The following is a 72,089-nucleotide window of genomic DNA, read 5'->3' on the forward strand; positions in this document are numbered from 1 at the left end:
ATGTTGTCCATGTTGTTGTCACTGGTGTGCGCATTTGTTTATCTTGATTTATTATTTCATTATTCAATTTTGATTGCATCCTAAGCATGGTTTAATTTCGTTTGGACACCTTATGTCCTCTCTTACATTTCAATGTATCAGGCCCGTATCCTAGTGGCCATTCCATTCCATAGGATCCTGTGGTTCGCCTTGTCGAATTTCAACGACTCGCGACGTGTAGATAGCATTTGCACACACTCTTGAGTCACATCCTGTAAACCTGAGCTGACTCAACTTGAGACCTATGTCATTTCGACCATGTCGTCACCGCGGTTCCGATGCCACGTCTCGTGCGTCAATGCGATGCTCAGATTATGAGATCCAGCCCGTGCATCATCCCAGCCATTGATTGTTTGATCGCGGGACCCACCTATCCCTGTTGTTGTATTTTCCAAGAAAACTATAATTACTATGATGTCACCCTACCCTAGCCCTAGCCATAACTCCTTACAAGCAACTACCCCTTCCCTTTTCCCCATAAGTCAAACTCATTAATTGCCTAGAAACCATCACCTCTTCTCTCTCCTATCTCTCTCTTACTCCCTCTTCCTCTTCACTTTTCCTCCATTGTTACAAGCTTGGGACGTCCAAGCCACCCAAAATCCAACCGTCTCTCACCCATTCTTCCTACTAATCCAGCCCACCAAACCCCATCTCGACCGTTAAATCAACCTCCTTGGAGCTCTAAGACTCATTGGAGGAAGGAGTTCAAGATCTTAAGGTGGGTGCATCTATAGGGTAGATCTCTCCATTCTTTTGTTGTTATGATGGGTGGCCCATCTTGATTGTTGATTTGTAGGATCGCACATGATGGGATCCACCTTGATGTATGATACATCCAAACTGTCTATCCAATGGGACGTTTCCCCCTATCCAACTAGGGCCCACACTGCTGGCCATTTTGGACAAGCCCGTACGTAAGGGACAACACAAAAATTGGCTTGATTCCTAGCTGGGTGGACCACCTGTGTGGGCCCCACTATGATATATGTATTTTGTCCAAGTCGTTCATCAAGCAAGGCTCACACTGCTGACCATCCAGCAGCTCATTGCTACTGGTTTTGAGCAAGCCCTGTTAGAAAGGAACCCACAAATATCGTCTTGATGTTAGCTGGTGGGTCTCACATGAGTGGACCCATCTGATGTATGTTTTTCATCTCAGTCGTCCATCCCTGGACGTGGCACACGTTGATGCATGTGTTCTGCATCTACACCGTCCATCAACACCCAGCTGCTGTTCTGACGTAGCAAGTTCGGTGGCCCCATCCTGAGGTATGTTCTATATTCAAACTGTCCTTTCATTTGGCACGTGTGGGGCTCACCCCACATGTGCTACACATGTGGGATGGGACCCACCTTGAGGTATGTATTTTACATCTCAGCTGTTCGTCCGTTTTATTAGACGGTAAAACGAACGGTGGTACGTAAGCAAGTTCTGTGGGATGGGTCCCACCTTGATGTATGTCTCATCCACACCATCCAACCATTTGGTGGCCCACTTGAGCAGGGCCCACCTTAAATACATGCGCGCCCAAACTGTCCAGCGTCTATGAACTGAAAACAAAAATATTAGCTTGATTCAACAAGCTTTGGAGAGGGTCGCTCATGCAGGCCCCACCTTGATGAATGGATCTAATCCGCGCTGTCCATCCCATTCCCCAGCTCATTTTAGGCGTTGAGCCAAAAAATGAAGCTAATCCGAATCCCAGGTGGGCCATACCACAAATGCTAAGGGGTTGGGTTACCACGTCATTTCTTACTTTTTATATGGGAGGTTTGGAGTGAGTTTTCACTCATGGGACCCATATTGATGTATTTCTTAGATCCACACTATACGTCCATTTTCTGGCACATTTTAGCCATGGGGTCCGAAAATCTACTCGATCCAACCATCAGGTGGACCACACCACAACCGATGGTAGTAGTGGAAGCACCCCTCACATCAACCATGGGGACGTGGAGAGGGGCGTCCCAACCATGGACCCACCTTGATGTATTTGTTTAATCCATGCTGTCCACCACCTTCCCCAGGCAATTTTGGGCTATAAGTCAAAAAATGAGACAAATCTTAGTTCTTAGTGGACCGCACCAAGGGAAACAAAGTCCCACTGTTGGAACTTTCTAATACCTACTGTTGTGTGTATAAGTGGTGGACCTATCCATCATTCGACTCATTTGGTCCATAGAGAGCTAGTTGATATAATTAGATGGAATAGATTATCCACTAGTGGGCCCCACATAGTAGAATAAAATAAAAATAAAGGAAGAAAGAGAAGAAGAAGAAGAAGAAGAAAAGTAAGTCCTGGACATTACTGTCTAGTGATGGCGAGGGTGGGAGCCTTACTGGACTGCCACCACACGTGGACTCCACCATGATGAATTTGTTTAATCCACACTGTCCACCATCTCCTCCTTATAATTTTAGGCCATGTGCCAAATTTTGAGGCAAATATGAGTCTCAAGTGGGCCGTACTAAGGGTATTAATGCCCATCTGTTGAAACACTCTAGGGCCCCCTTTGGAGTCCCTTGTTATTCAAACCAGTCCTAGTCAGAGTCTATTTGACCTCATTCGAGGTGGCCAAGGTGGTGAACAGATTAGATTATTCACTTGGGGTGTCCCACCATGGACTGTATTGTGAGGCCCAAGATGGTGTATGTGTTGTATATTCACACTGCCCAGCCATCCATTTCTAGTTAATGTAGGGTCATGGGCCCCATCGAGAGGCAAGCCCAAATCCTAAGTGGACCATACTACATATAGTGGTGATTGAGCGTCTACCATAGGGCCGACTTGAGAGGCCCACCATAATGTGTTATATACCTGCTGTTCATCCATTCTTAGGGACATGGGCTACCTTATGCAGGCCCACCATGATGCATGTGTTGCATCCAAACCATCTAACTATTTTGAAAGCTCATTTTTGAGACTAAAAATAAGATAGATCTAGGATCAGGTGGACCCACCATCAATGTGGACAGCGGCATCCACCGTTCAAAATTTCTAAGGGCCACATTAGTTTCCTATTAAGTTGATACTTGTTTCCACTTCATCTATCACTATATTAACTTATGCATTGGTTGGATCTTAAATACATTACGACAGCCCACACCGTGATGTGATCATCCATTGATCAGGTGGACCACACCACAGAAATAGTGGAGGATTGAACGTCTATCATTGAAATCCATTTGGGTCATGGAAGTTCTGGATCAATGGGGAATTGTCCTCCCTCTTAATCCAAGTCTTTATGACCTCATGATTAGATTGGTTGGAATATAAGCTTTATAGTGGGCCATGTGAATTGTTTAAACAGTGAAAATTATTATCTTAACTATCACTTGGGGTATGGTCCAAATGATCCTTCCATATGATTCTTTTGGGGATGTACGAGGCCCACCTTGATATATACATGAGGCCCATGTGATTAGGCCCATCTTGATGTATTTGTGGCCATCTGTTGAGGCCCATTGATATATATTTGAGGCCCACGTGATAGGGCCCACCTATTGAGTATTTACAGCCCATGGGTTGTGGTCCATGTAATGTATTTGAGGCCCATGTGCAGGGACCACCTATTGTGTATTTACGGCCCATTTGGCAAGGCCTATTGATATGTATTTGTGGCCCATTTGGTAAGGCCCGTGGATGCGGCCCACTTGATGTAATGCGGCTTATTGTGATATATTCCCGGTCCATATGATGAGGCCAATGAGATGCATTTATGGCCCATGTGCCGAGGCCCATTGTGATGCACTTGAGGGCCAGGCAATGGAGCTCGTTGTGATGAATATTAGGCCCATGAAAGAGGCCCATCATGATGTGTATTAAGCTCTTCAGTGTGGCCCATGGTGTTATATATTAGGTCCTTGTATGAGGCCATGGGTCCACCGTATGTTAGGCTCTATGTGGGTCATTTCTTAGGGACAATGTTGGTTAAATGTCCACATCGTTAAGGCCGATCGTCGATGTTAGTTATTGATACTGATTATGAGTATGTGATAGTATAACATCATGATACATGCCCATATGCATCATCTGCATGTTTAGTATGAGATTTGGTTGATCATTACATATGTAATTGGGCAGGTTGTTATGAGACTCCTTGATAGGCAGAGGATATTTCACATGAGTGCACGATATGCGCAGGATTGATGCATGACTGGATTGTATGACTCATCCATCTTACATTATGATTACTGTACACGCTAGCGACATCAGGGTCGTAGCCTCCACAGGCATATCGTGGATGGCCAGACGGGACACCAAAAATTTATTCTAGCATCGGGTTTCCATAGATGGCCTTGGGTGAATATCCTTAAACCCTCTTGGTACCAGATGATGCCCCAACATCAAGACCGAGTGGATACATGAGCGCCCGAGTGTCGAATGCCAGGAGGCCTCGTCTCCCACTGTGTCGTGGTCAGTTGGGAGGGGGTGTGGCCTTATCCGCCCTAGGGTAGGGGGCATAGCTAGGCTGAGTTTGACTAGCTTATAAATGGGTCCGCTATCAACGTGATGGATAGATATTGACAGACTATTGTCCAGGCAGATAGTGAAGTTTCTTACGCTCACTTGGACTGTGCTGCTAGGAGAGGGGCAGTGCCATTTGGAGTGTACTAAATCCCGATGATGATCCTAGAGATGAACAGTACTGATATGTGGACTCATTGAGCAGGAGTTACATACTCATTCATTCATTCATTCACTATCCACTCGGGCTGGTGGTGCGCAACTATTTGTTACATGTACTTCGCAATGGCTAGGATTTCGATTGGGGCGTGCGACTAACTTGAGATCAGGAGTTTACCACATCGAGTTTGACTATCCAAATTTAGGTATGAGACTGGTTTGGATAGAAGTCTCTTGTGATGGACCCCATAGCCTGCAATACTACGTACTATCATCCCAACTTCACACTCCAGCATGGTCATTCTATTCGCACCGTATATTGCATCGCATCCTCGCATCTGATATCTGGCTCGTTATGACTCCTCATTTGCATAGTTGTTCTATATTACGTATTCTAATATTGATTGACTCATGGAATTGTCCGTATTTTCGCTTACTTTGTTATCGTATGATTTATGATCTTGTTAGCATTTCTGTTTACTTTAATAATTTATGATCTTGTCGGTATTTTTATTTATTCCGATATTGTACAATTTATGGATTACCAGTATTTCCGGTATTGTATGATAACGGCATTGTATTGAATACTTGACACTTACCTTGTGCATACACTTACACCACCCTTTAAGCTTTTTATAAGCTTATGCACGATAGATGCTTGCAGGTGATGTTAGGTTGCAGCAGTGTTGAGTTTAGAGCGTGCAGAAGTCTTTTAGAGCTTGATTTTTGTTTTATGTATTTCCCTTTCAGCATTGTACTCAAATGATTATATTAGTGGGTAGATGATGATGATGTTGCCTTTGTGAATTGGGTAATCTTGTAGTTATGCTTATTACGAGTTAAATGTACATTAAAAAAACTCCTTATAGGATCCCAGGATCGGAATTTGGCGTATGGACGCTAGGAGCCGAGAATGGGGTACTACGAAGGCTATTGGCATCGGATTCGGTGATCGGGATTCCTATGAATCCGATTTTCGAGTTTGGGGCGTGACAAAACGTTTTGTCCAATTCCTTCGTTTAAAGCACTAGAATCTGAACTCCCCTTTAACAATTCAAATTTGAATATGATGAACCTTACCCCCTACTGGAACAAAGAGCAGATTAAGAGGCTGATATTAACATGGATGACATCTTCAATGAATTGGAAGGATCAGAAGACCCTACCGACTCTGACTATCATCCTTCTTGATTTCATGAGAGGCTATCTGCTTTAGAAGAGAAAGTTGATGCTCTGCAAATGTCTTAAGCATCATTAGCCCAAACTAAAAATCAACTATGAATTACATGAAAAAGTACTTTCATCAATTCGATCGAAGTTTGAGGATTAAGGATCCTTTGATGCCTACACCATCTTCTTTAGAGTTGGAGTGAGATAGGTTTATTTTTCTTATTTGCATGGATCTATATTAAACTATATTATGATGGTTTTCTTGGATATTTTTATGGTTTGTATAGATATTTTAGACACTGTCTTATACAGTGTTCTGTATTTATCTTGATGTTATATTTTACCCTAATGTGTGATATTCCTGATTTGTGATTTTACCCTGCTTTGATAAATATGCTCGTTATTCCTTTGTCAACTTGTTACAAAAAGGAGGAGAAATCTCTATAGTGTGGGTGGAATTATTATGGAATTTTATGCTAATGGAATTTTTTGCTATGGAATTTTATGTGTAAAGCATAGTATATATTTTATTTCTCAGGGAGAGCTACATACTTCTGATTGTTGTAGCATCAGATGAACACAGTTGGTTACAAGGATGATTGTTACATCTATAAGGCAACTTCAATCTTATTAAATCTTGTGGATGATTACAATCATGAGTACATGTATGAATGTTAGTGGATGTGTTGTGTATGTTATGTATTTTGTCATGAAATTGACAAAGGTGGAGATTATAAGTGTTTATATGTTTAGCACATATAAGGTTGTCAAATTTTGTGAGACAAAAGTGATACTAGACAGATTGTAAGAACTGCTAGATCACAACTACTCTACATGTTTAAAGATCAACTCAAGATTGTCTTATCATCTCAAGAAGACGTTGCTCGGTTTCAAGATTAGTTGAACTCTGTATTTGCTAAACAAAATATGATATAACCTTAGAAAGACCTTAGGTCAGTCTCTTTCAAAAATTCATTCATTTTGGGTTATCTATATTTTATTTGCTCTATAGTTTGGCTAGCCTAACTTCTGGTTCATCCTGCCTAACTACCTCAGATAACAAACTTCAAGTTCGGGCTAAAAATTAAAATTTGTTGAAAATTTGGCTAGCTTAAGTTTTGGTTCGGCCAGCTAAAAACTTGAAATTCGGCCAGCTTGAGTGAAGTTCGGGTCAAATTTTGACAATGCAATCCTTTGTAATTCATGGGAATTCATTTAACCGAATTGTGATATTTGGCTAGCCGAATTTCACCTCGAGCTAGCCGAATTTTGGATAAATCTTATTCTGCGTAATCCGAAATCCGTTACAACGAATCCAGTGGAATTTGGCTAGCTGAACCTATACTTAGGCTAGCTGAATTTACAAACCCTTTGGCTATAAATAGAGGGCTTCACTCATTTTACACAACAATGAAAAATCACTATAAACCTTCTGTAAGTGAGAGAGAAGCTTAGGTTCTCGGCAAGCTAATTGTGTGGTATTTATAAATTCTTTTAAGCTTATTTAATTTCCTTTCTCAAGATCATTTCAATCTTATTTTAAAGATTAGTCTCTACTCCTCTTGAGATCTAAGAGAATTGAATCAGTAGCATTTGGGGTTTTTCATTTCTAAAATATTTTAAAACCATATAGTTTTTCTGTTGAGCGAATACTGCCTCCTCTATATTCAAGAAAGAAGATCTCTGCTACAATCTTCTACTACATCTTCGAATCTACGTTTAAAGATAAGTACACCATTTATTTTATTTCATTTTAGGTTTTTTCTGAGATAACCTATGAAAATCTCAGTGGGTTCATTTGTGATAGCCTGTGAAATCACAAAGTGAGTTTTTGTTTGTGATAACCCATGAAAATTAGAAAAAGGGTTTTATTATGGTCAACCTATGAAAATCATAAGGAACTGTATAAGGTTGTTAAGGTGAACCTGTGAAAACTTGTTACAGTGAAAGGTAAAATTATGAGGGTAGTAATTTTGGGAGTGGAGTAGGTGTGGTTTTTTACAGCACCGAACCACTATAACCCCTTGTGCCTTGTGGTGAATGCTTTGTTCTTTTTTGTGGAGAATGTTATTTATTTAATTCTTGTGGTGAATGCTGTAATTATTTTATCTTCTCTTACTAGTTTGAAAGATTGATTTTAAAGACATTCATGAAATAAAGTTGTCCTGCATAATATTTTAGGTGAAGGGTGTCCTACGAATTATTTAAAATCAATGTTTCAATATTCGGGTGATTGAGATTTTGTATTCTTTGTATATTCTGCTTTTATTTCGTTTATTTGGCAGTGTCCTATTCACACCCCCTCTAGGACATTAATAGCTCAATTTTTCATAAGCCTAATGTCGCTTCCATCCAGAGTTGGTTCTAAGAATCGATGACAAAATAAGTAAGTTGATCAAAGTAGGCTTCATCAGAGAAGTTAAAATATCCCAAATAGATCTCTAATATAATCCTAGTTAAAAAGAAGAACGGGCAAATGAAAGTATACGTCAACTTTAGAAATCTCAATGAGGCATGTCCAAAAAATGATTTATTGTTTCCCATCACATAATTATTAATTGACAGTAAGACGAAGTATGCAATTATGTCTTTTATGGACAGGTATTCTGGATATAATTAGATACACATGACACTAGAAGATGAAGAGGCTATAACATTTTGAACAATATATTGTTATAAAGTCATGTCATTCGGATTGAAGAATGCTGGGGCAACTTACCAGAGATCAATGCAAATTATCTTTCACGACATCATGAATAAACATGTTGAATGCTATGTCGATGATTTAGTAGTGCGATCCCATGATCATGCAGAACATTGAGAACACTTGTTGGTTTTTCGTAGACTTAAAAAGAGGCACTTAAAAATGAATCCATTGAAATGTACATTTGGAGTTTTGTCAAGGAAGTTTCTCGAATTCGTTATCATACATTGAGAAATAGAAGTTGACCCAGAAAAGATGAAGGCAATCTAGGACATGCTATCACTGAAAACATTATGGGAACTAAAAAACTTGTAAGGAAAATTAGCTTACATACGATGCTTCGTATAAAACTTAGCAGGGAGATGTGAGCCGTTCACCTGCCTCATGAAAAATGGAGTGAATTTTGAATGGGATGAAGTGTATTAAAATCCAATCAATTCTATTAAAAGCTTATTAAGACAACCTCTGGTACTGACAACGCTAGTGAAGGGCATACCCTTAATTTTATATATTGCAACTTATAAAAGTTCATTGGGAGCTCTCTTGGTCCAGTGAAATGAAAAAGGAAGTGAAACTTCTCTCTATTACTGAAGTCAGACATTGGTGAGGGAAAAATATAATTATTCACTCCTTGAGAAAATATGTCTGGCCTTAGCCTTTGCAGTACAAAAGTTACAACAATATTGCTTATCTCATGATATAACCCTGATTTCGCGAGTCAACCTAATAAAATATTTGATGACACGGCCAATGTTATAAAGAAGATTGGCTAAGTAGATGTTACTCCTTTCAGAGTTTATGATAACGTATGTGTCTTCAAAGACTGTAAAAGGACAAGCTATCACAAATTTCTTAGCCGTACACCCAACCCTAGTTATGAAGAAATATCAAATGAGTTGCCTAATGAAAAGTATTAATGGTCAAATTAACCAAGCCGTGGCAAATGTATTTTGATGGCACCTCTTGAATGACAGGTGTAGGTGCTGGCATAATTTTTATTACTTCTCATGGTGACTTGTTGCCCTATTTTTTTTACATTGGGTACCACATGTACAAATAGTGAGGCTGAATATAATGCCCATATCATTGAACTAGAAATCAGCCAAGAAATGAAAATATAGGTTATACGCGTCTTCGAATATTCGAAATAGGTAATAAACCAACTGACTACTAAATTCAAGATACAAAAGCTAGAGTTGTTACCTTATTACCAGCGTGCCAGAAAGTTATTGGAAGGTTTTTGTGATATTGATGTCAGACATGCACCCAGACAAGAGAATGTAAAAGTTGACGCATTGGCTAGTTTAGCTGCAGCACCCTCCTACCCTTTTCAAAGTCCTTTTCAGGTAATAATAGAAGAACGAAGATTTTTACCATTATATGAACTCGCAGGTGAGATTGTTATGTCGTAATCGGTATCCTACATGGAAATCATTAATGACAATTGGCGACAACTGTTCATAGATTATCTAAAGTGTGGAATATTACCAAAAGAATCATTGTTAAAGATGCAAATTAAGCAAATGGTAAAAAGTTTTATAATGCACAATGAGATGTTATATAAAAGATCTTACAATGAGATGATGTTACGATGCTTGGATGCAAACGAGGCCGATTATGTCTTGCGAGAAGCTCACTTTAGAGAATGCAATGGTCATCAACCTGGTAGAAATCTGTTTCATTGAGTGCATTAAATGGGGTATTACTAGCCATCAATGTTCAAAGACATGATATATTTCACCAAACAATGTCATGAGTGCCAAATACATAATATACTATACATATACAGCTAGAAGATTTGCATAAATCAGTGATTTCATGGCCATTTGTAGATTGAGGATTGGATGTCATTGGTCTCATCAATCCTCCATCTTCACAATTACATCAATATATTTTGGTTGCAATAAATTATTTTTCTAAATGGACAGAGGCTATTGCGTTACGTAATGTTAAAGAGAAGGATGTGGTAGATTTCATTCGTCACACTATTGTATATCAACATAGGATTCCCTAGAAGATCATAATTGACAATGTCAAAACTGAGAATGTAGAGAAATTATGTCTGAAATTTGGGATTAAACATTCCTTCTTGACGCCTTATTATCTGGCAGCGAACGGATTGATAGAAGCTTTTAACAAGATGGTAGTCAAGATTCTGAAGAAAATCATCGTAAAAACAAGCAAAATTGGGATGATAAGTTGCAAGAAGTCTTACGGGCCTATCAAATGACTCATTGTATGGCAACGAAAGACACTCTGTACTCATTAGTCAATGGGGTTGAGGCTGTTATGCCGATGAAAATTCAAGCTGTGTCACTAAGGGTGGTGGTGTATGAGTTAATCAAAGAAGATGAAAATGTAAGGTTGAGGCTAACGGAGTTAGACATTTTGGACGAAAATGGCTAGTGACACAACAACGTTTAGAAATTTATCAAGTTCAAATAGCGATCGCCTTTGAAAATAACTTTAAACACCGCTCTTTTAAGAAAGGGGACATGGTATTAATATTGAAAATGCCCATTGTGGTTACTCACAAAACCAAGGGAAAATTTGATAATAAAAAATGAAAATCATCATAAAAAATAAGAGAAACTTGAATGATAAGTAGCAAGAAGACTTATGGGCCTATCGGACGACTTATTGTATAGCAACGAAAGCCACTCTATACTCATTAGTCTATGGGGTTGAGGTTTTTGTGGTGATGAAAATGCAAGCCATGCCACTAAGGGTGGTGGTGTATGAGTTAATCAAAGAAGATGAAAATGTAAGGTTGAGGCTAACGGAGTTAGACATTTTGGACGAAAAGTGCATGGCACAACAATGTTTAGAAATTTATTAAGTTCAAATAGTGGCCGCCTTTAACAAGAAGGCTGAACACTGCTCCTTCAAGAAAGGAGACATGGTATTAATGTTGAAAAGGTTCATTGTGGTTACTTATAGAACTGAGAGAAATTTTGATCACAAATGGGATGGTCCATATATTATGTAAGGCCCATATCCTAGACCGTATTGTTCTGTAGCCTTCCGCGGTCCTCTTGGTCGAATTCTGGCAACCGTCAACATGTATCCGGTATTTGTGCACGATCCTAAGCCGAGTCCTGCATACCAAAGTCAGCTCGACCTGAAACTTGTACCCTAGTGACCTGAGGCACCGCGGTTGCAACACCATGACTCGTGCATCGATCCGGTACCTGGGCTAGGAGATGTGGGCCTGCATTCATTCCAAAGAAACGCTTAGCGTTGCAATTTTTGAGAGAATCTCTATAACATTTCACATCAAATCAAGTCAAGTACACCACTTATACTCCATGCCAGCTCACCCTATCCTAGTTATAAACACCCACTCCCTCTTTTCCTTAAGTCAACTCTCTCTCTCTCCCTACCCATCCCTCTTTCACTAAAAATTCAAACAAACCCATACCTCTTCATCCCCTTCCTTACAACACCCATTCCACCCATCCCATATCAATCCATCACCTCTCTTTCTCTCTCATTCTCTAAGCAATCTCCCAACTCCCATGAGAGCTTCCAACGTCCAAGCTATCACTCCCAAAAACAAGTGTGACCCGTTTTCCTACCTTCTCATCTCCCATCTCAACCATTCATTCTTCATCAACCTCCATCAAAATTGAAGGCATGGAGCATAGGAGTCCAAGGAGCTAAAGGAGAAGGCCGACAGGTGGGTGATCCACTGTTAAATTTCATTTTTTTGGGACCACATGTGGTGGGACCCGTTTGAAGTATGCAATGTAAGAAATGGAGGGCCCATAGTGGTGAGGTCCCTCCTCTTCATCACGATCTCTCTCTCTCTCTCTCTCTCTCTCTCTCTCTCTCGTGATAAGTGTGGCCCACTTGATCCACGCTGTACAAGCCGTGGGCCCACATAATGTATGCTTTCCATCCATGTCATCCAACCATTTAGATGTTTTGACGGTGGGGCCTTGATTTGTGTTCTATCCATACTGTTTATTTAGGACGTTGGATGAAGGGAATATATATATATATATATATATGTATATATATATATATATATATATATATATATATATATATATATATATATATATATATATAAATCAACAAATCCAAAACTCCGGTGGGCCACATTGATGTGGGCCCACCTGGATATATATATTTCATCCTCACCGTCCATTGACGGTGGGACGGAAACAAATTAAATAGGGGTATCCCATGCAGCAAGGTGCTGTTATTGATGTCAGTAAGTTCTGTGGGGCCACCCTAATATATCTGTTATATCTGGACGGACGGTGGGACGGAAAAAAATTAAATAGGGGTATCCCATGTAGCAAGGTGCTGCTATTGATGTCAGTAAGTTCTATGGGGCCACCCTGATATATTTGTTGTATCTGCATCGTCCAGAATGCTGGACAGTGAGTTCTTCCTCGATGGCATGTGTGGAACACACACCGTTCAGATCGTGGGACCACCATGATGTATGTGCATCATCCGGCACCGTCCAACTTGCTGGATGGTGTCTAGGCGCTGGACATTTATATTATATAAATATATGTATATATATACGGTATATATATATTATAATATAATATTATATTATAATCATATAATATGATATAATGTTATATTATATTACATTATATACATAAGGTCTATATAAATACACACACACACACAGAGGTTTATCTACACGTGTGGGCCCCATGTGGAACCCACCTTTCTAGAGATATTAGATGGCTAACATGCTGTGATCAGTAGCCAGCCACATGACTACTGTACGTGGGATAAATCCACGCCGTCCATCTATCTGGTGGGACCCACCACTGTATGTGCTTCATCTGCACCGTCCATATGGACGGTGCCATGTTCGTCCTCACCATGATGGATGTTTTCCATCTAACCGTCCATCCACTTCGCGGCAATCTAGCTGTCCATCTGCTGGATGGTCAGCGGCCTCACCATGATGGATGTTTTCCATCCAGAACCGTTATTCGTTTGGTGCTCACGTCCTAAGGCTTGAGATAAAAAATAAAATAAAAAAATAGATAGATCTAATATCAAGTGGATCACACTGCAGAAAATAGTGGGATGAACGTCCATCATTGAAACCCCTTTTGGGTTATAGAAGTTTTGAACCAACATGATATTTGTTTTTCCTCACTGTTCAGGTCTTTATGACCTTATGAATAGTCTGGATGGGAAATAAATGCTATGGTGGGCCCTATAAATTTTAACAGTGGGAATTATTATCACCACTGTTATGTGTAGTATGGTCTAGATGATCCTTTGCATATGATATATTTTTTTATAATGCTCTAAAATGATCTCTAACAAAGGATGAATGGCCCATTTGATTTAGCCCATTTGAATTGGCCCATTGATTCGGCCCATTTGATTCGTCCCATTTGAATCGGCCCATTGATTCGGCCTATTTGATTCGGCCCATTTGAATCGGCCCATTGATTCAGCCCATTTGATTCGGCCCATTTGAATCAGCCCATTTATTTTAGCCTAATGATTTGGCTTATTTGAACCGGCCCATTTAATTTGACTTATTTGTATCAGCTTATTTGATCGGCCCATTTGATTAATTCGGCCCATTTGATGTAATTGAGGCCCATGATGATGTATATTAGGCCCTTGTGCTAGGCCGTGGGCTCCTATCCAATTGGCCCTATCAGCGTCATTCCTTGGGAGCAATGTTGGTTAAATGACCACATTGATGGGTATTGATGGTTGAACGCCCACATTGTGACCTTCCCTTAGGCCTTGTTAGGCCCTTCCTCATCATTCTCTCGTGGGTTAACCCAAACGCTTGGGCCCCATTGATTTTAATTGGTCCATCATCGGCCGTCCATCTATGGACCCCGCCTTGCGTCGAGGTTGATTATCGATGCCGATTATCAGTACCGATTGCTGATATCGGCTATCGTTGCCGATTATGAGTTTGTGACAGCATTGCATTGTGATACATGCCCACATGCATCATCTGTATGTTTGTTATGAGATGTGATTGACCATTGCATATGCCTTAGTGAAGGTGGTTTATAGGACTCCCTGATAAGCAAAGTTACCCACATGAGTGCACGATATGTGCAAGATTGATGTATGATTGGACTGCATGACTCATGCACATTTACATTTGTGTGATTGTGATTACTGTGCACCCTAGTGGGCTGTGGCCTTCACAGGCACATCATGGATGGCCAGATTGGATACCGAAAATACTGTTTCTAGCATCGGGGCGCCATAGATGTCTCTGGGTGAAAATCCCTAAACCTGATGGTACTAGAGGGTGACTTCAACGTCGAGACTGAGTGGGTACATGAGCGCACGAAGGTCGAATACCAGGAGGCCGCATCTCCCACTGTGTCGTAGTTGGTTGGAAAAGGGTGTGTAGCCTTACCCACTCGAGCATAGGAGGCATTGCTAGGCTGAGTTTGACCAGCTCGTGAATGGGTCCACTATCGACGTGTCAGATAGGTATTGACAGACTATTGTTTAGGCGGATAGTGAGGTTTCTTACGCTCACTTGGACTGCACGCCTGGGAAAGGGGCAGTGCCATTTGGAGTGTAATAAACCCCGGTAATTATCCAGAATGAGAACTGACTGATATTTGATGCTCTAGTGATGAACTACATTGATATGTGGATTTGGATGAGTATTGGCATGCTTGAGTTGCATCTTGTATTGCATGGTCTTGATATGGCCAATAACATTCATATCTTGCACCGCATAGCCTTGGTACGACTGATTGCATTCATGTACTCATCAGCATGATTCCGCATTATTTTGTCATTGCATTATGAGCACGTTCATATTATGCACACACTTACACCACCCTTTAAGCTTTCTATAAGCTTATGCATAATTGTTGCGTGCAGGTGACGTCAGGATGCAGTCGTAGCTTCGCCGCAGTAGGAGCGTACAGTCGAGCTTCAGGAGTTTCCATTATTATTATCTTGTATTTTCCTTTGTACATATTATTATCTTATTTTTTTATCATAGTGGATTATGTGATGGTGTTCTTATGGTTATTATTCGTGGGTTATGCTTATGGTTATGCTTATACTGAATCAAAATCATGTTTGAAATCCTCCTTGTAGGATCCCAGGATCAGAACCTGGCGCATGGGTACCAGGAGCCGAGAATGGGGTACTATAGAGGCTATTAGCGCTGGATTTGGCGAATGGGAATTTTGTGAGCCCGATTTTCGAGTTTGGGGCATGACATATTATATCAGAGGTTTACCCTAATGGGGCTTATCGGGTCATGAACCATAATAGACAGGGGATAGGAATACACGTTAATGCTTGTTTCATAAAAAAAGATACTATCCTTGAGAAGAGTAAGCTTTTGATTGCAAAAGTTATCCATGAAAAATCTACCCAATCCAAAGGGGGCAGAAAGGGTGCGACCAAAGAAAGATGGACGGGAGTATTGTATAGCCAATATATCATCAAAAGGAAAGCCATGTATCACCACTATTTAAAGAAACAAGAGTGAAGAATGATTAAATTTTTTTATATGAGCTCCAATTCTTCAATTCTAAGAATGGTAAATTGCTGATCTTTTGACTTAGTAATTGTTGATAATCCTTCAAAATAATGACAAGGTAGAATCACTGCCATGGTGAAGATTAACGCTGATTTCTTGTTATCTCCAAATTATTAAAGATTATCACAGATTATCGATTATCTCTAAATTATTAGAGGGTATTGCTAATTGTCTCCAATCATCACAGGTGGCTTCAAGCAAGGTAGCAGTGTGCGCTATAAGCCAACCACACGTAACACCTATATGATAACATGGGATGGATGAAAGAAAATGCCTCCTGTGAAAGATATCACCAATTCTCCAAATGTTATATGAGCAACGATGAGAGCTAGCGGCGAAAAGCCCATGAAGGCTAACCACGTATAAGACCTATGCTGTCTTTATCACTCTTGGTAGCATCATAGGGAAGGGTGAAAGAAAATGCGCTTATGAATAGAACTAAGTCATAGAGGTTGAGAAAAAGAGGGTTGCAGAGTGTGCTTTAATTGGCCAACTATGCATAAGACCCTCCAAATTTCTGACTTGTTTCTAATAGTAATAACTCATGGGGAATGGCGACATCTAAAAGAACTCCCTCCTATGGATGGATATACGACCTTAGACTTGGTACCCTTACAGGCAATTTTGTGAGCCCCAAGAACTCTAGAGAATTATTAAGGCCAACCCGTGCGTAAATCCTACCTATTAGTGTACTAATTTGTGCATCTTGTTTGTCAATCACATGAGTCCATATGTCATATAGTCGATTGAGCCTTTAGAAGTTGAAGACCGAAAACATAACATGACAAGAGAGTCAAGGAACAAAGAATAGGTAAATGAGGTGCATTAGTGACCATAATCCTTAACCCAAAACAACCCTCGAACTTCTAGATGATCTTGTCTTAATAGGTAAACCTTGTTGATCATCCCTTATCATTAAAAACCTAATTGAAACATGATAAGTAAGGCTAGAAGAGGTGTGAAATTACTATTACAACATATGCCTAAAATAAAAGTTTTCGAGTGCTGCTCGATCTCATCGAGCAGACCTTGAGGGGTCTTCGATGTCGAAGATTCCCTCGATGACATCAAAAAGGAAAGTCAGATATATCCAGTAAGAATTAATCTTTTTTCTGATTTTCTCGATGGTGTCGAGGTCCCTTTCGATGGCATCAAAGGGTCACCTTGATGGCATCGAAGACCACTCGATAACATTAAATAGGTAAATCAGATATGTCCAATAAGAATTAATCATTTTATTTGACTTTTTCGATGACATCGAAGTACCCTTCATTGGCATCGAAGCCCTGTTTGATCCCATTGACAGAGCCGTTATTTGCCCATTTTCTAATCGTTGAAACCCAAATTTCTTATAAAGGGCATTCGGTTCTTGGGCATTTAGATGAGTTTTTGGTACAATAGAAGCTTAGGTGATTCCATAATAATATCCCTCATCCTAAGACTCTAAATCAATGATTTCTAAGTCATCTTCCTTGAGAATAACACTCTAATGAGGATTCTTGAAATTGCGGGTAAACTGCTAATCGAAGTACGAAATTATGCCTAAGTGTCCTAGAGGGGGTGAATAGGACTTTTAAAACTTTAATCCTACTTAAAAATTAATACTACTAATTTAAACAAAAGTAAGCAGGATTAACATAAACATATTCACACTCAAAAGATAGGATAGTGAAATATATAATAGTTGTAATGCATCAAACATGTAGTGTGTGGAAATTAATCATATCATGAATCAACAAAACATAGACAAAAGCATGCATCATAAACACAACGATATATAGTGGTTCAACTATGTACCTACTCCACTCTCTGCTGACGCACTCATCCCCATGAGTATATAGGATTTCACTATCCACTGGTTTTAAATCAGGTTAATCCTTTCAACATTATGATTTTCTGATAAAGTAGGAATGACTTTGATGTCGTTCCCATTGATGGTGCCAAACTGTTGATGCAAAAATCTAGTGAACCCTCTTTAGACCTTTGAGTACCTACACTGGAAGAAGACAAAGGAGACCCTGGCTAGAGCAGGGGACCCTCCGATGCCAAAGTCAGGCTAGAAATCTGGGTCTGGTAGTATTAAGCCATTTTGGGTGAAATATTTCACATACCTTTCTCTTATTTATAGTAGAGGAGAGGCAGTGACATAGAGGAGATTTTTCTATTTACTTGGTACGTACTGTAGAGGGAATTGAGTCCTAAATATGTTGGGATGATTTCTCGAGATCCTCAGTGAAGATCTGGGGCGATCCGTATTATGAGTGCGTCAGTGCTGTCCTCGAGATCTTCAGTAGAAATCTTGGGCTAGTCTTTCGGATAAGACCTTATTAATAGGAACCGGGGGCGATGCGCAGTAGGAAACCGAGGCTGACTTGACCAGCGGGGTAGTATGCCAACCTCGACTCTCTGTCAAGCCCTAACCATTCTTTTTGTGCCGTGTGGATTGCTGACCTTCCAACTTGCCCTCTTACTTCATGTTAGGGCAGTGAGGCCGAGTTCCTTTTTGTAGTAGAATTCAGATGAAATATGTTGTGGGTGGTCGAGCTCAAGAGTCTAAGGTGGTCTTAGCCAACCTAGATACTCGGATGAGCTTTGAGCCTCCCCTTATCATTGGGTAGATGGTCAACCTGCCTTCATATGTACTAGGTTACCGACCGCTCTTCGATGGAGGAGATCTTCCTTAGCCATTGAGAAGCACATTAGTCATGACCGGCGCTGGCCGACGTCGTGTCCCGCAAAGATGTCTGAGATGACCTCTTCTCTTTAGCCAGTCCATTTTTACCCATAACAGTTACCCAAAAATTAATCTGATCCAAAACTCAGGTGATTCGCATAGTAGGAAACAATTAAGGGGATGCACACCTTTGATTTCAAAGTGGCCTATTGTGTTGTGTTGGTGACATCCAAACCATTTACTTAAAGGATGAAGATATCCCACAATCATTATGTAGTTTTAACAACTGGGTAGGCCCCATTTGAAATCGATGGTGGTGTCCCCTTTTTTCACCGTTCCCTTGTCATGTTACCCACATGAGTCATGGCTTTGGCATGATTTTTTGTCCAAACAAGGTGCGATGCATATGATGGTCAGAGTCCATCAACGCATCATGGTGGGACCCACAAATGATTCAGTTAAAACATTTTCACCCTAATAGATATACAAATTCATCAGTTACATTGAAAAAGTTTCATTGAATCATTTCCCTACATGTGTGCTGTGTAAACAGGTACTATAAAGTCGATCTCATGGGCACTTCTATTAGCTCTATTGTCCCTACCATGACGTATCTTAAACATTTGAACCATGCGTTTAGTGTGTCCACAGCTCCTAACATTATAGATTGTCCCAAAATCCACCATTTTAGAAACTCATTTTTTTTTTTACACACACCATATTCGGAATTCAAAGACTACTAATATTACAATAATTAGCATAGTATAAATATACGAAAGACTAAGTATATTAGAATGGTTATTACTAAACCATTTTGTTATGATTGATAGTTTGTGAATTAAGGTAAAGAGACTATCTTGCTTTGTTGGAGATATTGTTGGATAGCCAATCAAGACCTTCATAGAGCCCCTCGCCGGATGTGGCACATGCACTTTGGATGTACCTGCAATGGAAAAAAAAATGAAAATTCTAAGTTTTCCACCAAAGACTAAAACTTTTATGAAAGAAACATTATTCATTAACCATATTCTTGAGAATCCAATTCATGAGAAAACTATCTATAAAACCCAACTACCATTTCTTGAAGTCATGATTAATGCTTATAGAGGAATTATAGTGTCCTAATGCATTAGAATACAGATTCTCCTACTATGCTTATTTTGAACAAGTGGGGCCATAATTCTATATCTAACAGGCACTGCTATGGTTGAGCTATAGCCTAAAATCATCTGCATTGTTTGATACTAACCATTCATCTATGGGTTTTTGTTTCCTTTTTCCAATCCAAGGGTTGAGATTTTCTAATCTGGGACATTTCTAATCTGATGCATTAGGACACTACTACCTCAAAGATGTATTCCTCAGGAAGAAGAAATCTGATTCAACAAATCTCTTAGGAGAAGCCATGATATAACTATTGATATTTGAACAAGCTTCCATTAAAGTGTTAGAATTCCTAAATGCACATAAATTGGTTTTAGAGTAGAAGATAGGAATGGAAAATGAATTCAGTTCATGGCACCCCTCACTACAGTTTAGGATACTATGTAATGGAAGGATAATGAAGAATATGTAAGACTCACCATCGACGCAGACGAAGTGAGTGTAGGCCGAGTTTATCAGTGATTTCAGAGACACTCATTGCATTTGGAAGGTCTTGCTTATTAGCAAAAACAAGCAGTGTTGCATCACGTAGTTCATCCTACAACAAGAAGACAAGAAAAGGCAAGGTTTCCATTGGAGTCATTGAGACAAACCCAAATAGAATAAAATTCATGAACTCAAATGAATTCTACACATTGTTTATATGAGATTATCATAATGAAATGAAAATTGATAGTGTCGACCAGTGTTGTCAAAGTCCTATGATTTACAATTTACGATATGTGATTTTAGTCAAATCTTTAAAAAAAAAAAACTATTTGAATCTCAACCTTAAATCCCTTTTTTATATGAATCCTATGATTTTAGGAATTGAATCCTATGGTTTAAGATTCAAATTCAAATTATACTTGTTATCTTTCATTTTAAACTTCACTTGGCTTTCATTTTATGTTTTTATATTAGTGGGGGCTTTAAGAATCATTCAGAAAAGGTAAATTATTTTATTCATTCTTTATAAGAGATTAAATAATATATAGTCTCTTCAACATTAAATCATATAGCTTTTTTGTGATTTCTTACCTCTTAACTAGTTGAAACGCCAAATTTATGTATGATTTACCTGTAATGTTTTCATGGATGGTTATGATCATGCTAACTTAGATGTATTGTGGAATGATGTTGGAAATTAAAATATTTTTTTTCATCGGTCTAAAATATCAAAGGTCACTTTCCACCATGATTCTACATTCGAGAAAGGTAACAAGAACAAAAATTATTAAAACATCATTGTATGTTTGTTTAAAAGAAATTTCTTGAAAGACAAATAATGATAATAAAAAATAAATAAAGGAATAAAAATCCTTTAACACTATCATGACATGGTATTACTTGGTGTGCACATTGAAAATAAAACAAAGATTGATGAGTTAAAAGCAAAAAATCCGATTCATTTATATTTTCATTTTTTTTTTCAAATTTTAAATAAAAATGTAAAACAATATTGCAATTTGCAACACGATTTGAGATTCGCAATTTGATACAATTCAACTCCTACTACGATTTGTGATACAATAACAATTTTGACAACGTTGGTGTTGATAATAATTACAAACCTCACTCAGCATACGATGCAACTCATCCTTGGCTTCCAGAATCCGTTCTCTATCATTGCTGTCAATCACAAAAATAAGTCCCTGGGTATTCTGGAAGTAGTGTCTCCATAAAGGGCGAATCTGTTTAAAATGAAACAAAAGGATTCAACAATATAGTTCAAGATTAGGCATACATAATTTTGTGTAGATTTTTGAGAAAATAAATGTTGCATCTAAATATAAAGAAATAGAAATAGTTATGATATAAGGGTGATTTTTTAGTATTATTGGAGAACACATAAAGAACAAGTAAATGATATTAAGCTTTGTTATTAGGGGTGTTAATGGGCTGGGCTCGGGCCTGAAAATTTGAATTTTGAATAGGGCTGGCCCGACGGTCCAACCTGACACAGTTCAAAATCTGAGCCAAGACCTACCCCAAGCCTATCCTGTTGAAAACCCTATTTGTTATTGATTATTTACCAGGCAAGTAAACCAATATTTAGTTATATTATTGAAGAAAAGAGGGACACTTTTTGTGTTTCATATACTTTATTTGCAATTTCATGATTTAATTTAATTAATAGATTGCTAGAAATATATAATAAATAAGAGATTTTGACATATAAAGCTCTATCGCTTTGTCCATTACGATAAAATGCACTCCCTTACTACTATTTTAAAATAAACTTCTATCCTTTTTCTAAATATGTTTAAAACACCCCTATTTGACTTTGACTAATGGAATGGAAAGGACCATAGGGATGGAAAAGATTCCCTTAATGAAATGACAATTAGGGAATGGAAATAACACCTATTATAATATTTGTATGACATCCATTTTATCCATCTACTGCACCTGCACATATTAGGACATGAGCCAAAAAATTAATAAAATTCAAAACTCAAGTAGGTTACACAATAAGAAATAGGTAGGGATTGAATGAGCATTGAAGCCTTCATAGGATCCTTGAAGTTCTGGATTAGGCTAATCACTATGTTTTTCCTTCATCCCAATGGGAATAACCTTATGAAAGAGTCAGATGACATATAAAATTGGCAAAGTCCCTAGGAATGTTTAAGTGGTGGGAGTTTACATACCACTTGTTCTCTTGTTGTGTAGCCCACTTGAGTCTTAGGTCTCTCTCATTTTTGGTCATCTTAACATGTGCTAACAAAACTTATAGGAAAATTGGATTAACACAAATGACATGGTGGATCCCATACAGCTTTTATTGGAGGCCCATTGTTTTGGGCCCGACAGAAGTTTTAGATCAAGCTAATCTTTGAGTTTCCCTTTCACCCTAGTGGAAATAACTTATATATGAATGGGTTGGATTGGATGTAAACATAATGGTGGGCCCCAAGAATGGTTACATATTTTAGTTGCTACAGGCATTATAGTCATATATAAAATAAGGTAAATAGATTATTTGGCCAATTGATTGTAGCACTTTTTAGACTAGTTATGTAAGAGTGGGGTTTATTTGGAAATAATAATTAGTGAGGGGATCTTTGGCAATGGAACATAATATACGGATTCATATATAAAAATCCTAATAAAGAAATTTCTAATGGAATGAAACATGTAACTCATTTTCTTTAATAAATCCAACGAATAAAGTGTCAACCTGAATAATGGTTTGCCTCAATGAAAGTATGATTCTTATAAGTGAGTGGATCACTCAAAATCATGACAGGTGTAAACACACAAAAAATGTACTTGAATCATTCTAGGAAGTATTTTGACCTTAGTTGTCAATTTCATTTTGGCAGCCATTTTGATTTTCATACTTAATGGAATGTTCCATATGGTAATTGTTTCCACATTTCATGTCATCCAAAACATGCTAAATTATTTTACTTATTCAAAAATAAAATAAAATTTAGAGCTAGTAAAAAAAATCACAATTCATAACAAAAACGTGAGTTAAACATATAAAATTGTTAATATGTTGACATCATTTTAGAGAAGTATGCATTTACATTAAGAATAACTAAAATATATGCATGAAGAATCTGTGTGAAATGTTAAGCTTACCACCGCATGAAGAATCTGTGTGAAATGTTAAGCTTACCACCACACCCCCCACCCCCCCACCCCCCCTTTTTATATGCATGTGGAATCCCTATCCTTATTGAAGAAGTTGAGGCTGATTACTATGGCATCAAGAGGGGATTGAAAAGTGAAAAAAGAGAGATGGAGTTAGAGGAAAAGGCATAGGGTTAAATGAAGGGTGATTATAGTGTTAATTAAGAGGGGGATTGGACATTGACAAGGAATCCATGAATGATTTGGTGGTTTTGAATAGAATGGGAAGGGGTGTGGAGTTGTTGAGAAGTAGAGGGGAGTCTTATTTTAGGGGAGCAACGTGTGAGTAGAGAATGAGCCTTGATGGGGGAGGATATCCAATTATGCTTTACCCACATGTCTTGACGCAGGGAAGGACGTGATGAGGACAATCACTACCTTCCTCGAACAATAAACACCTTGAATCCACAAGGCCCTCTTAAATCCACAAGAGAAATAAAACAGTTTTGAGAATTTTATTGATAGCATCTCGAAAATAAATGAGTTTGCATTCTTAAATAATCTTAAACAAACCCTAAGACGTAATTACAAGAGACCTAAATGAGTAAGGAAAAAAAATGAAAAGTGTGGAAGTTTTCACCATTTGTCAATCTATTGATTTGATCGGTTGAATTGGCCCAAAAATGTCAAAAGAATAAAACTAAAAATTATGTGAATTTTGACCTGTCTTAATGAACTTCTCTTTCGGCTTTTTCCGATCCATCTATATTGGGAATGTACATGATTCACATCTTACATTAGAGACACATCCATTAGAAAAAAACTAATCCCCAAGTTATCCTCCAGTTTTGGTTCATGATACTCGTACAGGTTTGCTATATTGAACGTGCGTAAGATCTCCATGTCTTCAAAAAGATCAATGACATAGGCATTGTTATTGATTTTACAAAGTATAGGTACTGGCCTAATCTTCTTATTCTTTAGCTTGTTTTACATCCTGTTTGGAAATATCTCATTACGTAGATGAACCATGACGTTGTTGGCCACGTTGAATACCTTCAGGCACTTGTGTTTGCAATCCATTTCCTTGTATTTGTTGTTGGATGCTTACAACTTGGCTTGAACATCAGCGTATACACTTATTATTCGGTCCGCCATATGTTCTGCTGTAACGCTTATGCCTAAAAGCTTGGGCAATGGAACCAAATTAAGAGTATGCTTAGGTACTCGTCTGTACACAACTTCAAATGAAGACTTGCTAGTAGAACGGTTTTACATATTGTTGAACGCGAATTCCACCTAAGCTAAGGCAAAATCCCATGCTTTGGCTTATTATCCAAGATGCATCATATAAGGTTCTTGAGTGTATGATTTAGCATCTCGGTTTGCCAATCTGTCTACAGATGATATGCACTATTGAACTGTAGCTTGGTGACAAATCGCCTCCACAAAGTCCTAAAAAAGTGACCGAGGAACTTAGTATCACGATTTGAGGTGATAGATTTTGTGATACCATGTAGTCATACCTGTCAGAAGAATAAATTTGTGATGTGTATAATATTGAGAGTCTCCTTATATGGTATAAAATGAGCCATCTTAAAGAACCTGTTGACCACAATAAACACTAAGTCCATTTCACACTAGGCCCATAGAAGACCTAGCATAAAGTCCATGAACAAATCCTCTGAAGGTTGTCAAGTACCAACAATGAAGTATATAGGCCCGTGTTTTATGGTCATCCTTTGGATGCCTGATAAGTATGGCATCGCTGCATCGCCTTTCCAACATCTTGCATTAGTTGTGGCCAATATTAATGCTCCTCCTAGAGAGCTATTGTCTTGTCTCGCGCTAGTTGACCTCCGGTGCCACCTTCATGTAGTTCCTAAATGAGACACTCTCATAATAAACTCTTTGGAATGTATAACTGATTTACTTTAAAGAAGAAATTTTCCTAAATATGGAGGTCACTAGGTTGATCCTCTTGGCATCTAATCCACACATCCATGAATTCGTTGTCATTAGCATATAGGTCTTTAAGGCATTCGGACTCGACAACCTCATTGCTCATGGTCATTAACAAGGTTGGACGTTGCCTAAGTGCACCAGCCACCTTGTTCTTCTGTCCGGCCTTATGCTTCAGTACAAATGTGAAATCCTATAAGAAAAAAAGAAGACCTAACATGCACACAGTTAACATTTTCCCAGTTGTTAATAAATTTGAGGGCTTAGTGGTTCATATAGAGTATAAATTCCCACTGAATCAAATAATGCCTCAAACACAGTAATTCCTGAATCACTACGTACAATTCTAGCTTATATGACAACCAATTCTTACGAACATCACTAAGTTTCTCACTATAGAAGGCTAATGGCCTGCCCTCCTTAGACAATATAACCCCAATGCAAACATACGAAACATTGCATTCAACTTTAAATAATCTATCATATCTAAAAAGTATGACAACCATACTAGTGGACAACATCTGCTTAATTTCATCAAAACTTCTATTAGCTCCATTAATCCACTAAAAATGCCCATTCTTCATGTAGTCGGTGATCAGTGCCATGATTGTATTGAAGTTCATCACGATCCGACGATAGAACGTCGTCAACTGTGAAAACTTCTCACTTAATGAATGTTCATTAGAACCAACCATTTTGTTGAGTATGAAAATTATATATTTATCCCTTATTATGCATTAGTTTTATATGTATAGACGCACTTAATTGGTCTAATTATTTGTTTGCTACGCGAGGTGATTTGGAGAGATATGATGAAAAGAGCAATTAAAGAGAAGATTTAATACTCAAAGAATGACCAAGTGAAGATTTGAAGATTTGGACATGATTAATGAAGATTTCAATGGGCAAAGATCCAAGAAAATCAAGTGTAAAAGAGAGAGAAAAGATTGTTGAAATCACCAAGTCCGATAACAAAAACAACAGACTGTTCAGTCCCACCTAAGGTTGGTTCGGTTTGATTGAAAGTGCGCAAAACAATCTAATAACAAATTGTAATTTTTGGAGTTAATTTGGCTTGACGTTCGATCCTATCGAAGCCATGTTCGGTCTGACTGACTGGATAGGATAGGACTTTAATTCCAGTTGAGTTATATGATTGAAGCAAGTGAATGAAACACTAAGGATTGCTATAAGTGAATCCTTGGCGCTCTAGTGTTTTATCTTTATTAGTTTCCTTCTAAATCACATCACTACTTCTTAGATTTAATTCTATAAGTTAGTTTTTCATTCTAGTTCTAATTCTAAAGTGTTTAAGAAATCACACAAACATAAGTCTCTGTGGGTATGACCTCAGTCTCACTAAGTTATTACTACATCACAACCCTACCCTTGGGGTTTGTCATAATCAAGTTTTTGGCGCCGTTGCTAGATATTATGACTATGCTTTTTTGAAATACATTAGTATTAGAATTAATGTAAGATTAATATTAGTTTTTGTTGCTTTTCTAGATTAGATTTTTCTAAATTCTTAGATAATAACATTGTTTCTTCTATTTTGTGGAGTCTAATCTAGAATCATTAATCAAGTAATATCCTTCTAACCCTCTCGCTTTAGTATTTCAAATTTCTTATTTTTATGTAATTTTTCTTTTTAGTAGAAGTAGGTTCAAGCTTAGAATTAGGTCTGAGAGTATTTCGTGCTCACGTGGGTCTGTAATAACACTCTACGTCTCTTAAGTAAAGAAGGATTAGTTAAAGGTTTGCCTATCCATCACTGGATTAGACACCACCTAAGATCCTTTAAGTTGACAAAGAATATGGCTGAAAATCAACCCCATCATCCTGTTGAAGAGCAATAAGATGAGAATGATGTGCATAATGGTCTTCCACCCAAAACACTACGTAATTATTTACAAATAGCGAGGATGAGCACTCAATCCTGTATGGCATTTTCATATAATGAAGGCAACATGGATTTTCAAGCCGGGAGTGATCCAACAGCTCCTGAAGTTCCATGGACTATATTCTAAGAGTCCATACCTACATCTCTAGGAATTTAATGAGATTGTAACAACCTTAAACTTCCACAATGTGTTGGACGACACTTTAAGATTATAATTGTTCCCTTTCTCGTTGAAGGAGAAAGTCAAGTCATGACTTCACTCCTTGAGACCAAGGTTAATTGGGACATGGGCTGAGATGATCCAGGAGTTTCTTAAAATGTTCTTCCTGATTCATAAAACCAATACCTTTAGAAGGGCGATAATGATTTTTTCACAGAAAGAGGAAGAAACCTTCTTCCAATACTGGGAAAGATTTAAGAAAATTCTAAATGCTTGCCCACATCATGGATATGAAATTTGGTGGGTCATAAGCTTTTTTTTTTTTTTTTTTTTAAATTTAAAATTTTATGATGGATTGACTTTACTTATGCACCAATTAATAGAGATGATGTGTAATGGGGAATTCATACACAAAGATCCCAATGATGCGTGGGATTATTTTGATATGCTTGCTGAAAACGCATGGTCATGGGATACTTCATCCAAGCCCGCTAACCCCAAATCAACTCAGTCCAAGGAGAAGAGAGGAATTTACATCTTAAGGGATGATGATAGCTTTAATGCCAGGGTGGATAACATCACCAGAAAGGTTGAGGACATAAAACTAAAAAAAGTAGAGATGGTCAAATTTGATAAGACCATTGAAATTGTTTGTGGTATTTGTACTAGTAATATACACTTGACGCGGGACTACCCTACAATTCTTATCTTCCAAGAGTTGTTACATGAGCAATCCAATACCATGAACAATTATCAAAGGCCGTTTAATGCTCTTATCTCAAACACGTATAATTCTAGTTGGTAGAACCTCCCAAACTTCAATTAGCAGAATGGGCAAATGGCAACTACAGATAGAAATCGTCAAGGGTCTTTTCCATCAATATCTAGTCCATTAGTTAATCAAAAAAGAACCCAAGAGGATCTGATTCAAAATTTTATTCATAATTAAGAGTAGTTCAATTAAAATACGTTGTAAGAATTCTAGGATATTAAAACATCCTTAAGACTATTTTTATCGTCCATTTTAAAGAATAGAGTCACAACTTGTTGTATGGAAAAAGGGGACTCTTCCAGCCCAACCTCTACCTAACCCAAAACCACAATATGAAATAGGTGATCTAAGCTCTTCGAATTAGTATGTGGAGAAAGCAAGGTCCATCAACATCCTTAAAAGTGGAAAAACAATTGATAAAAACATTTCGATGAGGGCTGAGAAGCCCAAGGACTCGAAAGACTTTAATAGAGATGACGGGCCTAGCAATGCTACACATGAAAAAGAACTGCAAAAGAAATACAAACCGGTTGCTCTGTTCCTACAAAAGTTGATCTCACCAAAACCTCTACCCAATAATCAAGATACCTTAGAGGTTCTAAAATAGGTGAAAATCAACAACCCTCTATTGGATGCCATAAAATAAATTCTGTCATATGTAATGTTCTTGAAAGATCTATGTACGACCAAGAGATGACACAATATCCAAAATAAAATATTTTTGACAGAGAAATTGAGTGCCATCAACAAGAAAGATGTGACCCAAAAATACATAGATCTTGGTAGCCCAATCATCTCATGTGTGATTAGGGACCATCATATTGAACATGCACTACTTAATTTGGGGGCAAGTATGAATTTGATCCCATACTTGGTCTACGAACATCTTGGCATAGGTGAATTAAAACCCACTAGGACCACACTTCAACTCACTAATCATTTGATTTGTATACCGAGAGAGACAATAGAGTACATGCTTATATAAGTCGATAAATTCTACTATCTAATAAATTTTACTATTTTAGATACATAACCCGTCATTGATGCTAATACTCAAATCCCTGTAATGCTTGGCTGACCATTCCTAGCTACATAAAATGCCACAATCAATTGTAGGAATGGAATTATGAAATGATCCTTTGGAAATATGACACTTGAGTTGAATGTGTTTAACATGTGCAAACAACAGGAGGATAGTAATGATGTCCATGAGATTAACATGATAAATTCATTCATGGAAGATAAGTCATTTTTGACTTTATACTACGACACTTTAGAGATGTGCTTGGCCCACTCCACTGATCTATACGATGATATGATTAGGGAGATAGATGCCCTGCTTGATGCTACGTTGGTACTTGAACCTAATTGATGGAGGCTTGAATTTGAAAGATTAATTCTAACTGACATAAAGCCTTTACTGTCTAGTATCAAGGTACTGAAACTTGACCTAAAATTATTGCCAACTAATCTTAAATATGCTTATTTAGGTCAAGATGAAACATATCCAGTGGTGATTTCTTCCCACTTAGATGAGAATTAAGAGAGTATACTAATTTCTACTCTCAAAGAACAAAAAAAAGCCCTTGGATGGTCGATTGCGGACCTCAATGAAATTGATCCTTCGATTTGTACTCAGCGCATTCACCTCGAAGATAATGCGAAAATATTTAGACAACTACAACGTCGTTTAAATCCACACATGAAAGAAGTGGTTAAATCCAAGGTGTTAAAGTTGTTGGATGTGGGTATTATATACCCTATATTCAATAGCCAATGGGTGAGTCTGACTTAGTTGGCACCCAAGAAGTCCGGGATCACCATCATAGCCTATATGGATAATGAACTCATGCCAACCAGGGTCATTATTGGTTAAAGAATGTGCATTGAATATCGAAAATTGAATACCGTTATGAGGAAGGACGATTTTCCTTTGCCTTTCATTGATTAGATTTTAGAAAGGTTGGCAGGTCATTCCTATTATTGTTTCCTTGATGGGTATTCGAGCTACAATCAGATAAAGATAGCCCTTAAAGATAAAAAAAGACTACATTCACATGTCCTTTTAACACTTTCGCATACCTAAGGATGCCATTTGGACTGTGTAATGCTTTCGCGACATTCTAGCGATGCATGTTGAGCATTTTTTCTGATATGGTGAGGTAATTTTTAGAGGTCTTCATGGATGACTTCTCTGTATTTGGTGCATCTTTCAATGAATGCCTTGAACACTTAAAATTAGTGCGGAAGAGATATGAATAAAAGAACCTTGTCCTGAATTGGGAGAAATGTCATTTCATGGTTCATAAAGGGACAGTCCTCGGACATATTATATCATTCAATAGAATTGAGGTAAATAAGGACAAAATCGACTTAATCTCTAACCTACCTTTACCCAAGAGCATATGTGATGTGCGATTCTTTTTACGATACACTAGATTTTATCGAAGGTTTATAAAAGACTTTAGTCTCATCTCTCATCCTTTGTGTAATATTCTTAAAAAAAGAAACCCCCTTTGAGTGGAATGAAGAATGCTAAAGAACTTTCACTATGCTAAAGGGCATGTTAACTAGTGCTCCCATTATGCAACCACCTAATTAGACTTTAGCTTTTGAATTCATGTGCGATGCGAGTGATTATGCAATTGGGGTAGTGTTAGGCAAGAGAAAAGAGAAGAAACCCTATATCATATACTATGCGAGTAAAACTCTAAACCCTACCCAAGTAAACTACTTTAATATGAAAAAGGAATTCCTAGCCGTAGTGTTCGGTTTAAATAAGTTTAGGTCCTACGAGATGTACAACATGGCAATCATGATCGTTGTTGTTGTAAGTGCTATGGTTGAAAGACCCTTTATGTTGTCAAATTTATGGTGCCAAAAACACTGCTTGTTCTTTGTGAAATTACATAAATGCAAATGTTCGAGACATAGTATGGATGAAGCATGTATGGATGAAGCGAGTCTCAGTGTATGGATGTTGACTACATTAGTGAAGCACAATGCTCAACTTAAGATATGTCAAGCCACAACATTGTCTTGCAAGATCGACTTCGAAAGACAAGACATGTTTACAAGTCAAGACTCGAAAATGTTCAACTGAATTTACAAGTTACAAGTCAAGATTCAAGATTGTGTAATTGAAGCTTTTAAGGAAAAGATACATTAAGATTTCAAGCTTCACTTTCTTTAAAATGTCCTTACTTCACTATTAAAGTATATTTGACCTTAGGTTGACCTTTAAAGTAAGTCATTTCGGATACATAATGCAAATGTTTTATATTTGAGAATCGGTTTGCTCTAAGACTAGTCCTGGATCTTTCTCGACTAGTCCTAGCTCTGACTCGACCAGTTTTCTGGATCCGTCGTAAGTTTGTTGCAAAAATTTTGAATTCTTTGTTAAGCTTCAACCAGTCCTAGGGTTTGTTCGACTAGTCATATGAATAGTGTTGACTGTTCCTTCAACTAGTCATGAACCTACGACTCAAACTACAAGCAATGTATTTTGTTTGGCTTCGACTAGTCATGATCAACCTAAGACCGGTCGAAGATGTCCTTCGACTAGTTGTAGACTACTTACGACCAGTCGTGAAACGGCTGAGCTTAATTCGCTCAAATTTTCAAATATTTGTTGGTTCTAAGACCAGTCGTAGCAATCTCTGGACCAGTCGAAGATGCAATTTTCTCACCTATAAATAGAGCACGAATCTCTTAATACCAGGGACATCCGAAGTAATTGTAATCCGGTCTTCTGAGAGATAAGTATGTGCTCCATTTTAAGCCAAGTATGCATATTTAATATTCTCTTTCTTTAACTTTTTTAATTGATTTTGTTTCTTGTTTTCCAATCTGATCTGAAAAGAGGAAGTGTTATTTTCCTTTTTCCGGAATCAAAATTAATTAAAGCTAGCCCATTTTGGTTTAATTTAAAATCTATTAAAACCTAGAACCATTATAAATTGAGTATTGGACATTGAACTTTGACATTCGAACCTCTACTCTGACTTGGTTCTTCCGGGCTTCTACAAAGAAGAAATTCAGGTATTTTACATTATTGTAATTTACATTCTATTTTTGGTTTCTTTTGAGATTAAGCCAGAAAAATCTTATTGTGTTTGGTTATCCGAGGAGAGCTAGAAAACTCAGAAAGTATGAGTTTTTGGATTGTGTAAGCCCAAGTTAAAAAGACACAATTGTGAAGGTTTTAAGTGAACTTGTGAAACCTATTTTGATAGTGAACGCTAATATCCCTTGTGTGAGGATATTAGGAGTGGAGTAGCATTCTGTGTGGCTATTGTTTAACAGTTGGTGAACACACAGGTGAACCACTATAACTCCTTATGTATTGTAGTTTGAATGCTTGCTTAATTTTCTATCTTTTATCATTCAAGTTGTGGAATGTATGTGTGGATGTGAATGTTGTAATATTTACATTTCAAGCACAGTGGGGAATGTTGTTTTAAATTCTTACAAATTTTCAATTCTTTACTATTTATTTATCCTCTTTAGTTTGAGTTTTTGATATAAATAACGTTCTAGAAATAAGGTTGTCCTGCCATAAACCCTTGGTTTTTATGGTGTAATGTTGTCCTTAGAACTGCATTTGTTTCAATCTCTCAATACTTGATTATTGAGGCTGCTTTTCCTTTTTAGCATTGTAAACTGATTTATTTTATTTGGTTATCATTTTTCCGCTGTTATAGTCTAAATTTGGCATAGTCCTATTCACCCCCCCTTTAGGACATATAACTTGGCCTTTTCAAGTGGTATTAGTGCTTAATAGCTCGTTTTTAATTCTTTATTCTTGGATTCATTTCCTGAGCTAACGATCTAAGCTATATATATAAGATGTCAAATTTTGATAGCCTTTCAGTCACTAGGCCTCCACCATTTGATGGCTCCAACTATGCTTATTGGAAAGCCAGGATGAGGATTTTCCTCAAATCAATGGATGAGAGTGTGTGGCAAGCCACAATGACTGAATGGAACTCACCTACAACTAAGATCGATGGTTCAAAATTAATGAGAGTAACATCGTATTTCTCATGGACCACTCTTCAGAAAAATGAGAGTAGTGCCAATGCAAAAGCACTAAATGCAATCACTTGCGCACTATCACCGGATGAGTTCAAAAGAATTATATCCTGTGATACTGCAAAGCAAGCTTGGGATATTTTAGAAATGACACACGAGGGTACTTCAATTGTCAAGAAATCTAAAGTCCAACTCCTCACAACCAAATTTGAAGAAATTCATATGGAGGAAAATGAAATGTTTATGGACTTTTATACAAGATTAAATGACATTGTAAACTCTATGTGGGGTCTTGGCGATAAAATCTCAGAAAGTAAAGTGTGTGCAAAGATACTACGCTCACTTCCTGAACGGTTCAACTCTAAGGTAACCGCGATCCAGGAACTTCGTGATACGGACAATATGAGGGTAGAAGAACTAGTTGGGTCTTTACAAACCTATGAATTAAATTTTAAAGCTCCTAAAGGCAAATCTATCGCTCTTAAATCTTCTAAATGTATTACTCAAGAAAATTTTGATTTAGAAAATTCTGAAGATGATATGGCGCTTTTAGCAAAAAAGTTTTACAAGATCTTCAAAAGTAAAAAGAGAGTTGATTTTCAAAAATCAAATGATAAGAAACGACTTAAATCTAAATCAAAAACTTGGAAATCTTTGAAAGATAGTCAATGTTACAACTGCCAAGAATATGGGCATTTAGCAAACAAATGTCCTAAAAAGGAAAAACCCAAAAAGAAGGGAATGTTGGCTACTTGGGATGAATCGTCTGATTCTGAAGCCTCTTCTGAATCAGAAGATTTTGAAACCGAGTCGGGCAATGAAGTTAAAGCTCTTATGACTCTAGCGAAGTTCACTTTTTTAGATCATGATGATTCAACTAGTAAAGAAAATCTGAATAGTGAATATGAAAATGAAGAAGATCTTTAAGATGCTTACAATGCCTTATATAAGGAGAGTTGTTAAATTACCGTAAAACTAAAACTTCAAAAAGAAAGGTTTTTAAAACTTAAAGAAAATTTTGAGTCTCTTGTTTTAGAAAAATCCCATATTTCAGACTATTTTGAAAAGACTAAATGCGATTTAGAATTCAAAACCTCCCTGATTAATAATCTGAAATCTGAAAATGAGAAACTTAAAAATGAAGTATCTTCTCTTCTGAGTTTGAAGGATACATGGAGGTATGCTCAATGTGATCCAAAGTTAGAAAAACTTCTATCCGGATCTAGAAAATATGGTGACAGATCCGGGTTGGGCTATGATAAGAATATACCTTCTAAACAGAAGAATACTCCTCCCAAGTTTGTAAGAGGAGAAACCTCAAACTCAAAAGGGAAAAGTACTAATCAAAGTTTTTCTAAAAATGTTAAATCTTTTCAAAAATCTAAAAGCAACTATGTCAACTATAAAAATCAGAACCGAAATCCTTTAGCTGAAAAGATAGTTGATTTGCTTAAGGAGCTCTTAAAATCTAACTCAGTGGGTCATTACAAATACAAGAAGACCAACTATACTTCTAAACCCAAAACAGTTATGAAATGGGTTCCTAAGGTTACTTTGCTTAGTTGCCCACACCGCTTTCAAAGTTACAAGTCATTCGAAGTGGTACCTTGATAGTGGATGCTCCAGGCATATGATAGGCGACAAGGCTTTATTCACCGATCTTAAAGATATGACTGATGGATCAGTCACATTTGGTGATGGTAGCAACTGCAAGATTATTGGTCAAGGTACGGTTTAACTCTATAACCTTCCCTTATTTAAAAATGTTCTATATGTTGAGGGACTAAAATACAACCTGTTAAGCATATCTCAAATATATGATAATAATCATAGTGTGAAATTTTCTAATAAAGGTTATGAAATTTTAAACAAAAAGGGTTCTGTAATATTAACTGGTCACAGGACTTCAGAAAACTGCTATATTGTAAGCGATGGTAGCTTATCTAAATAATTGTGTTATATGGTCCATACTGATGAGACTGAATTATGGCATAAACGCCTTGGACATGTACACTACCGTAATTTATACAGATTGAGCAAGAGAGAACTAATAAGAGGTCTACCAAAATTACAAAAAGTAGACAAAATATGTGGTGAATGCTAGTATGGCAAGCAAACAAGGAGCTCTCACAAAAAGGTGAACTCCAATGCCACATCAAGACCACTCGAGCTTCTCCATATGGACCTTATAGGACCTACCAGGACGGAGAGTCGAGGAGGTAAAAAATACATACTGGTAATCGTGGATGATTTTACCAGATTCACTTAGGTAGCCTTCTTAAAGATAAATCAAAAACCCTTGATGAAGTAAAAAGATTATCAAACGGATCCAGACTGAAAAAAGTTCTCAAGTCTGTAAGATCTGCAGTGATCATGGATCTGAGTTCGAGAATAGCAGTTTTGAGAAATTCTGTAGTGATCAGGGAATATCGCATGAATTCTCTATGCCCAAAACACCACAACAAAATGGAATTGTGGAAAGGAAAAATAGAGTGCTTCAAGAAATGGGAAACGTAATGTTGAATAGTATGAAGCTCCCTAGAAATCTTTGGGCTGAAGCCGTAAATACTGCATGCTATATTATCAACCGAGTGTATACATGTAAGTCTGATAATAAAACTGCTTATGAACTTTGGTTTGATAAGAAGCCTACTGTCAAATACTTTCGAGTTTTTGACATCAAGTGTTATATTTTACGTGACCGTGAAAATCTGGGAAAGTTTGATATAAAGAGTGATGAAGGGATCTTCTTAGGATACTCTTTAAACAGTCGGGCATATCGTGTTCTGAACAACAGGACTGGTGTGATTCAAGAGTCCATCAATGTAGTCATTGATGATCACTTGAATACACCTGCCCCAAGTTCAGATAATGATGAAGTTCTTTTGATTGACAAACCAGATACTTCATCAAATCAAGTTAATTCTGAACTAAGGACTGTCAAAGATCATCCAACCAATCAGATACTTGGAAACCCTCTCATTGGTGTGCGCACTCATAGACAATTAGAAGACATATGTAACTACGTGTGTTTTACATCACAGATTGAACCGGTAAATGTAAAAGAAGTGCTTTCTGATGAAAACTGGATAGTAGTTATGCAGGAAGAACTTAATCAATTTGTTTGAAATGATGTCTAGTATCTTGTTCCTAGACCTAAAGATAAACATATTATTGGAACAAGGTGGATTTTCAAAAATAAGTTTGACGAACTTGGTAATATTATTCGAAACAAGGCAAGACTGGTTGTTCAAGGGTACACTCAAATAGAAGGCATTGACTACGATGAAACCTTTGCCCCAGTTACTCGCCTTGAATCAATTAGACTTTTCATATCCATTGCATGCTTTTAAAAAATTTAAAATTTATTAAATGGATGTAAAGAATGCCTTTTTGAATGGCGATTTACACAAAGAAGTATATGTTGAACAATCTACAGGGTTTGAAGACTCTAAGCTTACTGATCATATATACCGCCTTAAAAAGGCTCTATATGGTTTAAAACAAGCTCCGAGGGCATGGTACAAAAAATTGACCAAGTTTTTACTAAGTCATAATTTTCAAATGGGGAGTGTTGATAAGATGCTCTTTGTTACGAAACATAACGATGATATCTTAATGGTTCAAATCTATGTTAATGATATTATTTATGGATCAACATATACTAACATGACTATTAAGTTTACAAATTTAATGAAATCTAAATTTGAAATGAGCATGGTTGTGGAATTAAATTATTTCCTAGGGTTGCAAGTAAAACAATAATCTGATGGTATTTTTATTTCTCAAACCAAGTATGCTTTGAACCTGATTAAAAGGTTCAGATTTGAGAATGGTAAGAATTTTGATACTCTTATGAGTACAACTTTGAAACTCTCAAAAGATTCTGCAGGCAAAAATGTAGATTTGAAATTATATTGGAGTATGATTGATAGTTTACTGTATTTAACTGCTAGTAGACCTGATATCGCTCAAAGTGTTGGTATTTGCGCTATATATCAGTCTGATCCTAAAGAATCGCACTTGATTGTTGTCAAGCGAATTATGAGATATGTCGCAAGTACTGTTAATCTCGGTCTCTGGTATCCACTCGAGACTAGTGTTCAATTAGCTGGGTACTCGGATGCTGACTGGGCTGGTAATCTTGATGATAAAAAATCAACCAGTGGTGGTTGCTTTTATATTAAAAATTATTTAGTTTCTTGGTTTAGCAAGAAACAAAGTTCTATATTACTTTTAACTACTGAAACTGAATATATCGCAACTGGTAATGCATGTACGTAGCTTGTTTGGATGAAACGTATGCTAAGTAATTATGGAATTAAACAGGATTCTATGTTATTATATTGTGATAATTCTAGTGCCATAAATATTTTAAAAAATCCAATTCAGCATTCTCGTACCAAGCACATTGACATTAGATTTCATTATATTCGTGAATTAGTAGAAGAAAAGGTTATATCTTTGGAATATATCCCTACCGAGAATCAACGTGCTGACATTTTCACTAAACCGCTCGACAAAAGTAGGTTTAACAAATTGAAATTTGATCTTGGTATGTGCATTTTAAAATGATTATTTATGCCTATTTGTATCATATTGTATATATTTCGTTTAGATTTCAAATTTTGTAAAATATGCTGGAAATCAGATTTTTGGTGGTACTCGACCAGTCGAGGATTTCCTCGACCTGTCGTGACACGACCGGTCGAAGAAAGCCCACGACCAGTCGTAAATCGCGCTATTTGACTTAAATTGGAGAAAATTTCATTTCTTCCTTATTTCAACTTCCTTCTCCAACAAGCCGACGCCCGACCAGTCGAACCCACCTTCCAAATCCGTCAAGGTTAGTATTCCATTTGCTTATTTCTTGTGGATTTGTGCCAAGTTTGCTTCTATCTCTTACTTGAAGTTGTCTATTTCTAGTTTTGTTGAGATTTGGGGTTTTTCTTCACCCAAATTTGATTTGAGAAAATCCATTTCTCAATCCATTGCAACACTTTGTTTCCTTCATATCTTTGTTGCATATGGCATCTAGAGGTAGAAAGACAACATCCCGTGGTCCATCTTCTTCCAAATCTACTGCTATTACCAAGCGTCATCTTTGGTTCTACGAAGAAGATCTTCTTATGTACGAGACATTAGATTAAGGAATGTTATTTTAGAACGTCCTGTTTCTGTAGATCATGTTCCACCATATGATATCCTTCCTATTCTTCAAACTGTAGGTTGGGATAACTTATTGCATTCGGATGGGCCAGCATACCGGTCCATTACCAATCCATGTTCGCTTGCATAAGTGAGTTTTCATTGGAAAATTTAACTTTTAAAACATCCACAAGAGAAGGACCATTTGACGTTGATCGTCATTTGATTTCAGCTCTTATGGAAATTCCTGTAAATGATGAGGGCATTCCCATCCATATCTTATCTGAAAAACCCTCAGAAATTGAAAAACATATACTCACTAAAGCCTTATGCAATTTGGACGTACATTGGATGCATAAAGGGAATGCGCTCCCCTTAAAGTTTTTGTTACCCAAATACAGAGTTCTTCGCAAAATCTTTGTGTCTAACTTATATCATCAATCGGGTAATAAATCCGAATTGACGTCCTTCATGGTTCGTGTTCTTCACTCTATTGCCAGAGGTGTTCATGTTTGTTTACCATCCTTGATATGTCACTCCAGTATTCAGTTTCGACTCCATCTAGGTCAAAGTGACATCCCTTTTGCTTATTTGATGACTGTGTTGGCTACACATATGTTGGTCGACATGCCTGTTGGAGAGGCCCCAATCCATCATCTAATATTTAGCAATTCTAACCTTAATAAGATGAAGATGGATTTGCTTCCTAGCCAAGGTGATGGTAATGGTGGTGCTGAAGCTGGAAATGAGAAGGATGCTGGTGATCTTCCTCATGATGACATTAACGTGGATGATATTTTTAAAGAACTTGAATCTGATTCTACTAATGATCCAGATTATGAGCCTTCTGAGTTTGATGCGCGTTTACATGCATTGGAGGAGAAGGTTGAGAATATGCATGTTTTTAATGTCACGCAGTTCAAATATATGCGCAGATATCTTAGGCGTTTGAACATGGGCATGCATCAACTTGATCCTTCCATCCCTACTCCTTCATCTGACTCAGATTAGTTCTTTTTATTCTACCGGACTGTAATAACATTATTACTCTTCTGCTGTCTCTGTTTGTGAGATTGTTACTGCTTTTGACTTATCTCTTTTTATGGATTATTTTTTTTACTCTCTTTTTCATTTTAACTCCTCTACCATTTGATCATTGCTTCCTTTGTCCTATTGTGACAAAAAGGGGGAGAATGGATGTCTAATGGATGTCTATGGTATTGGATTTATGTGATGTATGTTACTCAGGGGGAGTATGTGCAGAGGTGGACTATATGTTGAATTGATTATGAATGTGGGCCAGTTAATAATAACTGGTGCATGACTCTTTAACCATATATTCTGTTTTATGTAATATATCTTGAAAGTATGTGTTGTCACTAATTTGACAAAGGGGGAGATTGTAAGTGCTATGGTTGAAAGCCCCTTTATGTTGTCAAATTTGTGGTGCCAAAAACACTGCTTGTACTTTGTGAAATTATATAAATGCAAATGTTCGAGACACAACATGGATGAAGCATGTATGGATGAAGCGAGTCTCAGTGTATGGATGTTGACTACATTAGTGAAGCAGAATGCTCAACTCAAGATATGTCAAGCCACGACATTGTCTCGCAAGATCGACTTCGAAAGACAAGACATGTTTACAAGTTAAGACTCGAGAATGTTCAACTGAATTTACAAGTTACAAGTCAAGATTCAAGATTGCGTAATTGAAGCTTTTAAGGAAAAGTTACATTAAGATTTCAAGCTTCACTTTCTTTAAAGGTTACATATCTTAAGGGTTCAATGTCCTTACTTCACTATTAAGGTATGTTTGACCTTAGGTTGACCTTTAGAGTAGGTCATTTCGGATACATAATGCAAATGTTTTAGATTTGAGAATTTGGTCTACTTTAAGACTAGTCCCGGATCTTTCTCGACTAGTCTTAGCACTGCTTCGACCTGTCTAAGATTTTCTTGGACCATCGTAAGTTTGTTGTAAAAATTCAAATTTTTTTTTGACTTACTAGTCTTAGGGTCTATTCAACTAGTCGTATGAACAATGTCAACTGTTCCTTCGACCAATCGTGAACCTACGACTCAAACTATAGCGATGTATTTTGCTTGGCTTTGACTAGTCGTGATCAACCTAAGACCGGTCGAAGATGTCCTTCAACCAGTCGTAGACTCTACGACCAGTCGTGAAACCGCCTTATCTTATAACGCTCAAATTTTCAAATATCCATTGGTTCTAAGACCAGTCATAACGACTCAAAGACGTGATTTGTCACCTATAAATAGAGCACGAATCTCGAATATTGAGGACATCTAAAGTAATTATAATCGCCTTCCGAGAGATAAGTCTATGCTATATTTTAAGCTAAGTGTGATATTTAATATTCTCTTTCTTTAGCTTTTTAAATTGATTTTGTTTCTTATATTCCAATCTGATCTGAAAAGAGGAAGTGTTATTTTCCTTTTTCTTGCATCAAAATCAATTAAAGCTAGCCCATTTTGGTTTAATTTAAAATCTATTAGAACCTAGAACCATTATAAAGTGAGTATTGGACATTAAACTTTGACATTTGAACCTCTACTCCGACTTGGTTCTTCCGGGTTGCTACAAAGGAGAAATTCAGGTATTTTACATTATTATAATTTACATTCTGTTTTTGGTTTCTTTTGAGATTAAGCCAGAAAAATATCATTGTGTTTAGTTATCTGAGGAGAGCCAAAAAACTCAGAAAGTGTGGGTTTTTGGATTGTGTAAGCCCAAGTTAAAAAGACACAATTGTGAAGGTTTTAGGTGAACTTGTGAAACCTATTTTGATAGTGAACGCTAATATCCCCTATGTGAGGATATTAAGAGTGGAATAGCATTCTGTGTAACTGTTGTTTAACAGTTGGTGCACACACAGGCGAACCACTATAACTCCTTATGTATTGTGATTTGAATGCTTGCTTAAGTTTTATATCTCTTTTCATTCAAATTTATGAAATGTATGTGTGGATGTGAATGTTGTAATATTTACATTTCAAGCATAGTGGGAATGTTGTAATAATTTAGATTTAAATTCTTACAAAATTTCAATTCTTTGCTATTTATTTATTCCTCTTTAGTTTGAGTTTTTGATACAAAGAACATTCTAGAAATAAGGTTGTCTTGCTATAAACCCTTGGTTTTTATGGTGTAAGGTTGTCCTTAGAATTGCATTTGTTTCAATCTCTCAATGCTTGAATATTGAGGCTACTTTTCATTTTAAGCATTGTGAATTGATTTCTTTTATTTGGCTATCACATTATTTAATTCCGCTGTCATTATTTTAAATTTGGCATAATTACTTGATCAGATCCAAGATCATCATATTCACTGACCATGTAGCACTAAAGTTTATTTTTAAGAAGGATGTTAAGCCTCATTTGTTAAGATGAATCATTCTACTCCAAGAGTTTAACCTTGAAATTCAAGATAAGAAAGGAATAGAAAATGTAGTGGCTAACCATCTCTCTCGACTTGTTCTATCTTACTTCATGGAGATGACACCCATTAATGAAATGTTCCTTGACGAAAAACTTTTTTAAAGTCTCTAAATTACCTTGGTACACTGACATTTCTAATTATCATGCCACAGGTATAATTCCTATTCATTAAATTACACGAGATAAGAAAAAAATTATTTATCGAGGTACTCAAGTTCTTCTATGATGATTCATATACTTTTAAGTATTGCCCAGATCAATTCATTAGGAGATGTGTTCCTGACCATGAACAACAAAGTGTCATCTCCTTTTGCCATTCATATTCGTGTGGTGGCCGTTTTTTCGCTAAGACGACTACATCAAAAATTTTACAGTGTGACTTTTACTGGCCCACTATGTTCAAATATATGAATAAACTTTGCAAAGCATGCGATTGATGTCAAAAATTAAGAGGGTTATCCTGTAGAAATATGATGCTATTGAACCTCGTTCTCATTATTAAAGTATTCGATTGCTGGGGCATCAATTTCATGGGACCATTCATCAAATCCTTTGGAAATATTTATATTCTACTCGCTGTTGATTATATTTTCAAATGGGTTGAGGCAATTTCATGTCGAAACAATGACCATCTCACTTTTGCAATAGAGCTTTCAAATTATTAATGAAGAAATATGGTATTTCGCATAAAGTGAATACCTCCTGTCATCCTCAGACGAGCGATGAAGTTAAAATATCAAATAAGAAAATTAAACAAATTATTGAGAAAATGGTTAATCCATATCACAAGGATTGGTCACTTCGATTGACTAATACATTATCGGCTTACCGTATGACATACAAAACCCCTATTGGTATGTCACCCTATAGATTGTCTATGGGAAGGCTTGCCACTTACCCGTAAAGTTGGAACATAAAACATATTGGGCTATAATGAATTTCAATTTCAATATTGACAAAGCCTCACTATGCAAGTTACAACTGAATGAACTTGATGAAATCTGGAATGATGTTTATGAGAATTCTAAGATATAAAATGAGACGATGAAAGTATTCCATGACAGGAACATTATTCGAAAAAGTTTTGTACCAAACCAGAAAATATTATTGTATAACTCGAGAATTCACATTTTTTTAAAAAAAATTAAGAACTCGTTGGATCGACTCCTTTAAAGTCAAAATGGTCTATCCTCATGGAGATATCAAGATTAAAAATCCAATGAATGATAACATTTTCAAAGTGAACGATCATCGCCTTAAAGCATTTTTTGAGAACTTTGATTCAGATGATATGCCAATCCCTCTAAATGATCCTGTCCATTAAGACTAACCTTTTAGTTTGATGAAGGTCCATTTATTCATTTAACATTTTCTTAAGATTAGGTTAGAATAGTTTATGTTTGTTTTAGTTTGTTTTCGTTTAGTACTAATCTCTTTAGATGGTGGAGAATCCGTGCCATTATATTGATCTTCCTCAAGTACTTTCTCACTTTCTCATTCATCTTTTATTTTCTTTATATCATGTTATAATGCATTTTGTATTCTTTTACATTCATGACAATGTAGATTTAGATTGGGGTGAGATTAGATGGAACTAATCAGTATTTTCTTAATTTTTGAGCAATTATTTTTTAATTTTCATGTTTAAAAACTACTTTTGAATATTAATATTCTGTGTATCTGAATATATTCGAATTTAAAATGATAAGATACAAAGTAATTTTTAAAAGTCTAGAGTCTAGTTGATTAGCAGATTTTTGAACAAATTCTTTTAATGAATTGATTAATAAAAAGATTTAAACATCAATTGAGCCTAGTCCACATTTCACATCTAACCCATAGTTTGTGAAGCTAACTCTTAATGTTTAAATTGATGATTACTAACAAAAGTGTTAGGAACCAAGTCTGGAAATCCTTATCTACCTTGGTATGAAAAGAGAAAAAAACAGTTAAAAAATAGTTACCTATTGTATGCACCTAAATGCGACAACAAAGAACTGAAAAGAAAGAAAACAAATAAAGAAATAAGAGAAGATACTGTGAAAGTCATCGATGAAAAAAAATCAGAAAGATAGAAAAATAAGTAAAAAATGAATTGGATTTAAAATCATTAACTTATATTGATTTGACTATTTAAGGTGATTATCATAATTAACATGATAGAGGGAAAGGTTTTATATGCATAAATGCGCTTAATTAATCTAATTGTATATGCTTTGCAGTGTGATGTGATTTGGAGAAGTATGATGAAAATGACAATTAAAGAAAAAAATTTAATGCTTAAAGAATGACCAAGTGAAGATTTGGAGATTTGAAAGTGATTAATAAAGATTTTAAGTGTCAAAAGATCCAAGGAAACTAAATACAAAAGAGAGAAAAGATTGAAAAAAATCACAAGTTTAATAACAGAAATAACAGACTATTCAGTCCCACCTAAGGTTGGTTCGGTCGGACTGAAAGTGCACAAAACAATCCAGCAACAAACTGTAATTTTTAAAGTTAATTCGACTCAACATTCAGTCTGACCGAAGCCATGTTCAATGCTATCAAAGGCAGGTTTGATGAGACCTAAGGAAGAAAGAGACTTCAGAGGAAAATTGAAGAAATTCGATTACAATAGAGAGATAATTCGGTGTGATCGAAGGTATGTTCAGTGCGACCAAAATCTACGGTCGGCTACAACCAAAGCGTAATAAAAGTGTATAAATTGAAGTCAGTTCCAAGTCGGTATGGATTTTTTCTATTTAAAGGGATGTTTTAGGCTTTCTTATACATGAATTAGGTTAGAAGGGATAAAACAAAGATTGTGGAGCTTCTTTGGAGTCCTCCTTTTTCTCCAATCCTTTGGTTCTTTTTCTAGTTTTTATGTTTTTCTTTAGAGATTTAGTTCAATCATGTCTTTGATTGGCTAATCTCTTAGATAGAGCTAAGAGGTGAAGCTTGTAGTTATTGTTAATGCTTAGTTTACTTTGATTCAAATAATTGGTTTGATTGTTGAACATTCATTTATATTTGGTTTGAATGAAGATTTATTTTTAATATATTTTGATCCATTGTCGACTTCGGGCACATTGGACGCTGATGAAAACTAAGAGGAATTTTTTATTTATCATGGACATGATTGATCTGTAAAATCTATTGATCTATCGTCGGCTATAGGCACGATATATGCTTTGAATTCCTTGTGATCAATACTTTGATGCTTTATGTGAGAACCAATTTAATTGAAGTTCAAAACTATTTTAATATATAAATAATGATTTAACTGTTCCATTATCTAACTAGATAGCATAGGACTTTGATTCCAGTCGAGTTATATGATTGAATCAAGTGAATGAAAAATTAAGGATTTCTCTAAGTGGATTCTTGGCGCTCTAGTGTTTTATCTTTATTAGTTTCTTTCTAAATTACATCACTACTTAAATCTAATTTCATATGTTTTGTTTTTAATTCTAGTTTTAATTCTAAAGTATTCCAAAAATCACACAAACATAAGTCCTGGTTGGTATGGCCTTGGTCTAATCGAGCTATTACTATATCGCAGCCTTGCACTTGGGGTTTGTCATGATCACATTCTCTGTTGGATTTCACCATCTCTTCATCCACACGGATGCCCGTGGACATCATGACAAAGCCCAAAAATAAGAGGCTCTTTGTTAAGCAGCTGCACTTCTTCAGATTGAGGTCTAATTTATTCTCTGTGAGCATTTAAAGGAAATGTTTGAGATGTCCCATATGGTTTGTCTTGCTTTGACTATATATCAAGATAGCATCGAAATAAACCACCACGAATCACCCAATGAATGGTTTCAGATCCTGGTTCATCAACCTTATAAACGTACTAGGTGCATTCAAGAGTCCGAAGGGCATGACCAACCATTCATGCAAACCCTTATTTTTCTTAAATATTGTCTTCCACTCATCACCCGGCCAAATACGGATCTGATGATAGCCGTTGCTCAAATTCAGTTTGAAAAGCAATTTCACTCCCTCTAGCAAGTCCAACATCCAGCCATGGTATAGAAAATTTGTCCTTTACAATTATTTTGTTTATTGCTTGGCCGTCGATACAAATGCGCCTACTCCCATCCTTCTTAGGTGTCAATAGAACTGGTACGACACATGGGCTAATACTTTCTCGCACTAGGCCCTTACAGATCAATTCATCCGCTTGTCTTTTTAAAATATCGAACCCTTTCAAATTCATCTGATAATGAGGGTGATTGGGTAAGCTATCCCTTGCGATAAGGTCGATATAGTGTTGTATATCCCGCAAGAGGGACAACCCATTTGGAAGTTCATTGGGCCATATTGCCTTAAATTCTTGTAACAATGGTTTCATTTTCTCAAAAATAATCATGAGTTCTATCTCTTCACCATTCACAAACAATGTATAAACTTCCAACATCTCCTTGAACTATTCCTCAAAGTTTCACATGCTTAGGAGAGAATGCCCCTCCACTTTAGAAGCTTTGGGTTGCTCATTCGGGCCCATAGGGGCGAGTATGGTTTTTCAGTCATCCTTGATGAAAAAGTATACATTATCTTGTCCTCTATGAGTAGTGTCACGATTTGATTATCATGATCGACTGGGTAACATGTGACAAGCTTCCATGTTAACTATGTCACATACTACTTGGTCCTTATTATGTTTACCAATTAAAAAAGAGATAGTGCCTTGTTCACTTACCTTCGTATCCCTGACATTCTTAATCTAGTAGATTGTGTATGTAAAAGGATGTTTTTTTATTTTTAGTTGCAACTTCTCCACTATGACTTTGGAGACAATATTCTTCTTGCTTTCGCTGTATATGATCACATCACAGACTTTCAGCTTGTTTGAGACATGCTATGTTGATGTGTGTGTACCTCCTTCTTTGGCATATACAATAGTCTTCTCCCTACTAAAAATTCACCGTAATTTTGTGGATTCCAATTTGCTTCGTCCACTTCATCATTCATTGCAAATTCTACTTCATCAATCTCTGGGTCTCCCTCTGCATTTCTAGTGCTTCCATCATTAATGGCTAGGTTAGCTAGTTGCCGCTGAGGAAACATGTTTGATAAGTGACTTGGTTCACCATATCGGTAACAATGGTTTGACCTTGACCAACTACAGGGGTTCGAGATCCTGCTTGGATTAGCAGCAGTGGTCGTAGTTCTTTAAAATCTTACTTTTCTGCTCCTTGACTCTCGGACCACGGGTGTAGGAGGTTGAGGATACCCCTTACAAATTCTTTTCCCTTAGCCTATGGTGCTCCCTGTGAAGGACCTGCACTGACTACCCTATTAGTAGAATATTCTCGTCTATTGGATCGTTCAACTTACATCTCAACTTGGGTAGCCAGTTTGATCGCTTCGTTCATCATCCAAATGGGTTATATCTGAACCAATTCTTAGATCGCAACACACAAACCACTAATGAATCGAGCGACTTGCTATGATTCAGACTCTACTAAATTGTTTCACTCTACCAAAGGTTCGAATTTCTCTATGTAATATCTCACCGATCGGCTACCCTACCGACAACTTTGGTATTGTAGGAACAATACCTGATTGTTATCGCTTTAGAGGAATCCTGTACGTATCAATTGCTTCATTGCAGCTACGTGTGGATTGACATCTTCATCAATCTTGTGCACGAGCTGAAGTTGTTTCCATCAAGCAGAAGCTTCATTCTTCAACTTGTAAGCCACAAGTTTAACTTTCTTCTCTCCAGGGATGTCTATCTAGTTGAAGAAGTGCTTGACTTCAAGCAGCCAATCTAGGAAGTCTTCGATGTGGAGTTGGTTGTTGAAGCTAGGAAAATCGACTTTCATTATGAATTCCCGATCCGTCTGATTTACCCAATCGCTACTTCGTCCAAGATGTTGGAGGATTATGTTATTGATCTCCTCATCCATGGATCCCACATCATCAGGTGTGATTCAATGATTCACCGCTGACATCGCCCCACGATTAGCATGATTGTGAATTCCATCACATACCGGAGGTGGATCATTGACATGAACATGGAGTTGCCCTAAGGCCTTCATCATGCTATCGAGAGAAATCTGCAACCCTTGCATGACTTGCCGATTCTCCCGCTACGCCGCATCAAAAGCCACTATTGTTAAAGGATAATTCCCTAGAGAACCATCCATGAGATTGTTGCCCCATCCATAATTAAAAGCCATCTATTCGAGGAAAAGCCCCACTCTAATACCAAACTAACGTAGGGAAGAACATGATGAGGATGATCACTGTATTCCTCAAACGATAAATACTTTAAATCCACAAACTCTTGAATTCATAAGAGAAATAAAATAGTTTTGAGAATTTTATTGATAGCATCCCGAAAATAAACAAGTTTGAATGCTTAAATAACCATAAACAAACCCTAAGACGTAATTAGAAGAGACCTACACAAATAAGAAAATAAAATTTGAAAAACGTGCAAGTTTCCACCGTCCATCAATCTGACCGTCAATCAGTCGATTTGATTGGTCGAACGGCCCCACAAACGTAAAGAGACTAAAAATAAAAATGATGTAAAGTTTGACTACCTATGAATTTCTATTTGAGCTTCTTCCGGTCCATCTATGTTAGGAACGTGCGTGATCCACGTCCCACATCTTGTCTAGATCTGTTCGTCGGGCGAGTCATGCTGGTTATGTGTAATTTGGAAAATTGGTCTATCAAGTCATCCGGTGGGCCACACGTGTACATAGATTGCGGGTTACTGGTCGAATACTTTTAACCGTCCATTTTTCTATACATGCATGGTGCTTACCTAATAACTAGACAGGCCAAAGCAATAATCAAATCTAGAAGATTACAATCGTCCAATGAGCTAGATTCATTAATTTGTGGTCAATAAACGATGGGGTAAGTGCGTAATGATCACATAAAATATTTGAACGCATGATTCAAGCTGTGTGGGACCCACTTCGATGATAGCTTATTACGATATTTAAGTTTTGGCTCATCTACCTTACATGCGGCATGCATTTAAGGTAACCTGGATACTCCAAATTGTGACCCCCACTTTGGAGTATCATAGTAAACCTACACCTAAATACCACTCTTAACCATCTGATTTCATTCGTTGAAATTGAAACGCAAAGCATTTTATGGATGGCTAGGATCATATACATTGATCATTAGGTATTCTCCATCCAAGATGGGCCATGTGGTCTAAATAGTCCCAACAAATGTTATGGCCCATTTATTATTGGACCCACTTAATGAAAGATCGGTTCTCTGACATCGACGAACGAAAACGGTGCAAGTTTTATGCATAAAAATTCGAGTGGGCCCATCCACTGAACCACCAAATTAAATCGCAAATGCCATGTGGGCTTCGCGTGAGATTACGAAAATATCATATATGGCATTTGTAAGGCCTTGGTATCATGTAAAGCATCTTTTCATACTATAGAGGGTAAAATGGTAATTAAACCTGCCATTAACTTAAAATAAAGGCTTTTTTTTTTTTTTTTTTTTCACACATCCCTATTTTATTGTTGGCAAGCTCAGGCTATGTATGGAAATGGAACTTCGTAAACAACATTGTTAAAAATTGACATTTCGGATGAACAATGTTAGGAATTCAAAACTTATATGAATCTCAAATGCTCAAGACCAATACCTTATCTTGCCCTCCCACATCCCATACAGTGAAGCTGACATTCTTATATTCTACGGTTTCCACATTAAAACCTGATCCACAGGGGAAAAGATAAGCAATTATTTAAAGTTGTAATAATCACTATAGTTGTTGATGAAAGGAAACTGTTGAAGTTTCGATCGTAAAAGCATGAATTTTCAATTTTCATGAAAGGAAGATATCATATAAACCTCAAAAGTATAGAAATCTTTATTGAAACATTGAAGTTAGACATTGAACAAATACATGGTGTTGAGAAGTGATATATAATGTTGTTCACTTATAGAGGATTGGTTATCAAATATGAATTATTTATGAAATGAGATGCCTAATAACTTCACTTATAGAGGATTGGTTATCAAATAGGAATTATTTGTGAAATGAGATGCCTAATAACTTCACTTATAGAGGATTGGTTATCAAATAGGAATTATTTGTGAAATGAGATGCCTAATAACTGGTACAAGGATCTGACACTAGTTGCTATTGTAAAAGGATCTTGACCTTCTACATGGAGCCCATCAAATAATTTTATAATGCTTAATTTATATGGAAACAACAAAGATAATCCCAACTCAATTGGATGTTTTACAATGTCAAACTGTCACTTGAGCATAATCTCAGCTTCTGTTGACATTTGGGTATTACAGTTTCTATCAGGGAAATTGACCGTACTCGCCTTGAAGTTTGAGCAAATTACCTAGAAAGCTAGGTCATTCCATATATCCTAAGAAGGGCCTTCTGACATCTTTTGGATATTGTTTCGGACGAAAATGCTCTGACCTTTGTTCAATAGTTGCACGGTTTTCTAGGGACTAAGAAGTTTCATCGTATTTAATGCCAGTATAGTGATGTGTATGAAACCTTTTTGGGCATGGGTAAGGACTAAACTCGTGGGGCCCATATTAATGTGTGTGTATAATCCATACCGTCCATCCTTTTTACTATGTCATTTTAGGGCTATGGCCCAAATATCAGTGTGATCTAGAGCTCGTGTGGGTCACATGATAGAAAACAATGGTAATAATGGAACTCGTTGTTGAAACTTTTCAGGCTCACTATGATGTTTGTTGGAAGTGGACATTGCCCGTGTTAGGACTTTTTGGGCCCATGCCAAGCTGGCCGACAAGGTGGACGGAATGGATCTCTCCATTGTTGGTCTCAGGCTATTGTACCAATGGCTATCCACGACCCATATAACATGAGAACTACGACCCTTATTACATTACAACCATGACCCATATAACAGGAGAACTACGACCCTTACTACATTACAATCACGACCCTTGCCACATTACAACCACGTGGTTGCCATAACAACCACGATTCATGACAACCACGACCCATTGGATTTTCCATTGATGACTAGTGGTGTACCATTTCTGTCATTGAGCTACAGAGTTGATTGGGTTGTGTATCACAGGATATCTTTGGCTCTCATGTTATTTGAGTTGTGGTTCTTGTGTTATATGGGTTGTGGTTCTTATGTTAAATGGGTCATGGTTTCGTGTGATATGGATCGTGGTTCTCATTTCATGCTCTCAAATTGCATGACAACTATGACCCATACCTCATGACAACCATGACCTATATAACATGACAACCACGACCCATATAATATGACAATCATGATTCATATAACATGAGAACCATGACTCATACAACATGACAACTACGATCCACTACCATGTATGTGTTTCATCCATGCTGCCCATCTTTCTTGCCATGTCATTTTAGGACTAGGGCCCAAATATCAGCTTGATCCAGTGCTCGTGTGGCCCACATAATAAAAAATAATGGTGACTGTTGAAAGTTGTCATGGATCGTGGTTGTCATGGGTCGTAGTTGTCATGGATCGTAGTTATCATGTTATCTGAGTTGTGGTTCTCATGTTATATGGATTGTGATTGTCATATTATACGGGTCGTAGTTGTCATGTTATATGGGTCGTGGTTGTAATGTGGTAAGCATCGTAGTTGTTATGGGTCATTGTTATCATGTTATATGGGTTATGGTTATCATGTTATATGGGTCGTGGTTCTCATGTGATGCCTTTTAGAAGTGGATAATGCCCAATTTAGGACTTTTTGGGCCTACAGCGAGCTAGCCGATAAGGTGGATGGATCGGATCACCCATTGTGGGCCTTAAGCTATAGTACCAATGGTTTGGTAGAAAAGGAAGTGAACACGTTGCAAACCACGAACCATGCAACATGACAACCACGACCCATATAACATGACAACTACGACCCATGCAAACCATGACCCAAATGGGCCCACATTGATGTATGTGAATAATCTATGTTGCCTATCATTTTTGTTGTGTCATTTTGGAGGTAGGGTCAAATATCAACCACGAGCCTTTGTGGATGAAAACGACGACCCATTATGCATGTGAACCACTACCCTTCGAATGGATCATGGTTGTCATGTAACAAGGGTTGAGGTTGTCATATTATATGGGTCATGGTTGTGAAGTTATATGAGTCGTGGTTGTCATGTTATATGGGTCGTGGTTGTCATGGGTCATAGTTATCAAGTTATGTGAGTCGAGGTTGTCATGTTATATGGGTCGTGGTTGTCATGGCTCGTAGTTGCCAACCACGGGTCGTAGTTGCCAACCGCGGGTCGTAGTTGCCAAGTGATATCGGTCGTGGTTGTGTTATATGCGTCGTGATTTTCATGGTCTCAGGAATTTGGACTCCTCGAAGACTCTAATAGCTACACATAAATCGAGTAACTTCTATTCCCCGTCAGAAGCAAAAGCGGATTGGCTGGTGTATCACCATGAATGTATGTGGTCTATCTATGCCGTCCATCTATTTTCCATCTTATTTTTCCATCTTTTGGATCAAGTTGATATTTGTTTTTTCCCTTCATCCAGGTCTGTATGACATAATTAGATTAGATGTCAAATAAACAATACAGTGGGCCTTGGATAGACGACACTAAAATGATCTGTAGTTTGGGTCTGTATGACATATTACAAATTGGCATCAAGCGCTAAAATGATTTGTAAAAATGGATGAAGGGCATGGATGAAACACACACCTCAAGCTGGGGCCCACAGAGCACTGACCACCAGCCACTGGGCTAGTGGCAAGAGTAGCAGCCAATCCGTTTCCCCCGGCGTCCGAACGCCGATTTCCTGTTAAAGCCTTTGGCAGGAAGTTCCTGCGCAAGGATCTGGATGGGGCCCACTGTGATGTTTGTTAGAAATCCAACCCGTCCATCCGTTTTTTGAGCTCATTTTAGGATATGAGACCGTAAATGACTAGGATCCAAAACTCAAGTGGGCCATACTAGGTGAAACAATGGGGAAGGGAATTCCTACCGTTGAAACCTTCCCAGCATCCTATTGCTGGAGACGGATTAGCTACTCCCCTTGACACCAGCCAATGGCTGGTAGTCGGTGCTTTGTGGGGCCCACCATGCCGTCCATCTATTTTTATAGATCATTTTTATTTTATGAGAGAAAAAATGAGGTATATCAAAATCTCAAGCGGAACATATTACAGGAAACAGTGTTGAATGAATGGTGACCATTAAAAACATTTTGGGACCATAAAAGTTTTGGATCAAGCTGATATTTATTTTTTCCCTTCATCTAGGTCTTTATGATCCAATCAATAGATTGGATGTCAAATAAATAGTACAGTGGGCCTTAGGAGTATTTTAATGGTGGATATCCAATCATTATTGTTTTCATGTGGTGTGGTCCACCTGAGACTTATATTCCTCTTATTTTTGGTATCAAGCACTAAAATGATATGTAAAAATGGATGAACAACATGGATGAAACAAATACATCATAGGGGACCCACAGAGACCGACCACCAGTAACGTGTCTGGGGGAGTAGCCAATCCATCTCTACTGCTACTACTGTAGCGACATGTCGTGCGAGGATGAACACTGACGCAGTAACGCTCCTCGAGCTTCGAGTTGTATGAATGGTTCAAAGTAGATCAAAGCTACGTGGCCCCACAGTAATGTATTTATTATATTTACACTGTTTATCTATTTTTAGAGATCATTTTAGATCATTATCTAAAAAATGAATCAGATCCAAAGATCATATGTACCACACCACAAATAACAGCGGAGGTAATGATTTTCACCATTAAACAATTCGTAGGGCCCACTATAACGTTTATTTTCAATCCAATCTACTCATAAGGTTACAAAGACTTGAGTAAAGTGGAAAAACACATTTCATATTAATCTAAGACTTATGTGACCCCAAGAAGGTCCCAATGGTAGACATTCAATCCTCTACTGGTTTTTGCAGTATGGTCCACTTGATAGTTAAATATTTCTTATTTTTCATCCAAGTTCTTAAAACGAGCTCAACAAATGAATGGACGGTTTGGATATAACACATACCTCATGATGGGACCCATAGAACATGCCAACACAAATACAGTAGCTATATAGCCGTTGTGAGGTACACCAACCAATCCACTTCCATCCAAACCACGTCTGTCTTCGGGACGGACGGACGCGGATTTCCTGCGAAAGCCTTTCGCAGGAAGTTCCTGCACAAGGATGCTGGGTGGGGCCCACCACCATGTTTCTGGGAAATATATTCCGTTCATCCATTTGGGGAGCTAATTTTAGGACAAGTGACCAAAAATGAGTAGGATCCAAAACTAAAGTGGACCACACCAGAGGGAAAATTGGGAAAAGAAATGCTTACCGTTGAAACCTTCTTGGGGTCCACCTTGATGTTTATATGCCATCCAAACCGTTCATAAGGTCATTACCATAGGGATGAAGTGAAAATACAAATAAATTAGCCTGAAACAAAGTTTTTATGGTCATAAGAATGTTTCAACTGTTCTCACCGAATCTCCACTGTTTACTCTCGTGTGGCCCACTTGAGTCTTGTATCCACCTCATTTTTTTTCTTTTGTACTAAAATAAGCTCACAAAACGGATAAACGGAGTATATTTCTCAGAAACATGGTGGTGGGCCCCACCAAACAACCTTGCGCAGGAACTTCCTGCGAAAGGCTTTCGCAGGAAATCCGCGTCCGGGACGGACGCAGATTGTGTCCTACCACCACCCGTCTCTAGCCCGAATGGGCAAATGGACCACCACGCTGGTGGTTTATGGGCCCCACCATCATGCTTGTGTTTCATCCATGTCGTCCATATATTTTTCTAGATCATTTTATTGTATGAGACCAAAAATGAGGTATATCTCAATCTCAAGTGGACCACATTACAGGAAACAATGTTCAATGAGCGTCGTAGACTATTAAAAACTTTTCCGAAGCCATAAAAGTTTTGGATCAAGCTGATTTTTGTTTTTTTCCTTCATCTATGTTTTTATGAACTAATCAACCGATTGGATGTCAAGTAAATAGTACAGTGGGCCTTAAGAATGGATTGTGGGTGTCATGTAGTAAGGGTCGAGGTTATTATGTTCTATGGGTCGTGTTTGTCAAGTTACATGGGTCATGGTTTTCATGGGTCGTGGTTGTTGTGTTATATGGGTCGTAATTATCATGGGTCGTGGTTGTCATGTTATATGGGTTGTAGTTGTCATGTTATATGGGTCGTGGTTGTCATGTTATATGAGTCGTGGTTGTAATATAGTAAGGGTCGTGGTTATCATGGGCTAGGACCCAAATATCAGCCTAATCCAGAGCTTGTGTGGGCTCAAAATATCAATAGTGGACGCGATTGTCACTATTATTTTCTATTATGTGGCCCACACGAGTTCTAGATCAGGCTGATATTTGGAACCTAGCCCTAAAATGACACGACAAAAATAATGGGCAGCATGGATTATACACATACATCAATATTGGCCCCACTAGTTGGTCCTCTCTAAGGCCTATAAAATGAAGAGTACGACCCATATATGTTAAAATGGATCGTGGGTTGTAGTTGTCATGTTATATGGGTCATGGTTGTCATGTTATATGGGTCGTAGTTATCATGGGTCGTGGTTGTCATGGATCATAGTTATCATGTTATATGGGTCGTGGTTCTCATGTAATATGGGTCGTTGTTGTTATATGTTCACTACTTCCTTTACTACCAAATGAAAGGATAGCCATTGGTACAATAGCCTAAGGCCCACAATGGGGTGATCCGTTCCGTCCACCTTGTCTGTCAACTTGCTATGGACCCAAAAAGTCCTAACTTGGACAATGTCCACTTCTAACAAACATCACAATAAGCTTAAAAAGTTTCAATAGTGTGAGCCATTGTCACCATTATTTTATATTATGTGACCCACACGAGCTCTAGATCAGGCTGATATTTAGGCCCTAGCCCTAAAATGACATGGCAAAAAGGATGGGTGACATGGATTATACACATACATCAATGTGGGCCCCATGAGTTTAGTCCTTGCCCATGCACAAAAAAAGGGTTCAGTACATATCACTTTCTTGGCATTAAATACAACGTAACTTGTTCTCCCTATAAAACTATACACTATTGAAACAAGGACAAGGGCATTTTGGTCCAAGTAATTTTCAGAAGCTTGTCAGAAGGCCACTTTTAGGATATATGGAATGTCGTAGCTTTCTAGGTAATTGACCCAAACTTCGAGGTGAGTACGGTCAATTTTCCTTTCTATCACGTGAAAGCTTTCAATGTAGCAGACAAGACATGCATAGTTGCACTTTTATGCTCCATGGACTCTTTTGCAATATGTTACATGTGTTGATTGACATGGATGAGGCCACTTTGAGTTGAGTCTTGATTGGCTTGGTTGTACCAGATTTACAACTATATCTTTTTTGTTGTTTTGGTTTTATCATGATTGTTGGATATGACACATTTAATAAGACTATTTCCATAATGTGAATCGTATTTCGTCGCAACTGTTTTTACTCAACGGATCTTTTTGGAATAGGTTAATCTCGATTTTTTAAAAGAGGCTTAGCGTTAGAGTTTTTTCAATTATAGAAAATCCAAATTCTTTCTCTTATTTTGTTATCTCCTCCCTTATTTTTTCACTCTTTAAGCATAAAGAAGGTCGTGTTGCTTTCATGTTATTGTTGGAATTTGTATAGCCTATGCATGCTGTGTATATCCATCTGTTGGGGCATTGTATCTTATGAGATAGTGCGTCGACAACCTTTTGCACCAGTTTAGCACACCAAGAGGTGCAAACTATTTCAAAAGTAGCAACTATGTATATGCCTCGACCCAATAGAGAATTAAAATCATCATCAGTTATCATATTGCAGATCTCTCGTACAGGAGTGGAATTCCATTAATCCTATTATAATTTATTCATATATTTTCTGTTTCCATTGCTTTAGTTTCAACATATGAAATCGCTCAAATTCTCATTTTATACTTGTAGGGACAACTCAGTTCACATGTTCAATGATCCAAGTAGTATGAGCCTGTTTTGGATATATAACCTATGCTCTAACACTTCCCTTGACTAGAAGAGTCCTAATCCTTTAGTTGAGAGTCAACGGAAGATAGTTAATTAGGTAGTGTTTAGTTGCACCAAATATCATGAAATTTCATAATATTTGGTGCAACCAAATACATCTTGAAAGACAAAATACAATAATGATTCACATTCTGCAAAGGCTAGTCCAAATAATTTACATCTAGGGCCTTCCTATCTAGGATTTTTTATTATTTATTATTTATTTTTTAATTTTTTTTTGCATGGACCATCCATATATAGTGAGACCTATTGTTGTATATAATAATAACAACAACAGCAGCAGCAACAACAACAACAACAACAATAATAATAATAATAATAATTATTATTATTATTATTATTTGTCATTTAACCAAGACTCACTTATATAAACTGACCACACAACCTATCTGCGGCAGCCACACAATTGTATAAGACCTCTAATCCCTATTCAACATTAATAAAAAAATGGATGTAATAGGTAATGGGTAAAGAATTAACTTTAGATTCAATTGTACTCGAAGTTAAATTTCAAATACTTGTTTTTGCTATAAATATGTTTAAACTAAATAGAAAGTCTGTGGGGATGGTTGGATTTTTGAACAACGTTGTAGCATTAACTAGCAATCCATGAACATGTTGTGAGGACCTCCTGATCATGAACATGGTGCTCCTACCTAGTTGCTACATCTCTTCTTTAACAAAAGCGGGTGTGTTTGATATTCCCAACCTTTGGTAAATATACTAGCTAATAATTATTTCACTGGGTAATTAGGGCACTGTTATCTATGCTTGATTTGACACTTACTTTTTATTGTCTTTACGATTGAGGGCCAGGTGAAATATATGCATACCGACCTTGATATCCATGTCTTATGCATACGGTCCATCCGTTATGTAGTGTTCGGATTCGCATATAATAATTTAGAGTCCGGATCCTCCGTTATCAGGTCAGCAGAGAAATCCTGTTAAAAACGTATTGGTGCCATTGTTTCCTTTAGTGTGGACCACTTAAGTGTTGGATCAGGCTCAGTTTTTTGTTCATGCCTCAAAACGTTACCGTAAAATTGATGGACAGAGCAGATGTATCGTATATATCATGGTTGGGCCCAAAAATTTAAACCAATCTTTTTTTTACTCAGTTTTTGAAACAGAAATGCAAGTATATTTTCAAACAGGTGGAGTAATAATTACTAATTCCCAAGGCATTTACGTGCGATTTGGAAAATCAAACATCCCTTAGATTATGTCACGTGGGGAGCGCAATATAGATGGTGACATATCGATACATATGCGCGTACACATCTAATATGTGTCATATTTCAGAGTGCTTGGAGATTGATGGTGGGACATGTGGGGTGCTTTAACTTGGATGCATATGACATATTTGTAATATGTAACACATGTGCATGGACGGAAATATTCCTCATGTGCAGTATAATAGGAACAAATAATTTAACCTCTTTAGCAGAGGAGTGCAGATTGTCTATGAAGACATAGGGAAATTTTAGGTCGTCACTTCTCATTGGTCAGATCATTCTAGATCAGAGCCAAAAAATGAGTCACATTCAAAGCTCAAGTAGGCCACACCACAAAACATAGGGAGGATTGAACGACTATCGTTGAAACCTTCGTAGGGTCCACAGTGAGGTTTATTTGCCATCTAACCTCTTCACAAGGTCGCACAGACCAAGAAAAAGGGGAAAAAAAAATAAATCTCAGAGCCTTTTGTGGCCCTAAAAAATTTTCAATGGTAAGTGTCCAATTCCCATTGTTTCCGGTAGTGTGGCCCACTTGGGCCTTAGATTTGCCTCATTTTTTATCTCATGCCCTAAAAATGATATGTCAAATTGGATGGATAGTGTAGATCTGACACACACATCATGATAGGGCCCATAAAAGTTCCACATGTCAATGCTTCCATGTTCTTCTCCCAGAATATGCTGCACCACATAGCAAGCAATGAAATTTCTTGACATATGAAATTTACGTGGGCCCCACAATGATGTATTTTTTAGATTCACATTGTCCATTGGCTTTTTTAGATCATTTTAGGATACAATTCCAAAAACAAAGAGGATTCAAACCTCCATCACAGGAGCAGTAGGAATTGACACCTACCATTGGACACCTCTTGTGGTCACAGAAGGTTCTAATCAAGCTGATATTTGTCTTTTCCCTTCATCCAGGTCCGTGTGACCTTATGAAAAGGTTAGAAGGCAAATAAACCTCACGGTTGGTCCTAGAAAGGTTTCAACAATAATTCATTCAATCCCCACTGCTTTCTGTGGTGTAGTCCACTTAAGCTTCGAATGTGCCTCGTTTATAAGCTCATGCTCTACAATGACCTGGACATATCAATGGACAGTGTGGATCTAAGACAAATAATGGTGGAACTTAGAGAAGTTCCACACGTTAAAAGTTATTATGTGGTGCACGAGAAAATTGGCATGTTTTGTGAGCTAGTGTGATCGGCAATGGCATGTACCAATGAGAAGTCGTTATCCCTTCAACACGGACGATCCACACTCTTAATAGAGACAATCAATTCATACTTTAAAGTTTATACGTATTAGACTACTTATCCAAAAGAACAGTATTTATAAACAACGAAAAAATATTTTTGCTCATGGCTATCGTTAAATTGAAAAAATGCAATTGATCACATGAATAGTGTTTTTGGTTGAGGCAACATATGTGCCGGTGGAGTCCACTTTCCAGTAATCCAGATCGTTCATCTGGTGAGCCTAAATGTGGATGGTGATGTCTGAAAATTTTCCAATATAATTGTCCCGTTCATCCCAGTTTTGATTGTTTCTAGTCAAAGGCCCATATATAATTGAAAAAGACATCCTGGCAGCAGTTATCCTAGGCTGAAAGCTGTTCGTCCGTTACCCATCAGAGATGGGATTCCCTAGATGAATGATCCGGATCACATAAAGATGGGCCCCACTCCATCATGAAAGAAATGTAATTAATTTGCTCGGAACAGCAAGAAATAATCCCTGAAACTGAAAAATAAAAATGGAAAAGAAAATTGAGAAACTACAAATAAACGATCAAAGACAGCGATGATAATTCATGGAAACAGGGATGAACTGAATGAAAAGAAAAGATCTGTTACCGATAGTAGGTATGGTAGTAACGATCTCGCCAAGCTTTAGCTTGTAAAGGATGGTGGTCTTCCCAGCAGCATCGAGGCCCACCATCAGAATTCTCATCTCCCGCCTTGCGAAGAGCATCCTCACTAGTCGAGAGATCGTTAGACCCATTGCTGCAACTGATCCAACCCAAGAAAGAACGATAGAAGAAGAAGAAAAATAAAAAATAAAAACTTCAAATGGTGCCCGGAATATTTAAAAGGAAAGGAAAAAAAAAAAAAAAAAACAATATCAAGAAAAACAAAGACAGAGAGAGAGAGAATCTCACTAAAATGAGAAGAGAGGAGAAGAAAGAGTGAAACGGAGTGAGGGAATTGGTGAGGGAAAAGAGATAAATGGTCGATTGGTGTTGCTATCTATGTATAGAGAAGAATGCATGTTTTTTTTTTTTTAGTGAAGTAGATACGATGAATAAAGGAGATGTGGAGAAAGAGATAGGAATAGGATTCTGATGAGGGGAGAAGAATAAGTTGGAAAAAATTTGTTCTTCCATCTTTTTTCGGTCCATTCTACCCTACATTGATAGTTCCACCTGGCATGTGTCCTACGTGAACCCATCAAGACGATCTAAAGTTATGGGCCCCATTGTGGAGGGAACATAGCTCAAGAATCACAGCGCTGGATCCATCTGATCAAGCATCTGATTCAATTCTACAGATGGCTTTATTTTCAGGCATTTATGTGACAGCTCCCCAATTGGATGGTTTGATTTGTTTGATAATGTGATTTTCGGTCTATACTACATTCACACTAGGAAAAAGATTCGGATGATCCGATCAAAGTACATATTGTTCATCCCCATTGTCCCCGGTTATGCTAAAGCTAATCGTAGTTAGTTACGTTTTATCTAAATGGATTTGCAAGGTGTATTTGGAAATCTGTGGAGATATACGAAGAGTAGTGCAGCTGGAGTGCATCTAACAATAATACGTCATCCATTAAGTGGTCAATTGAAAATAATTGTGTAGAAGTGGTTACAGGACGGATGGTAGGATTATAGGCAAGAAGAGATAAAATGTGTGATACGACTATAACAACCATAAGAATGTGAGAAGCATCTAGATAGCCCGATCGAGGCTACAAATAGCAGAGGAATTTAGCAGAAAAATGATATCTCATACCAACCCAATCAAATCCAACATATCTCTCAATTATCCTTTCAATTACCCATCATTTACATTCTTTAGCGTAATCGCTCTACTTTTCTACCCGATCAATTACCTTTCTTAGTGTAATCCTTTACTTTCTGCTTGTTGTTTACATTCTATAGTGTGATCTATAGCGTTAACCAAGTAGTTGATAATCCTAGCTGTAATTTGGATCTACACTCATATGCTAGATTCACTTCTCTATCTAGGAAGGTGTTCTGCAAATGCTATACAGGACTAACTGTAAGAATTCCTTTCTCGATTTTTTATTTGTACTGAAAAGTCTTTTTTTTACGGAAGGCAAAGGTGTAACCCATCAGCAGAGGACGAACCCTACTCTTTGAATATCGCCTGATCCTATTTACATATAGAGTGAGTGGCCGAATAGGCAGGCGATCACATTAGATCTTAGTCAGTCATATACTACGTATCCGCCTATCTTGGCGCTTAGGGTCATGGTTGTTTGGTTTGAATTGAGCCGCAAATTCAATTCTAGCATGCCGGCACTAATCATGTGACCAAATTTGAAAAATAATCACAAGAATAGTTTGGCATGCCCAGTGGGACCCTATCTCTAACTTACCAGTGTAACATTGCCAATCAAAATTATGAATAGAAGAAGTAACAGAATCGCCGGGGTCGAACTTTCCACACCGACTGTACCACCTACGACTAAAGAAGTGTTAGTTTAAGTGGCCCCTGAAGTGTTAAATATGAATACTAGTCCAAAACTCAATATCAGGAATTAAGAGGGGGCTTCAACCTCTTAGACCGTTTCTCCTAAAGAGATAACAACTGCACTCCAAGATAAATAATTGTGTATTAAACATGTTCAAGAATACGGAAGGGCGTAGGCTGCAAAATTCTGTATTCAAACTAAGAAAATTAACGGGTACATGGCTAGCTAGACTGAGGCCATGCATCAATTAATCGCTATGATGGCCGAAAGAATGCATGTGGCAATGCAATATAATGTTGAAGGAAGTTGTATAGGCAATTCGGTCCAATCGCAACCGATGCCTCCCCCACAGCGGAACCCACCACCAATTCCATTGCAGGAGGCGTGGAATGCTCCACTAACCACCGAATTCAGACGACCAGAGTTGGAGACATGGAATTTCATTCTTGAAGTTTAGAATAAGGGTTTATCAACAGGACAATTTCTAGCAATTCCCTAGACACCTGTTGTTCCAAGAGGGATCAAACCAATTAAGTGTTGATCCATTGCCAATGGAAGAACCTCCGTGAGTGGATCGTGACTTAATTATGTAGATGGTCCAGGAAGTGGCAGGCTAGGTACTCATTCGCAATAACATCCCGGTCTATCATAAGCCCTACCCTGAATAGATCGATCGATAGCATCCATTGCCGAGGAATTATCGATCGGACTTTGCCCTATTTTTGGGTGAGCCCGATCATTCGACTATCGAGCATGTAGGCCGATCACCATGCAGTGTGGGGAGCTGGAAAATAAGGATTATCATAAGCTGCAATTATTCAAACATACGTTGAATGCAGCCTTTATGCGATATTCCAACCTATTGCTAAATTCAGTGCATACTTGGTAAGAGATGGAAGAAAAATTCCATGCTCAATTTTTCTCTAAGAATAATCATGGCCAATCTCGTTCATTTCCAATAGCTACTAGGAGAAACTTGTGAGAGATATATTGCCCGATTCAAAAGAGCAAGAGCAGGTGTAAGGTTATTATAACCAAAGCCAAATTTGTGCAACTTGCACATGATAAGATCGAATCCAAACTTCGTAAGAAATTCATTGTAACAGAGTTCATGGACTTATATGACTTGACTAGGAAGGTCTCTAGATAGAAGGAACTCCTTCAGGATGGTGTTTAGCAAAAGAACTTGTCAATTAGAACATAATATCATGACCCAAATTACAAGGTCATGATTGCCGAAGTAGTGGTGAAAAATCCACTCATATGCTCGGCGTTGGTAAAGGAAAAATCGATTGTGTTAACAGTACAAAAAGCCCTGTTGAGGCATAAAAAGAAGAAGAAAGAATTGAAGAAAAAGAAGATTAAATGTGAGAAGTGGAAGGAAATAGAAAATGAAGAAGAACAAGTATCTTGAAGGGCTTTTGCGCGGGTCCGTGGAAACCATATCGGTTGTGCGGGTCCGCGCAACTAGTAACATCAGTTGCGTGGGGTTGCGCAACATGGTTTCTGGACTTGTTGTCCATGAAAAGGAAGAATCAATGAAAGGTGGGTCCCTTGGCACCAAGATCGAGGTTTCACACGTGTGGAGGTCTGTAAATACCCCCTCCCCCTCTTATTTAATAGGATTGAAGATTTGGAAGAAGTGCAAGCAATAGAGAGGACAAAAGGTAGAAATACAGAGAAGCCCTTGGTTTATGTGGACCCGCGCAAACTATGTTGGATGTGCGGGTTCGCGCAACTAGACTACCAAGCAATCAGTAAGGCAAAGAGTCGAAGTGCTGCCGAAATACTCAGGCTTCAGTTCTTCCTCTGTCCAAGCTTCAGGAAGGGGAAAATAATTGATCGGATCTGTACAATATTTCTCTTAAAGAGATGATCAAATCATGAGTCGAAGTGCTGCCGAATTTGATATCCGGATCGGACATCAAAACTTTGTCAATTTCTATGTTTTAGATAATTTATCTTAGAATCAAGGGACACTCGAGGATGTAAATGGACTTAATATCAATAATACGATGATTGTTCTTAATGTACTCTATCTCTGTTATATTTGAATAAGATAATCTCCCAAATCAAATGCATTTCTTTCTTGTTAAAAAAAAATGGCGACTCTACTGGGGAGAGTACTATGGAACTTTCATTGTAGTTTGGTGTCTTTCTGATGCCAAAATGGTGACTCTCAGTGGGAACATCTCCCCTCATCTCTTAGATAAATTATGTTGTTATTCAAATAATAATTATAATTTTGTGGTTTATTTTGAAGGTAAAAAGATAAAATTGTGAACTACGATCAAATGACAAACTCAACAATGAAGGTAAATTTTTACTTCACCGTAACTGGATTCATGGTGGAATATGCGTTGGATCAGCCACCGAGGCGCGAAACCCAGTCTCCCGTAAGCAAAAATGACTCAACCCAAACAATGGTTGAAGTCGTATCTGCTTCACCTCATGTACCAGAAGATGACGAGAATTGGACTGTCATGACATCTCGGAGAACCGGGGCTCGAAATGCAAGGAGCTTCGGAACAAGTCTGCTTTCACCATGAACCAGGGGACCAATAATGCAGAACGCTGCCAGAAAGAATCCCTAATTGGCCCCTCCTGCCATATATCATGGGTACACGGTTCCACAGTTAGCATTATGTGACTTCCCAACTCTGATTACTCCAGGAGTCCGATGGACAAAAGAACAAAAGGGGAAGGCGCTACTTGTGGGATCACCTACTTCTGTATCATCCCGATCAATCAGTTGCAGTGAAAGTATAGGAAAATTGAACGGAACTCCCCTCCTTATAAGCCCCATCATGTCAACATATTCTTATCCCACTCTGACTACAGCTTCATCAGGAAGTGGGGAAGCAACAATACACATGGCTGGAACAGATCAGGGAACTATGCCGACTATAGAGGATCGCATGAATGAAATGACACAAGCATAGAGGACAATAATGGAAGAATATAGAAATCTCAGAGAGGCTCTGGCAACCCTCGCACACAATGTAGCCCAAATAGCAGCTCCTCCGATGATGGGCACGATGAACAAACAAGAACATCAACCTGAAGGTTTCCAGCCACAGGGGGCAGGATCACTCGGATTTTCTTCGGTAGTGAGAAGTATAACTCAAGAGGAAGTACGACAAGTTGTTGAGGAAGCAGTGAGAGTAGAAAGGGAATGCGCGAATGTTAGTCGGTTCAAATATTGAACACCATATCCATGGGAAGTAGAGGATGTCCCATTCCCAGTCAACTTCAAGCACTCGAATTTTCAAAAGTTTAATGGAGAAGGGTCGTCGGAGGAGTATTTGATGCACTTTATTACCAGCATGGAGAATTTCTCTATGATACCACAGTACTGCCTACATTTGTTTGGATCATCCCTGACAAGTAAAGCGTTTCGATGGTATTCTAGTCTGGCTCCAGGATCGATACGTATGTGGGAGAAGATGCAGGATGCCTTTATGTCAAACTTCTTCTCTTCAGAACGCGATGTCAGCATTACAGAGCTGGCTTTAGTACAGAAAAGAGAAGGGGAACCAATGGAGAATTTTATAGATAGATGGAAGATGTTAGGAGCCTCATGCAGACAGCTACCAGAAGAAAAAGAATAGGTCAAGATGTGGCTAACTCCATTAAGACGGGAATTGCGTTCAGGCTCACTAGTGTCGATATTAAAACTTTCTGTGACTTGGCCACCAAAGGCCATGCCATAGAGCTGGTGACTCGAAAAGTGCCAGCGTTTCACTACAAAACAGCCAGAAGAGGACCCAGTAGGTTAATCGCAAATACTGTGGACCACGAAAAAAGGAGTCAGGAAACAAGGGATTCAGGAGAAAAAAGGATGGAGCAGAAGGAAGAATGAAACTGTCCTAGAAGCAGGTTCTCTGGGAAAAGACCTAGATCGCTTAATTCTCACGAAGGGTTTGTATTCAATAGAGAAGACGTTATTCCTATGATGAATCAGTTGTTGAAAGCCAATACGATAGAATTACCTGCATCCAAGCACCCTGAAGATGCATGAAGATCAAGAGAAAGAGATTTTTGTTGCTACCATCGTCTGGTAGGGCATTCGACAAAAAATTGCTACACATTAAAATGCATAATACAGAGAATGATAAACAGGGGCAAAATAATGATCGAAAAAGAAAAAGAAAAGGGACGCAAAGGCGACGGTGAACGTGTTGATGGTTCAGGAAAGTGCTCATGAAAGAGTAGAGAAAGAAAATCATGAGATGACAGGGAAAGCCGCGGTAATTACGCTATGGTCAGGAAAAAGAATGGTAAGTCCCCCAAGGCAGAAGGTTGGAATGACAAGTACTGAGGTCATCAAGGATCAGCGTGATAGTGATAAGAAAGAAGAGAAGGATGAAACACTAAATGTGACTTATGACGTCGTGAATCATTTGAAAGGTATACCAGCCCGGTTAAGCATTTATGACGCATTAAAGTTATCAGAAGATTTTAGGCAAAGCCTGATTTAAGCACTATCTGACCATAATGTCAGAGAAACGTTACTGGTAGAAATAGAAAATAAAGAACGTAAAGAGTGAGAGGACTGTATGCAAGTAGTTTCCTTCTCTGATGATGATCTAGCTTGTGATATAGTGCATAATTAGGCCACATTCGCACCAAAAAAGTAAAAAAGGATTATGCTCGACAATGGATCTGTGGTAAAACTATTGTCGTTGACAATGTTAAATAAATTGGGTTACCGTCATTCCGATCTGTGCCCTAGTGGAATGATGATACAGGGCTTTAACCAAGATGGGCAGCGTGCACTCGGCAAAATTACGATGACATTAGAAATAGGAAAATTAACTACTGATGTTGCTTATCATGTGATCAGTGCAGTCACGACATATAATCTTCTCTTAGGAAGACCGTGGACACATTAGTACGGTATTATACCTTCTACCCTTCATCAATGTTTCAAATACTGTAGGGATGGAATACAATATAAAGTAATGGGCATTACAAGACCATACACAGAAGCCGAAGCCTTCTTTGCAGATACCAGTTATTATGACGAATTTGCTAGAGCAGAAGAGAAAAAGAATGATAAAAGCAAAACTCTAAAAAATGCTCGTGTGAAAGCAATAAAAGGAGAATCCAAAAAGCCAGGATCATCTGAAACTTCAGAAATAAAGAAGAAATTCTATTTTGTGCTGAGACATCTGAGGCGGCCAGGACAACCGCCCTTAATGTTACTATCGCCTGAACAATTGAAAATCCTGCAGTCAAATTATATAGTACCATTGCATATGCTGAAAGAAACAAGCCATTCCCAACTGTTCCGGGAAAGTTTCATGTTGAAGCCAGTGCAAAATATCTGGAGCCGATTGAATTTTATGCCTCTTTGGAAGTAAAGATAGAAGCAAGGGTTAAGAATAATGTGTACCATGAAACACTGACATCTCGCGATTTTAAGAAATACAGTCTGGCAAGCAAAAAAATGATGAAAAGGATGGGTTTCGACGATGAAGAACTAAATGGTTTAAATCATGGGAAAGGAATTCAGGTCCCTGCTGGAGTTGGTCAGAAGAAGAGGAAAGATTTCAAGGATTAGGGGTAGAGTCTTCAGTAGATATGGTCACAGTTGATCAGCCATCAGAATAGATCCCAAAATAGTTAAGCATCCTGAGACAACTCCGAAGCAGATAGAAGATGGGGGGCAGCTGACAATCGACAGTTTGCAAGAGGTAAATTTAGGCACAGAAGAAGAGCCAAGAAATACATTCATAAGTGCTGGTTTTCCTTAAAAGGAAGCTGAAGAATATATTCAATTGTTGAAAGAAAATAAAGATATTTTCACCTAGACATATGCAGAAATACGGGATTTGGAACCCTTAGTGGCAGTGCATCGATTAAATATTTCCAAAGACAAAAGACCGATTAAGCAAGCGTAAAGGCAATTTCACCCAGATTTAGTCCCTCTGATAGAAGAAGAAGTGAACAAGCTGATCAAAGTCGGATTTATCAGAGAGGTGAAATATCCCAAGTAGATATCAAATATTGTCCCAGTAAAAAAAAGAAAAGCAGACAAATCTAGGTGTGTGTAGATTTCAGGAATCTAAATGAGGCTTGCCCGAAGGATAACTTTCTTCTCCCAATAACGGAACTGCTGATTGACAGTACGACGCAATATGCCGTCATGTCTTTCATGGATGGCTATGCTAGTTATAATTAGATTAGAATGGCACCTAAAGACGAAGAAGCAACAATTTTTAAAACTTCACTGGAAATTTACTGCTACAAAGTTATGTTGTTCGGTCTTAAGAATGCTACGACAACATACCAAAGAGCGATGCAAAGTATCTTTCAAGATATGATGCACAAGCATGTTGAATGTTATGTTGACGACTTGGTGGTTAGGTCGGGTAATCATCAGGAATATCGTGAGCATTTAGTATCAGTCTTCCGTCGGCTCAGAACGAAGCAGCTAAAGATGAATCCGGCTAAATGTGTTTTTGAAATGCTATCAGGAAAGTTTCTTGGCTTTGTCATCAGGCATAGGGGTATCGAAATTGACCAAGGGAAAGTTAAGGCCATCCAAGATATGTCACCTTTGAAAACATTGAAGGAACTGAAGAGCTTACAAGGGAAACTGGCGCATATTCGTCAACTTATTTCAAATCTGGTAGGGGATGTCAGCCGTTTTCCCATTTGATGAAGAAAGGAACAGAATTTGTGTGGGACAAAGCCTCTCAGAACACATTTAATTCAATAAAAGAATTGTTAAGACAGCTCCCGGTATTAACAACTCCTATAAAATGTAAACCACTTATCTTGTACATATCTGCGACTGAAAACTTGTTGGGAGCCTTGTTAGCACAAGTGAATGAAGATGGGAAAGAAACTGTTCTTTATTATCTAAGTCGAACTCTGATCAGTGCGGAATGTAACTACTCTTTGATCGAAAAAGAATGTTTGACACTGATATTTGCAGTATAGAAATTGAGACATTATTACCTATCTCATAATATAAGTCTGATTTCAAGGGCAGATCCGATAAAGTTTCTAATGACAAGGCTGATGTTATCAGGAAGATTAGCCAAATGGATGCTGCTACTCTCGGAATACACAATTACCTATGAGCCGGCGAAAAGGACAGGAAGTGGCAGATTTCTTTGCAGCACATCCTGTAACGGAAAGTAAAATAATTAGCGACGATTTTCTCGATGAGCAGGTAATGATGATGGAGTCACAAGGACAATGGCAGATGTATTTCGATGATGCTTCTCGAGCATCAGGAGCGAGGGCAGGAATTATTTTCATCACTCCTCAGGGTGATTTATGACCCTATTCTTTCACATTGGGGGCCACTTGCACGAACAATGAAGCCGAATATCAAGCTCTCATCATTAGAATGGAAATTGCCCATGAGACGAAAATAAAGATGCTGCAGATTTTTGGAGATTCCAAGCTGATTATAAATTAGCTAATGACTGAGTTTGAAATAAAAAAGCAAGAACTCTTGCCATATTGTCAAAAAGCCCAGCAGTTATTAGAACGATTCTGCTGTGTCAAAATCACACATGTACCTCGATCCGAAAATGCAAAGGCAGACGCTCTGGCTAGTTTGGCGGCAACCTTGTCCTATACAAACTTGAGTCCACTCTAAGTAACTATAGAAGAGAGGAGATTCCTACCCTCTTCTGAAGTTGTCGATGAAGTCATCAAAATACTTCCTATATCATGTTTAGAAGTGATAACAGATGATTGGAGACGGTCGTTCTTAGATTACCTCAAATATGATATTCTGCTAGAAGATCCAGGACAAAAGCAACAAATCTCGTAGAGATCGAGCAGGTTCATCATTTGTAGTGAAGTGCTCTATAGAAAATCTTACAACGGGATGTTTTTACATTGTCATGATGAACAAAAAGTAGTTCAGATGCTACGAGAAGCTCATTCTAAAGAATGCAGGGCATACCCGGCTAGATGAAATTTATTTCATTGAATAAATCGAATGGGTATTACTGGCCCACAATGTTCAAAGACGCGATAGATTATGCAAAAAGATGCCATGAATGTCAAATATACGGAGATGTCATGCATCTTCCCCCCGAAGATGTCCATCAAACGGTCACTTCTTGGCCCTTCATCGCTTGGGGACTCGATGTTATCGGGCCCATAAATTCGCCTTCATCTAAGAGAAAATAATATATTCTGGCAGCAACAGACTACTTCTCCAAGTGGATAGAAGCGATTGCATTGCGTAATGTCAAAGAGCAAGATGTGGTTAATTTCGTTCGACACACGATAATATATTGTCACAGCATTCTAAAGAGGATTGTTTTCGATAATGGTACCCCCTTTACGAACAGAGGCATGGATAAACTGTGTTAAAATTTTGGTATCCACCATTTGTTTTCAACACCTTACTATCCACTGACAAATGGACTAGCAGAGGCATTTAACAAAATGATTTTGAAAATACTAAAGAAGACGGTGACTGAAAATAAGTGCGATTGGGATGAAAGATTGCAAGAGGCATTATGGGCGTATAGGACTACTCCCCGAATGACAACAAGTGTAACACCGTATTCACTGGTTTATGACGTACAAGCGGTTATTCCGATTGAAACGCAAGTTGTGTCGCTCAGAATAGCAGTGCATCAGTCAATTACAAATGATGAAAATGTGAAGATAAGGTTGAAAGAACTGAACCTACTCGATGAAAAGTGCCTGGCGGTCCAGCAACGATTACAGTTGTATCAGGCAAGAATATCGGCTGCCTTTGATAAATGAGTGAAATATCACTCTTTCAAGAAAGGGGATATGGTATTAATGTTGAAAAGACCAATAGTGGTGACCTGCAGAATAGGGGGCAAGTTTGAGCCTAAATGGGATGGGCCATACATTATAAAACAAGTGTATTTAAATGGAGCATACAAAGTGGTTGATCAAGATGGACAGGATATTAGTATACTAGTCAATGCACGCTTCATCAAAAAGTATCATCCCTGAAGATGGTTCTAATTTTGATCCAGAAGATTATCATCATAATGCTTCTATATCAAAAGGAGATAGAGACAAGTGAAATCATGGTCATATATTCTTTGTCAGATGATTGAATAAAGGATGAATTCCAAACATATCGTCAAAAGATTACATATCAGCGGTTTATTAAAAGAGAGTAACCATTGTTGTCGTTATTAAATACGTTCCATTGAAACTCATCAAAATTGGTATCATCACCAAGCCGATATATTATTATGAGCATAGCGCGAATATCATCAACATTATCAGTAAGTGGTGATATATTGATCAAGACACCTATTATTATTGCGACAATGATGGTATCTTATCATCATTTAAGGCAGCTTAGCCAAGCCTATATGGCCAACTATGCATAAAGCCTATCTCCATCGCCATTCGAGTAGTGGTGAGAAGCCAGTGGCCCTAAAAAGCCCATGAAGGCCATTGTACACATACCCAAGCGGGCAGCGAATGGAGCCAGTGACTAAAAGCCCTAAAGGGCCAAAAAGTCCTCAACGGCCAATCACGCGTAACACCCATGCCATTTGTATAGCTTTCCAACATTGTCACGGGGAACGGATGAAATTGCCCTCCCTTGAATGGGTCCGACCTTGCAGATGAAGAAAATGCAGGTTGTAGTATGCGCTCTTTGGCCATTGTTCATAGATAGGCTAACCATGCATAAGACCCTCCAGATTTATGGCTTGATTTTAGTAGTAACTCATGAGGAAGGGCCTAAACCTACTCATTGATGGACTGGCGACCCTAGATTTAGTACCTCAAAGGTCACCTTGTGCACCCCGTGAACTCTAGAGAGTTACTGTGGCTAACCCCCTGCATAAATCCAACCGATTTCACCGCCTCGGTAGCTTTACTGGGCCCCTCTGATGGATCGCGGTTTGTGAACTCACCAGGTTGTGAGAAGTTTAGTGAACTCATTAGAGTTATAAAGACTATCACGTAAGACCCGACTCCACTACTCAAGAGTCTAAAAAATTACATTGCTCCACTACTCAAGAGCTTAAACTGTGTGTGATCATCTAACTAAATTGAAACCTAATACTACCTATCAAAACATAAAAATAAAATCATATAGGAAATCCCATACTAACAATCATAATATGTTGATGTTTTTATCTCA

At 37.8% G+C, this 72,089-nt stretch overlaps 1 protein-coding gene and 1 non-coding gene across 3 annotated transcripts; both read right to left on the minus strand.

Moving 5' to 3' along the window:
- Positions 1–19,579: 19,579 nt before the first annotated feature.
- Positions 19,580–60,563, minus strand: LOC131219125 (ADP-ribosylation factor 2-like). Of its 2 annotated transcripts, none has more exons than XM_058214124.1 (6): positions 60,408–60,563; positions 60,103–60,258; positions 49,552–49,622; positions 21,470–21,589; positions 20,336–20,454; positions 19,580–19,695 (listed from the first exon to the last, which is right to left on the minus strand). In XM_058214124.1, the coding sequence occupies exons 2-6, from the start codon at positions 60,248–60,250 to the stop codon at positions 19,605–19,607; spliced, it is 549 nt and encodes a 182-aa protein (XP_058070107.1). In that variant the 5' UTR covers positions 60,251–60,258; positions 60,408–60,563; the 3' UTR covers positions 19,580–19,604. The 2 variants fall into 2 exon arrangements, with proteins under 2 accessions (XP_058070107.1, XP_058070108.1); XM_058214125.1 differs by having other exon boundaries at positions 60,103–60,225; positions 60,408–60,495.
- On the minus strand, positions 27,689–27,796 carry LOC131219708 (small nucleolar RNA R71). The gene has a single exon (XR_009158354.1). It is a non-coding gene; the product is annotated as a small nucleolar RNA R71 (small nucleolar RNA).
- Positions 60,564–72,089: the final 11,526 nt, after the last annotated feature.

Source organism: Magnolia sinica, chromosome 11 (assembly GCF_029962835.1).
Source record: "Magnolia sinica isolate HGM2019 chromosome 11, MsV1, whole genome shotgun sequence".
In the NCBI taxonomy this organism is placed as follows: domain Eukaryota; kingdom Viridiplantae; phylum Streptophyta; class Magnoliopsida; order Magnoliales; family Magnoliaceae; genus Magnolia; species Magnolia sinica.

Bases quoted from the DNA above. Each gene is read 5' to 3' on its own strand.
- LOC131219125 (XM_058214124.1), bottom strand. From the start codon at position 60,250: ATGGGTCTAACGATCTCTCGACTAGTGAGGATGCTCTTCGCAAGGCGG. The intron at 21,590-49,551 runs GTATTGGTCTTG...CATTTTAAACAG, and splicing joins ATGTGGGAGGGCAAGATAAG to ATTCGCCCTTTATGGAGACA. The intron at 19,696-20,335 runs GTGAGTCTTACA...TTTCCATTGCAG, and splicing joins TCACTTCGTCTGCGTCGATG to GTACATCCAAAGTGCATGTG.